General features: G+C 42.2%; 3 protein-coding genes and 1 long non-coding RNA gene across 8 annotated transcripts in view; all 4 read right to left on the bottom strand.

Moving 5' to 3' along the window:
- Positions 1-145, bottom strand: part of mamdc4 (MAM domain containing 4) — a gene marked incomplete at both ends in the record, with an annotated part of 19,394 nt that extends 19,249 nt beyond the window's left edge. The window contains one exon of the mRNA XM_079523921.1: positions 28-145. Coding sequence (XP_079380047.1) covers positions 28-145 — 118 coding nt within the window. The remainder of the gene's footprint in view (positions 1-27) is intronic.
- A 4,990-nt stretch (positions 146-5,135) lies between these two features.
- LOC306939209 (14 kDa phosphohistidine phosphatase-like) lies at positions 5,136-10,545 on the bottom strand. Its single transcript, XM_079523752.1, has 3 exons — positions 10,127-10,545; positions 9,326-9,453; positions 5,136-8,356 (listed from the first exon to the last, which is right to left on the bottom strand). Exons 1-3 carry the CDS (start codon positions 10,290-10,292, stop codon positions 8,264-8,266), a joined length of 387 nt encoding a protein of 128 aa, XP_079379878.1. The 5' UTR covers positions 10,293-10,545; the 3' UTR covers positions 5,136-8,263.
- A 9,238-nt stretch (positions 10,546-19,783) lies between these two features.
- Positions 19,784-25,809, bottom strand: LOC306939953. Its single transcript, XR_013791952.1, has 2 exons — positions 25,565-25,809; positions 19,784-21,007 (listed from the first exon to the last, which is right to left on the bottom strand). It is a non-coding gene; the product is annotated as an uncharacterized lncRNA (long non-coding RNA).
- A 5,679-nt stretch (positions 25,810-31,488) lies between these two features.
- On the bottom strand, positions 31,489-67,630 carry LOC306939596 (glutamate receptor ionotropic, NMDA 1). 5 transcript variants are annotated; one of them, XM_079524210.1, is made up of 21 exons: positions 67,273-67,630; positions 62,915-63,049; positions 61,965-62,141; positions 56,927-56,989; positions 55,997-56,094; positions 54,890-55,011; positions 53,048-53,222; positions 52,488-52,632; positions 52,087-52,173; positions 51,588-51,723; positions 50,315-50,442; positions 48,271-48,435; positions 47,428-47,546; positions 46,809-46,921; positions 46,062-46,210; positions 45,395-45,552; positions 44,706-44,867; positions 44,203-44,312; positions 43,517-43,662; positions 36,599-36,712; positions 31,489-31,794 (listed from the first exon to the last, which is right to left on the bottom strand). In XM_079524210.1, the coding sequence occupies exons 1-21, from the start codon at positions 67,519-67,521 to the stop codon at positions 31,726-31,728; spliced, it is 2,820 nt and encodes a 939-aa protein (XP_079380336.1). In that variant the 5' UTR covers positions 67,522-67,630; the 3' UTR covers positions 31,489-31,725. The 5 variants fall into 5 exon arrangements, with proteins under 5 accessions (XP_079380336.1, XP_079380337.1, XP_079380338.1 ...); XM_079524211.1 differs by having other exon boundaries at positions 31,489-31,791; XM_079524212.1 differs by lacking the exon at positions 56,927-56,989 and adding an exon at positions 37,630-37,656.
- Between the last annotated feature and the right edge of the window lie 4,459 nt (positions 67,631-72,089).

Below are 72,089 nucleotides of genomic sequence, written 5' to 3'. Positions count from 1 at the left end.
TTTATGTATATAGAGTAGCAGGCCTACCTGAATCCCAGAGGAAGTATTTCAGGCGAAGGCGGCACGTTGGTGCAGAGTCCCGCATTTCTGGTGACACCAAGACTGTAGACATCAGAAAATCCGACGTCACCGCATTCACTCCCATATAAAAGCCTGTAAAACGTGTTATTGTACATAGTATAGTTCAGTGGTTCTCACAGTGTGGTCCCTGAGGGGGTTCCAGCTAAATGAGTTAATATAGCATCACAGCAATCACTTTTACCTGTTTAACCCTATTTTATGATTCAGAAGTTGGTCAAAAATCTACATGCTCATAGTGCATGGAACATCATTCCGCAAGTTGTGAACATTTTAACACAAATCTTCATCTACAGTATGGGTATCCCTGGCTGGCACACAATATTTTCAAATGGTGGTCTACGGCCAAATACAATTCATGGACACATTATTGAAAATGAACGCCTAATAATGCTTGGCAGCATGAGGTACTGTACATATGTCAACATATCATTCTACCTACAGTATTGAGCAAAACAGAACTGTAATTCCACTATTCATCTGTAAGACAAAAAAGGGATGTGTATGGGATTAGGATAGGATAATTGGTTAAGGGATTGTGTATTATTATCTATCGTGTAAACAGCACTATACCTGAGCTTGTCCCTGTGGTGAAGTCAGAAGAAGGTCCAATGTTTGCTTGACAGGGAGAGGGGTTTCCTCTGCTATACTTCTGCCATTGATATGTGGGATCCGTAGATGTGTCAGTCCAGCCACAGTCACCGGGGGACTCAAAATCACACATGAAGCCCCTTGATGTATAGCCTGAGGTTTTGGGGTGGAGCCACAACAACAATTAGACATGGTAGAAAATGAAGCACTACTGCTGTTATAGTACTGTAGCTCAGCAGCAATAGGAGCTTGTTTGAAATGGAGGTTTGTCACTCAGGGCCCTTGACACTGCTTAACCCATTCAATCCGGGAAAGCCGTGTCATTTTAGATTTTACAGCTATACAGAATTTAGAACATTGTTGGCTATTCAAAAATAGCAGATAAATGGCCTGGGCCGTGGCTCAGCGGTCCAGGCCCCTAGGCTGGTATGCCAGCTTTACAGTGTGTCATGCGTTCGAGTCCCGATCCTGATGAACCTTGCTGTGTATTCTCCCCCCCCCCCCCCCCCCCCCCATCTACCTACCGTCACCTGTCAAATAAAGGCAAAAAAGCCCCAAAAGAAATAGCACATGACTTGAGATTGTAGATCTGCTATTCCTATGCCTGGACATGACCCTAGTAGTATGTCGCAGGGAATTACCCCCAATTTTAACTTAAATCTTATGGTGTCCCTGGCACATATTGGGGGGGGCGCTAAATACATAATTTTGGGGGTCCTTATTTTAGCACCACTGATATAGCAAGATACGTTCTTCAGAAAACAGGATTTAGAAGACATTCTGTAGAATCGACTTCAGGTGTTAATGGTTTTAATGATTCATGATTTGTGGCTTTTCTCTTTTTTTTCCCTTTCTTACGACAAAGTATGAAGGTGTGTGATCATTTTTACAACATGAATAAAAAATGAGGGGGTAAAAAACACAGCCTATATATTCTTCAGTACCATTAGGCTATGTCTCAATGAAACCTTCATACCGAGCATAGTACTTTCTGGCCTTGAGGTGATCCAAAACATCCCACAACAATTAAGCTTTAAGGGTCTTACCACACTTGTCTTCATCGCTGCAGTCTTCACAGTCGCATATAAAGTCACACTTCCCTTCTGGAGCCTGGCACTCATGTCCTTGTGTCCTGACAACTGTGTATTAAAAGAGTCTCATCATAAAGGTATTTGTAAATTCATTGTTTACTTGGTAGATATCTGGGGTCGCAAATTAGCCTCGGCTATAAACGCCCATAAACAATGCAACGGTTTCATGTTTTTATAACTTGATAGTTTTTTGTATTGTCCCCATCAATAAAAAAATACTCTATGAAACTGTAGTCTGATAAAAGGTGCAAACGTTGGCCCGGGCCGCCGGTGTGGTGGTCCGGGCACCCTAGGCTGCAATGCCGGCCTGACAGCGTGTTGCGGGTTCAAATCCTGATCCCGACGACCTTTGCTGCGTGTCATTCCCATCTCTCTCCCCATTTCCTGTCAGTCTACTGTCCTTTCAAAAAAGGCATACAATCCCCAAAAACATTTAAAAAAAAAGGCAAACGTAAAATCATGCAAATCAACAAAATAGGTCAGGTTTTCTTATGGGTTCTTCATCTTGTTTAATATTACACAAGTTTAAATATTGAAGAAGAATCCACTTTGTATAAGGATTTGTTTTAGGATCAGAAAACACTAATTTGTCGTTAAACCAGCTGACAACGTGTGCGTGCGATAACAGATCTTTGATTCTAAATAGGTTTATTTTATCCAAATATTTTCAATGTATGACATATTTGAAAGCTTACAATTTGCACTTGCATAATCTGTAAAAAGACCTGAAAAATCTACAACCGTACTCTACTTGCATCTATCAGACCATGTCACGCATCTAATTCAAAAATTGCTGCTGTCGGGCAGAAACCAATCAATATTTCAACCAAAATAAAATGTGTTACATTAACACCCTACTCTTTTGCAGAATTTTGCTTAATCTACAAAAGTTGCGAGAATAGCCGATGTGCAACTTCACAACACCTCACAATGCGTCCTGTTTTAAGCTTGTACAGTAAATCTGATATTTTACCTTTGCCTCTAAATATATTACCAATGAACGTAAGGCATCCTTGTGACTAAATAGCTACATTGGGACACGTCATTTTTCTAAGTAACGGTTTTCTACATACAAGGTTTCTGCCCGACAGCAACAATATAATAAAAGTAAAAGATTACAGCTTGATTAAAGTTCCCTTGATGGCTCAAAGAGCCTTCCCTTATCAGAACTCATTACCCTCAATGATTTATGATACAGCTAATGTGAACAGGCTCGAAGTCCAGCTGGCAGGCAATGAGTTTAACACCAGTGAAAAACGTTATTTATCCAACCAGGTCTCTGACTAAGAGTCAAGATCCAAGATTCTGTTCTTTATTGTGACAGCGGCCAGTAATTACAGGATGTCAGAGGACATTAAAAAAAAAGAACAGCTTTGGACGCTGATACCACGCTAGGTCTATTATGGGTCTGACAGGAACTACACATACAAGTAAGAACTTATGACTTAATATGAGCTTACTTCTCTTCCAAGGCAGAGAAAGTGTCTTTACATGATAGCAATTATAGGTCCTATAAGTGATATTTGATCAAATAAGTGATAAATAGCTCTATATTTAGGTAGTAATCACAGCTATAGTGTTACAGGATCCACATCTCTCCAGCTCTTTAGTACTACACATGCAATGCAATTTCAGGTTGGGATACCAGTTTCACCCAATCAGAAGAGAGAACTCATACTCATCAATTGGAAGCGATGACAAATGCTGGAAAACAAGCTGATGAATATTTGTAGGGTTCCCTCTCCTGATTGGATTAAATTTGTACGCCATCTGAAAATGTATTTTCTTTTCATATAAAGAACTGGAGAGGTGAAGACGTCCGTGACTGAACAAACTTCACTTTCCCATACTTTGATAGCATGACAATCATTGAAGACATTTCTGATTAACGTATGGTTCTTAAAACATCTACATGACATTCTAAACACATACTATGTAGATGTGATTGCACACGTGTCAGAGCTGGACACAATGTGAGCTTGTAGATTTAAAAAATGTTAAAAAATATATAGAAATGTTTTGTAGTTAAGCAGTTTAAAGAGCCATCGGCCTGCTTACCCCATTGAAGTGTGAACAACAGGATTAGGGATAGGTTTCTCCAATGCAACTCCATCTCCTTGCTTCTCTTCCCTTGGACCAATGAAGGTCTATACACTACGAGTCACCTCCGCTACTCTGAAGTCTTCCCTGGTTCCCTCTGACCAACTCTCCCTTTCTAGAAGATAACAGCTGGACTTTACATCTACCAGGCATGAATCTGCAACAGCCTTCAGTCATAAAACCATCTCTAGGAACCAAGCCACATATTGTGCAACGCACAGAAAAAGGTGACACGCTGTGCATTTTTGTGACATGTCACCTGCAATCCACTTAGAACAGTGGTTCCCAAAGTGGGGTCCAGGGACCCCCAGGGGTACTTGAGGGAGTTCCAGGGGGTCCCCAGCTAAATGATAGTTAGGAACATTTCACATTTGTACACTAGAAATTCCATTAAATGGGGGTCCGTAGCCTAATGCATGTCAAACTGGGGGTCCTTGAAATTGAACAGGTTGAGAATCACTGCTAGAGCCGTAAAAATCTTCTGTTATGGGGTCCTTGGCATATCTTTTCAAATGGGGGTCCGCAGGCTCATTACTGTCAATTTGGGGGTCCTTGACATGAAAAAGTTTGGGAACCACCGACTTAGAAAATAACTAAGTTCTAGGACAGTGAGTGTGACATCACCAGGGACATTATGTATGCCATAACTGCTGAAAGCATGTGACAACATGCATTTAATCATCATCGCCATTAATAAAATACAATACGTGAATAAGTCAATCTACTGAATTGCACGTGCCTCTATGAACTGTTAGATAAGGACCAACAGGCATACAGGCTTTCACGTAGTAAGTGGCCAAGAAACCGAAGTAACATGAATCTGACATCAAGTTTGGTCTTTGGACAGAGATTCATATGATTTTGCCCATAATGTCTTTTGAGTTTACAGAGTTCATTACCCGACATGGCCTCAACGCTGCGTGCAATAAATAGGGCGTGTCCGACGTTATGAGTGACAGCCTGTCACCACGTGTCAATGTGTGTGTCTGCTTACTCTGCTAATGAGGTTTCAAAAAGGAGATTATAGAAGTAATGGATAGAGTCGACTGAGAAACTATGTAGATCAATTAATATGTTAGCTTGAAAAAAGCAAATTGTATCACTATTTGCTACTTCCGTAACACTGGTGGTGTAGTGTGTTCCTAGTCAAATCCAAGCAAGAGTTCCGCTGTGGTTGTGTGAGAGGATTCAAAGCCAGCAGGTGCACTCGGCTGGGGAGAAGTACAGACACTCACCACTTATCTGTAGCATAGCAGCTGGTTATTTATTGGTGGTTACAATTTGTACATGTTCAGCAATAAATAGGCCATTCAGAAATACAACTGATAGTTTTAGACAATTAGGTCTACAAAATTCAATCCAATTTTATTTATATAGCACATTCCATATGACAATAGATTCAATGTGCTGCCTTCATAATGAAGACTACAGTATATGACTCGACAATGTGTCTCGACGGCCTATCTTTACAGAATTAAAAGTGTCCTTTTTTAACAAACAAAATTTACATTTACTAAGACTGTAGCAGCGCTGAGTGATTAACAATCATTTTCAAGGGCTTTCAGTTTATGAATAATTTACCAGTCGTCAGTGGTAAGAAAGAGATGGGTAAGACCCCATCCTACTATAAATGCACCTTGTCTCTGACTGTACGTGTGTACGTCTGTAATCCACGTAACTCGAGAACCGTTTGCCCCACGACTTCAAATTTGGCACAGGCATTCCACAACACCACACAGTGTGCAGTGCCCGGTGTGGAGTCCATCAGATAGCCGGTTGTCCAGAATCAGCACAAAAGCCTCTGTCCAGGCCCTGGTGTCGACCAAGATGGGTGTGCTTCGGAAGATTCATGCAATGATCTCCAGAACAGAACTTTTACTTCCCCTCTCAGCAGTTGGGAAACTAAACCTTGGAAACTATAAGTCAGTGTTCGGCAGCACGCTTATTTTTTTGAAAGCAGTACGAGTAATGTTAACCAGAACACCTTTGACGTGGACAGTTCATCCAACATCATTAACCAGAGCACTAGCTGTAAAAACACATTTTGATGTCCACCAACCGTGCCCCTCAAAGTGTAATGATGCAGAACATGATGCCAAAATGTCTCTCCTGCGTAACACTTTTGATGCCGAGCCTGGTGTAGCGGCAGTATCTCAAGCTGGGCCTCACAGCAATATGTTTCAAACTAAATCTCTTGCTACTCTCAGTAGTACAATTACTTTGTCTGAAAGCAGCACAAGTGTAAACCTCCAGGAACCGTTTGACGTGGTCAGTCAAACAAGCTCGCTAACCAGATCACTAGCCCTAAAAACGACACATTTGATGTACACCAAACTTGCCCGGGTGGATCTGATGTAGTGGCACTGGCAGCCTTTGATGGCTGCCAGTGTCAGTGCGGCTGTGGCTCAAGAGGTAGAGCAGTTCGTCCAATGATCCCTGGGTCGGCTGTTCGAATCCCGGCTCCTCCTGTCCACATGTCGAAGTGTCCTTGGGCAAGACACTGAACCCTACATTGCCTCCAATGAGTTGGTCGGTGTGAGCTTGCCACCATTGGTGTGTGAATGTGGGAATGAATGAACCATTGCAAAGCGCTTTGAGCACTTGGAAAAGCACTATAAAAATGCAATTAATTATTATTGATGCTGAGCCTGTTGTAGTAATAGTTACTGAATCTGGAAGCAGCGACTGTAGTGATGATGCACACTCAATTTAAGCACACTAATCCAGAAGGATTCTCTGATGGCCTCTCTCAAAGCTTGGTGGTACAAAATAATGGGGCATTAAATTTGAATTAAACTTTAGATTTGATGGAATTCTTGCCTTCAACATCAACGCTCCAACTTCCAACTTCAAGTAAACAAGTTCATCATTAAACAAGAGATGGGAAAATCCTCTGTGGTGCTGAATGAACCAGACACTGTTGGCTCCACTGACAAACATAGTTGGCAAACAATGCGGCGCAGCATCGATTCCTGGACTTCCAAAAAAACCCACTTTGGCCCAAGTAGGAGGAGAGCCCAAGCAGAACTGGAAGCCCCCAGAAGTACTGCTGCTCCCCCCAAGGGGGTGAGTAAAATACTATATACTGTATAGTATACAGTACAAAATTGCCCTTATATATTATGCATGAATGTAACATAATGAAAACGCCTGATCCTCCTTGTATGAAATGGGATTGTTTCGTGTTTGTTTTTCTGCTCAGGCTACAGGAGTCTCCAGGTCTATCATGACACCTAGTATTAAGTAATGATGATCAGCAGCAGTAGTTTGTAAACTATTGTGCTGACCATATCTGTTCAGAAATGCATTTTGGCAAGGAAACTAAATAAAATAATCAAAACCAAATGTCAATTATGTTTCAACTGAAAAACATAAAAAACACCAATCGCTCAGCACTACTACAGATATCACTATTACACATCGCATCCTGGCAAACACTCCTGTTTACTGAAAGACATATTTTTAGTTTGAGATATTGAAAACTGAAACATTGATGGAAACAAACAGAGCAATATGCCAATGTCCGCCATGTTAAAGGAGATTTCCACACTCGTTTTTTACTTAATTCTGTTGATAATGTGTACCGGTATATGAACCACTGTTATGGCAAAATCAAAAGAAAAAATGGATCACGTGGTTGCGGAAGGAATATAACAACACCACTCCATGGACTCCTTTTCCACATCATCTAGACCAGATGTAAACCGCTAAATCGGTATGGAACACTGAGTCAGCATGTATTCATTTTCTCTTTTCGGTGACGAATGGATACGTGTCTACATAAAAGAAAAACGGCTAGTGCGGAACTCTCCTTTAGAGATAAGAGAGGTTATAACTTATGCGATAAATGAGGAAAGGCTTGTCACTTTTTATTTTAGTTTTATCTCATTTCTGTATCATCAACGTAAGACAAAAACAACTAATTAAGCGAATTAGTCTGGTGCTAACCTAGTGACACTGGACATCAATCTCGACTCATGAGGCACAGCTGCAAATGGCTCCTCATTGGGTCCGGTGTCAGTTGTAACATCTGGCCCAGCTTTTGTTGAGGGGCGTTAGCCCCTCCTATGTCCAGCTTTGAGGGTTTGTGTAAACACAAACATTGAATGCCATTGACAATGAATGGCCAGTTTTGAGTGTTTGTCCTAACACTAACATTGAATGCCAGACAATGAATGGCCAGTTTTGAGAGTATGTTTAAACAAAAACATTGCGTAAACACAAACATTGAAGATAAAGGTGAGGACGCAAATTGTGATTGGCCGGAATGAGGTGATGAATGATGATGATGATGATGATGATGATGATGATGATAAGAAATGTTTGGAAAACTATTGGTCAAATGTTAACAGACGTTCAGTCCAGGAGAAAGAATGGTCAATAGAGGGTGGTCTTATTGGAGGTCAGTATCCTTCATTATCCCAGGTCACCTCATATTCTGGATATTGGGCCTTCAGTTTCTCTGTAGACACTTGATGATTCGCTCTTCCAAATCCCTGTAAGGAAAATCATGGTGATTGTAAGCTTGAATGATTCAGAATACAACAAGCTAACCCTAACGTTCCCATTCTGAGCATGTCGTGGTAAGGGATGCTCCGATCAGGTTTTTTGGGACCGATCACGATCACCGATGTTTTTTCTCATGATCGGCCGATACCGATCTTGTGCGTAAAGGGAAATTTTGAATATTTCCAAAATTATTATATGTCAAAACCCACGTAAAAACTGTTCCTGTGTGTGGGGAGGAAGGGGAGAATGTTTAGGCTTGTCACAAAGATGCAAAATGATATTACACTAATATATCTGACTTTTATACCACTAAAGCCCAACACACACCGTCTGTGAAGCGACGCGGCACAGTATTGCCGCGCGTCATAGCAACACCCACAGGACGCGGCGCGCTACCGCGCGGCTGGCCAGCCACGCCCACGGATTCCCGGATGGAGGCCGCGCGGCAACGCCTGGAAAATAGAACGTTTGACGCCGCCGGTGTGGGATAGGTTCATTGAAAATAACGGAGGCGGCTGTTTTGACGCGCGGCATTCACAGACGGTGTGTGTTGGGCTTTAAATGGTATAAAAGATCGGTTTCTCCAGATCACAGATAGAGTAAATTGCCGATCACTGATCGAGTCATTTGGCCGATAACCGATCGGTGGCCGATTGATCAGAGCATCTCTAGTCGTGGTGGTAGGTAAACATTCTCCCAAAATATATGGTTGCGTTGTGATCTTGTAGATCGGCTATTTTCAGTGAAGACATTTGGTGTAGACATTAACACTTAAAGCCTCCATCTATACTGCATTCAGGGCTCCATAATAGATCCACTAGAATTTACCTCTAATAAATACAGCTGTGACATGTTCATTGTGAGCTTGTAGATCAGCTATTTTTGTATTATGTTCACCCAAGAATGGGGACACTGGTGTCCATGTGGTTAGGCAAACAAGCCTGTGTACACCTCACCATGGAGTAGCCGTAGACATGAATCTTCTTTGTCTGCGGCTCATGTCGGATTCTCCCTCCACCCACACACTCACAGTCCAGCAGTCCTCCCTTCTCCAGCTCCGAGGACACCTTCTCATAGATGTCCGCTGAAAGAAAAGTACACACACACACACACACACACACACACAGTGACTTACTACAGTCACATCCTCTGTGTCAATCTAATCCATTAAAGCCAGGAAAAACTTGAAGTGTTTGAATTAAAAAAATATAGATTATACAAATCTTCTAGGGGCATCTAGCACAACACATTTTCAGATGGGGTATGTCCGCGGCCAAACCCACATTATTTCTGGGGGTCCTTATTGGTAGAAGGCATTTTAGAGTCAGCCTCAGGTCTTAATGAGTTATCTCACAGTGTACTAATAAAACAGGGTCCATTTGTTTATCTTTGCATGCACAGTTAAATTAACACTCAGGACTTAATAGTGTACAGCCAATATAGAGTTTATTCAGAGTATGATGACAATGAGCTCCATTTTGACTTTGACACAGTAAATAAACTAATTGTATAGTCTGGTGATGCGACACTTGACTTAACCACTAAACCTTATACATTGACTCAGTACACTACACCTAGAGGTGTAGTAGAGACCAGAGGTCCATAGCCTTACTGCTTCTATGATTCTGATGCAGGGCAGAATCATAGAAGCAGTAAGGCTATGGACCAGAGCTACACTACAGTGACTACACCAAGGCTCTTTGCACCCAGCACACAATAGGAGACCATAATGGTTTATATAATGCATATTTGCTTACCGTGATATTCTGCCAAGGCATATCCTCGTACAATAACTACCTCTGAGTCGTCTCCTTCCTCTTTACTGTGAACATGTATGAGCACATATTTAAAAACACCCGTGGGGTCGATCACCGCTTGCCGAATGTTGGCCATCAATGATGCAGCCTTCGTTTGAGTGCACATTTTAACGAACCGCTTCTTAGATGTCGTGCTTATTATGAATGGTGAAAATGCTACAGGAGTCCGGATCGCTGCTAATTCTACCTCGTGAAATGGTTTGAGACCAGTTGTTGTTGTCGTTGTTGGTGGTGTTGTTGTTGTTGCTACTAATTTGGAGGTTTTAGAGACACCAATCGTGCACACTAGCTAACCCACAGCACAGATATCTATGCAGCACAGCACGCAGCCGACTGTCACATTTGTAGTTGCACACTTCCGTCACACAAAGGATTGTGGTAGTTGAAGTTTTGGCACTGCTCTACTCCTGCATTATTGAGCTTACAGTACAGTGGCCACTAGGTGTCATTAGCCACCCATCTTAAACATGTTTTAAGTTTAAATAAATACCTTATAAGTGACCTGGCCATACGCCCTTTCCTCCTGTCCTGTCAGAAACGCACTATGGCTGCCCCTTGATAGTTAATATCATGGTATGGCCCACTTCCTGTAAAAAATAAATACAAAATAAAAATAAGAAGATTGCCCATTGCAGGATGCAGGGCTGGTGATACAGGTGGGGAAAAGATTAGTCTTTACAGCTTACTATTCAACAGCAAAAAAAATACTATATTTATGACCAGTATTATGTCCACTATCATATTTATATGATTTAGATACCAAAGGGATATTAAAACAAAGTGAGCTTGCATTGTTCTAATACAACATAAAGTAGGCTATTCAAAATAAAAAAGCATGCACACTGATACAATCCATGTGGAGGTTCTTCAATTGCAAATCAAAACCTTTATTTTCATAGGAAAGATCCCCTTATCGGCAGAGTAGTAAAGTGCATTCATTTATCCATTTGTAACTGTGTACAAATATGAAATACATGTAGTTTCGCAAAGCCGAGCCCTCCAATCCTGTTCTACCAGACCAAATGGACTTGTCACCAGGGCTGCCAAGTCTCACGCTTTGAGAGTGAGAGTCACGCAATTTGACCTTTTACCACGCACCACGCCACACCTCTCATTTCTCACGCACGCACAATACGCACGCCGAGGGGGGCATAAAATGTGCCAAAAAAGCCAAGCCGGCTATCATAATAACAATTTTCTCCGCGGCTCCGCCGCGTAATAACGCGCGCCCATGTGTGCGTCCTCACAAACGGCAAAATAGCCGATCTGCAGGAGATCATGCAGCGCTGTTATATGCAGTAGAAGGGTAACCAGGCAGTGGACCACCAAATCGTCAGCAGGGTCCCTGACTGTGACGCATGGAAATGAGCCATGCAGAGTTTAACATCGCATCGAAATATTTTTCATGGAAGACAATATAGCCTCCACAAGTTACAACATTAAGTGAGTAAGTCACAAGTGACTATCTCTCTTCTATACTGGTGTGTGGCGTGACTGGCGTATCTTGCGTGATATGAGGAACGGTGCCAGTAGCCTACGCACATTATAGGGACAAAGTCGTGTGTGTGTGTGTGTGTGTGTGTGTGTGTGTGTGTGTGTGAAGGGGGAGGGGCCGCATCGCAACTTGTCGTTATAGTTCTGTTCAGAGAGGGGGGGGGGGGGAGAGAGAGAGAGAGAGAGAGAGAGACCACAGATGTGTGGGCATGGGGAAATTAAAAATAAGGCATTTTCCCAAATTCCAGTTTTCTGACTTTTTATTTCACAACATATTCCCCAATTTCCACTGAGATTATGGGGTGAATGAATGTGGCCAGACCCATCTTCTCTTTCTGTCATAGTGACATTGTCCTGCATCAGATCATGTCCAAATCAGGTTCTCCAATCTCCAGTAGCCTCTTCAGTTTTTTGAAGATTTTTTGAGTGGTGCAACCACTCCCTTACGGAGCTATGTGTGTGGCTGGCTGGGTCTGAGCACTATGTGTGTGGATTGCTGGCTGGCTGGGTCTGAGCACTATGTGTGTGGCTTGCTGGCTGGCTGGCTGGGTCTGAGCACTATGTGTGTGTGGATTGCTGGCTGGCTGGCTGGGTCTGAGCACTAGTCCATGAGCCAGACCCCCCTAATTTGCGCGTTAATTACGAAATGGGTGGGCAAATTCTTGTTTGAATTTTTGACTAGCTGTACTTGTCTACTTCACATTTTTGTATGATAACAATCGCAGACTAGCAGCTTAGTGGTAGTTATCATGCATTAAGTACATGCACCCCTATATTGCCACATGCAAATTGTGACAACAAATATATGATCAACTTTTGAACCTTACTTTGTGCAGAGACCAATGAAACCACTTTTCTGCATAATTCAAATATGGGGAATTGATTGGAATGGTTATTTTACTTCCACAAAACTTCCATATATGCTTAAATGGGATTTTAATGCAGTATTTTGCACACACATCTAAGAAATTTAAAATAAGGCTTGCAAATATCCCCATTTTGGAAGTGTGTGCTAAGAACCAACATGTTCCTAATGGCTATAGAGAACTGCTCACCATTCTAAGCTTTAATATGAGTGGTAACATGTGTTTGTACGTTTTGTAACTCTAGAGATACAATCAGAAACACTATTATAGTGTGATAACACGAGCCAGGGCCATAGCTATAGAATCAAATCGGTGGGCAAAGCTGGTGTGATTTTTGTGACTTGTTTGTGACTTGTTGTGCATCTCTACTTCACAGTTTGGCATGATAACCATTGCAGACACATAGCTTAGTGGTCGTTATCATGCATTGAATATGTGGCCCCCTATATTACCACACACATTCTTACAAAAATATATGATAAACGTTTGAGCCATTATTGTGTAGAGACCTATAATCACACCTTTCTGCATAATTCAAGTATGGGTAATTGACTGGAATAGTCATTTTACTTATTCAATACTTTCATATATGCTTAAAACTCGACACCAGGCTGGCTGAAGAAGTTCCTCATGCAGAAGACCCCAACACGTTGTAGTGTCTGGCCCTTAGACTTATTGACAGTCATGCCGAAGCAGGGTCTCACTGGAAACTGGTGGGGCAGAGTGAATGGATAGATGATGTTGGTTGGACACAGGGTGATGCGTGGCCGTGGACTGAGAGTGCATCCCGGATTGACACCAACCACAGATCTTGCAGCTTTAGGCGTGCATCTCGTGCTTTGTCTGACTCAGCTCTCTATGCACGTTGTTGTGCGTCACGCATCCGGTTGCAGTATAGGCTCGGGTACCTTTGGGCATATTGGCATGTAAAAAAGGTGATCTGTAACTGCCATCTATTAGCCAATTCATCATTCTGTTGAGCTGGTCAAGTCATGGTGATGTCAGCGGTATCACCTTTTATGCCCATCTTTGTCAGGCATGCCCAAATATGGGGTCTATGCAGATGTCAGAAGTCGGTGGGACGAACCCGTATTTAGGCATGCCCAAATATGGAGTTGCAGAGGCAGAGGCCTTGTGATGTCAGCTGTGGCCCGGGCAGAGGCCTTTTGTGGCGGTTCTGGACAATCATGGGTCCGACCAACTCAACACCGGGCACTGCACTCCCTGTGGGGGTGTAGAACGCGTGTGTCGAATTTGAAGTAGGTGGGGCGAACGGTTTTGGTGTTACATGTATTACAGACGTACAGCTGTACAGACACAGAGACTTTGCATTTATAGTTAGATGATACATTGGCTACTATATGGACATTGAATATTCCCTCATTTAAAACCTTTGATTTTGACATGTTAACAAAATGAAATAAGAATGTTGACTCTGTCAATACAATATTCAATTGACAGTCATGCAAAATCAGGCATATTTTCCTATATAATGCCTAATTTGCATATTTAAATATACAATTTCAGAAAACTTGTAATACAATAAATCATTGTTTTCATGTAATTAATCAACTATAGGCCGTGTTGGGACCCCAGAAAAAGTGCCTAGAAAATGAATTTCGTTCCCGCGTCATGGGCACTACTCATTCAATGCATTTTTTCAAATCAACCTGGGGACCACTATTGTGTTGGGTGGGGATATGGGCTAAGATTAGTGCTTTTGTAACTTAACACTTGCTATGCATCCCATGTGTATACAACATCCCACTGTTTCTCAACCGTTGACTACTACTGGTAAAATGTCCTAATAATAATGACTCAACCAGACAATCCGGTGCACTTCCCCTTTCTTGAGATTCTAACTCCCTTTTTCTGTTGAATTTCTTGAACTCCAACTTGTCAGTAAATGACTACATGGATGGACTCATCATAGGTCACCAGGTCATTCAGTGCACTTCCCCTTTCTTGAGATTCTAACTCCCTTTTTCTGTTGAATTTCTTGAACTCCAACTTGTCAGTAAATGACATGGATGGACTCATCATAGGTCACCAGGTCATTCAGTTCACGGTTTCTCAACTAGTGGAAAGAACATTTAAAAAAATCAACAAATCCTACATTACTAAATGCATGGTCAGGGACCACATGCAATACCTCCACGGACCACCAGTGGTCCACGGACCACCTGTTGAAAACCCATGGTCTACTAGATGGACGTGTGTATGCACGTACAGAGATTTTGTGCATTAATTATTTAATACTCCTATCTGTATCAATATGAATGTGTATATTAGAGTGTTCTAGATAGATGTAATCATACATCAGAGCATTTCAATGTGGCCTACTAGGGAAGTTTCATGGTGATCACTAGTTCTTAAGTTTTTTCATCCTATTCACATGTATATAGGTGAAAATAACAAAATGTGTGATAAATATGAAAAAGCTGCTCCTGTGGAAGTGTTATCATATATTAATTTACTTATATTGACCTTCTAAACAATTTAATATAGGTATGGTTTTGCCCACTCATTTCGTAATGAAAACTTGTCTGGCTGGCTGGCTGGGTCTGAGCACTATGTGTTTGGCTTGCTGGCTGGCTGGCTGGCTGGGTCTGAGCACTATGTGTGTGGCTTGCTGGCTGGCTGGCTGGTTGGGTCTGAGCACTATGTGTGTGGCTTGCTGGCTGGCTGGCTGGCTGGGTCTGAGCACTATGTGTGTGGCTTGCTGGCTGGCTGGCTGGGTCTGAGCACTATGTGTGTGGCTTGCTGGCTGGCTGGCTGGCTGGGTCTGAGCACGAAAACAGCGTGGTGGTTTTTCACCACCTGTGCGCAACCAAACGCAAACACAAACACACATGCACATATTAACTGTATATATGATGATTTCGGGTGTGCCAGTACAGTACAGTACAGTACAGTACAGTACAGTACAGTACAGTACAGTACAGTACAGTACAGTACAGTACAGTACAGTACAGTACAGTACAGTACAGTACAGTAGTGGGTCATTTCTCTACCGTTTCGGACGCGGGGTGGCTCGCAGGAACCGGCCCGGCACCCTGGGCTCTATCCTGTGGGTCTGACCCCCCCCCCCCCCCCCCCCCCCCCCCGGGGACCCCCACACGGAGTTGCACCACTCTAGGGTGGGATGTCTGTATTCCTCTAAAATTGGCCTTTTTTAACATTGATTTAGAGTCTAAATCAATGTTAAAAAAGGCCAAATCGACATTAAAAAAGGCCAATTTTCTTGGCATTTTCTGAAACTTGGCAGCCCTGCTTGTCACACAAGTAAGGTAAGTAAGTGCACAGGGGCTACTTGGTTTCTCGAGGCTCTGTGGTTGCATGAGTATGCTCCCAATTCAAATTACATTCAAAGTAGATGTTCGATGTTCCCAGGTTCAGTTTAACATGAGGGCAACCTTTTCTTTTCCCTTCCCATTGGTTTGGAGAGGAGTCAAAATGATGCCAAGTGTGAGAAGAACATAACAGCCTATTATTAACTAACCTGGTGTCCCTATCTTGGGCCTGTCAGTGTACAGTATGCATTTAATAAAAACAAACAAACAAACAATCTATAAACCCACAACAAGCTTGTGTTTGTGTTTGTGAGCTTGTGGATCAGCTACTGGCACTGTGTCTTATGTTATGACGAAGCAAAAATCAGGCTTAAGTGGTCAACAAGTACTGATGCAGACAAACACACACACGCGCACACACACACACACACACACACACACACACACACACGCACGCACGCACGCACGCACGCACGCACACACGCACAAAGCAGTATGGAGACACATACACACAGTAACTCACTGGAGAAGCTACATGCCCACTGTTGCTCCTAGATAGGCAGTGAGCGCATGTGCATGGCTATGGGGATGCCTTTTAGTGGCTGGTCCAGACATGCTCTCTGGCCTGCCAGTGCCTTCTGGCCTGCATTGCTGGATATCCTTCCACTTGAGTTATCATATGTAAACAACTTGTATTATCTTGTCCTTGATTTTTACTTTCAAGGAATGTTTGTTATTGTAACCCACTTTGGTCATGACTGCAATGATACACATTTGGGATTTAGTGAGGGTCATGGTAATGCCACAGGCCAAGCCACTGAATTATTTTCTTTTCAAAATCTTTTTATTCAGGTTTTTGTAACAGTAGCCCAGGGGCAAGTATTAAACAGACATATAAAATATAAAAATAAAACTCAATCCCCTATCCCACCCTCCCCCCACCCACAATCCCAAGGATAGTCGGGAAAAACAGGAAATAATACAAAAGAAATATATATATCTATATACACAAAAATACATACATACATTACAAAAATAAAAATAAATAAAAATAAAAAGATAATAATAAAAAGCTGATTTTTCATAGCAGAGCAGATTTTGTTTCTGTTGTGGTTTGGCGTTGGCCGAGGCATAGGCACGGCACACTATGCAGTTTGTGTGTTGTGGTAGAATGTCATAAACGGGCCCCAGGTCTTGTAAAACTTTTTCTCAGAGCCGGCAATTGAAAACCTTAACATCTCCAACTCGAGACAGGACATTATATCACAAAGCCACTGACGGAGCACGGGCGGGGCAGCATCCTTCCATTTGAGCAGAATGGCACGCCTAGCGAGCAACAAGGCAAATTCGACCATACTGTACGACCCAAGCCACTGAATTAACCAGTACTTGGTGGTTAATTCATTTTTTACAAATGTTATGATGCCATTGCTGTCATTGGGAATTTCTTTTGACATAGGCTACAAATGGAATCACACTCACAATGTGTTTTCCTCCTGATAGCAACGTTATGTAACTTGTAAGAGCCTAGATGTCTCCACTAGCTGCGACTAGCAGACTGATAGCTATTGTTTTGGTACAGCCTATCTTGTTATGATTCAGCTTGTCCTTGTGTAGCGGTTAGATCTGACTCTGAGGCCTGTGCTCCTTATTAGCAGAACTACCGTACCACCAACCTGAGTGTTATTTTACTTCTCCCCATGATATCATGTACATTAAAGCATAACCATCACCACCTATAGAAAAATATTGTCTCCGACTCCTATTGCCCCATCAATTACTGATTGATCCAGGTTTCCACGGCAGTATGAAACTGGAGCAACCAGAGGAAAACACATGTGTGAACACGCAAACTCCACAATTAAAAAATAATATAAAACATAATCTATGTACTGTAATTTTTCTTGGGGCTGTATGCTGGCAGGCTGACATGACCTCAGATGATCGTTGTCACTGACATACATACCGTGTTATATAGGCCAATGCTATTATTTTTGGCATGCCACTTGTCCCAATATAACCTATATAGTGTATGTGGCCACACAGCAAAATCCTGCACACGGTACACGGTTAAAAATAAATCCTATGAGTACTGTGCATAGGCCTTCTTTAGAATATAATTATGCACAGTTGCGCGCACACACACACACACACACACACACACACACACACACACACACACACACACACACACACACACACACACACACACACACACACACACACTAACTTCATTAAAGTATTAATCTTTGAAATGTGACTGGTTTGATATCTGCATACGTCTGAATAGATTTTTATTTTTTTTACAAACATTTAACATGAAATTTACTGTTGGGGCGTTAATAATGGTCCTCTCATTGTGCTGTCAAACCCAGGCATGCATGAGAGTATGTGATTGTTGCTCTAAGGAAATAGGGAAATACACATAACACGCAAAACACATGTGCTTGCAAGACCACAGATGCTCACGGATACGGATAGACATGCACAGGGACATTTTAAGACCACAGATGCTCACGGATACGGATAGACATGCACAGGGACATAAGACTGCACAGCGAGAGAGCAGAATGATAGAGCAGCAGCTAATGTCCATAAATTAAACATCTCAACAGGATTTATGTTGTTGGTTTTACTTGTTTTGTGCATGGATGGCCTGCAAGGTCCCATAGATAAACCAGTGGCAGCTTAAACAGTAAACACTCACTTATCATGGTTTCTTTCTTGTGACATCTACGAAGTGAATGTTTAGGTTATTGACATGAATGAGACTAAGCCCATTGAAAATGTGAATAAGAACAATTCATGTAAAGACTCTGGCCTGGGCCTTGTAGGCCTCTGCACTAATCCACCTCTGGCTGGAGCAGGAAGAGAGAGAGAGGTAGAACTAGAACATGACTCCAGTGTCTCTTATAAGGCTCTTTTGTGATCCGATCCATGGAGTGATGCTACCGTTTATAGTATGCTACTCTCACACATACACGACAGGAAGCTTGTGTTACTCGATGCTGCATAAAATGCTGACATTCACAGTGTAAAGATATCCAATCTGACTTGCTATGAACTCCAGAGAATTTTATTTTGCTGTCAAGAGGGCAAATAAGAAGCTGTCGGCCACTTGAATGAGTTGAGCAGCTACAGTACGGTATATACTCGCTGGGTTTTCATTACCAAACATCCTGGTTTCACCTACAGGCTGCAACCAGAATGTTTTGCATTTAACTCAGCGCTGGCTACCAGTATAGGTCAGGTCAGGTCAAGCTATCAGTGAAGAAGTGGTCCGCACACAGGCTCTGCTCCAACAGTGTTTATTTGTGTTAAAACACCATTTTAAAATTAGGACACAACGTTTCGGCCGTGAACGGCCTTCACTGTATGTATCTACCTTTGTCCAGCACCAGCCAGGAACTGGATGTGCGCAAGCCACCTGCTTTTTAAACAAGCTATATATTCCCCCCTGTACATCCTATTATCCTATAAATGATATATTAACCCTTGAACACTTAACACGGGTGATTTTCACCCGGACAATTATATTTTTGTAAATGTCATAATGTTGCTGTCTGATGTGGGTGGGTCTTTCAGTACCTTCATGATGCTCAGTGACATAGCAGCTAGGTTTGTTTCCCTGCCCACATCCCTGGTTTTCTTCTACAGATGTTTGGGTGTTTGGGTGAATTTCACCCACGTTTAGTGATAGAGAAAAATCCCATACACCCACAATTAATCTTTTCTCACATGGGTGGACCAAAGGAGAAGTACCCAACTCCATTATTTATTTATTTTTTAGGAAACATTTTAAAATAATACCCACATTTTCACCGATTTTGCCCACCTATGATAGGAAAATTGATGTTTCCACAGATCATTTCTAGGCCTTAACATTTGTATGTTAATAAAATTGGATAGTCATTCTTAAAAACAGACAGTTTTGTTACGCAGTCAATGAAAAAACCATTTATTAAACAAGAATTAAACATTTCATCGCTCAGATGGGGCAGTGTTAAAGTCCCTACCCAGTACCACGGAGGTTGTGGGCTAAAAAATCCACCGTTCCATTATGATGTCATATGTTTAATTGACTGCATTGTAAAACAACCTTTGAGTACAAGTTAAAAATATAATTGTAAACTAAATAGAAATTACAGGGGCCAAGCACAAGCTGCAGTGTGACAGGGACTAAGATAAGCAATAAAAAACAATTGTGATACAAAACATAATACAAAATACTAATAGTAATAATAATTCAGTGGGCAATCATAGGGCAAAACATTAATGTCCTAATGTGGCACCATAAGGCCAACACATTCATGCTGTAGCAGAAACAATACATGAAATATGACTGTAGGCCATCCTACAAAGTTTTGTAATAAACCATAGCGGTACATAAAAAAACGGAAATATATTTAAAAACAATAAAAAATACAACAGGTTTCTTGGCCTGCAATTAATCATTAGAAATGAACAGTTAACAGTTTGCATTAAATCAAACAATTGTATGTCAGTTGTCTGTGAGCCTGTTTTAGTCATATTATCAAAAACGTGCGTGTGTGTGTGTGTGTGTGTGTGTGTGTGTGTTGTGTTACTGCTTGTGGACAAGGCATTTTGTTAAAATGAACGTGTCTGTAGACCCAAAAGCAGGCTCAGATAAAAAACAAATTAAAATGTGACAGCCATCATCCTGATAACATTGGTACCACATTTGAATGTATACCACATGCAATGACAAGTCGACTGACTTCCCGTGCATGTGAAGAAAAAGCATCTTGGATCAACCCAGACCAGGCCTTAACTCAGCTCCCCTCAGTGCCAACCATTGGGCACCCACGGTTCGTCATCGTCTACACAAACATGCCACACCATAATGCAGTTATAGTTCAGTAGAAAAATCAGTGTCATTAAACCCAGGGCTATCCCAGCAAGTGCCACCACAAAGAGGCACTTGCGAGAGTGGCAGAAGACCCCCGTCTGCCAATGAGCTGGATCCTCCACCCTGCCCTCCTCCAGGAGTCTGGGGTCGGGGTGCGGTTTTAGACAGCTTTTAATCCATGAGACAGGGGAGTGGACTGAAAGGGTGCTCTGAGGAGTTTCAGTTCCAATGCATGATCTTGTCTCCTCCATCTTGGCAGGTGGCGCTTATATTCTTCTCTGTGACAGGTCCAAGAGATCTACGAAGAAAAATCCCAATTGTAAATAGAAATCTGACAGCATAATTTGGTATTTCTTAATGCTAATTAATGTTTCATATGCTTTAATTAATTCCCTATACGCCAGACAGAGCTCTGAGGTCTGCTGACATTCTGTTTGTTGCTGGTTGTTCCCAAAAGCAGACAAAAATGCAGGGGTGCTGACCAAGTGGTCCAGGCGCATGCCACATATAGGCTTTGGCCTGACAGCGCTTCGCGTGTTCAAGTCCCATTCATGACGACCTTTGCTGCGTGTCTTTCCCCTTCTTTCCTGTCTATCTTCACTTGATACTATCAATAAAGGCAGAAAAGCCAAATACAAATCTTTAAAAAAAAAGAATGCAGGGGTGCTTCTGCTGCTGCTGCCCCCAGGCTCTGGAACAGACGGCCCCTTCCTATCCACACCGAAGACCCACTTCTTTTCCCTTGCTCATATGTGAGACTGAGAGTACTTATCTATTTATCTGCTGTTTAAAAAGAAAAGGAAAAAAAAAATATATATATATATATATATATATATATCTTGAAAATATATCTTGTAAATAACATGCTTTGGCTTACTGGCAATGTGACTAAGAAATTTGGTGCTGATCAGTCCAGCGATTAGACAAACAAACTGATTAGACAAACCTGATTAGACAAACAATCACTGACACACAGACTGACCCTCTCCTAGAAGGATAGCAGGGGTCATCGTCACATTAACAGATTCTACTGCTGTATAGTGTCCGTGCAAAAAGCAGCACAGGAAAAGCCGATTTTACAGTTGAATGTCAAACCTGCATACCTACAGTACAGATACCAATAGTGAGATGAAACAACCAGAGGTTATTAAGGTGTAATCTAGTAGAAATCAAAAGTTGGTGTATAAACTAAAGATAGAAAACTAACTATGGGATAAACAGTCAGATTTGAGTGAAAAGGAGATTTGAGTGAAAAGTGATTATTCTGGATTGATAAAAATGCACTGAAGGCTGTGATAGGCCTACTGTAAATGATTGACAATTTCACAGGAGAGGTATGCGAGTATGTGATGAAACTGCAAGCTAGGACATGCAAGATAGTAAACCTTGGAGTCGTAGGAATTTTAAATCTTGGAGAGTATAAACACCTTGTGACCAATATTGAACTACACTGATGATGCAGAAATTATGAATGATTCCAGTTCCTGTTAAATCTGTAAATTTAACTCAAGAGTGTGCAAAAGGATCCATTTGGTTCCATTTATACACTATAGAGGTGCATGCATAAAGTTAGTGGCAAATCAAGTGGCAAAGTGAGTTTAACATAGTTTAATGCAATTATATAAGACTTTTCTGTTTGGATGCATGGGCTGTCAAGGCCAGAAAGTAATTTTTTGCCACTCAGTACTGGCGTTCCTGCATAACATTCCCGGGTATGATGAGGATGTCACGCGCATACCCTCTATACCTATGACCTATAATAGTCATAATGCAGAACTGTAGCTACAGGCATACAGTAATGTGTAGAGTGGAACAACTGGTTATTGTGTAAGCCTAAATGAAAATAGTCCTTTGGCTTCATGGGAAACACACCAGTTTATTATTTACTCATTCCGATCATCACTGAATGACAAGAAGATCCCAAAGGACATTCTTGTCATACATTTGAATAGGCAATATGGACAGTAGGTCAGCATGGCTGCCTCTACGGACTAGAAACTAATCTTTCTGCATTAGATAAAGCCACAGATTTATGTTGCTTCCCTACACAAGTCAACACAGCCAAGAGAGATGGCCAGCTATGGAATTTTAATCTGCATCAACTGACTTTAAAAAAGAAAATAGCATATCTTCAAACTCACAGCGCATCGCAGTGCACCTGAGCTACTGTATTCAGCTATTTTTGCATGCCACACAAAATATAATACAGGCCTTAAAGTCATTAAAAAGTCTATTGGCGTTTAGATTTAATACAAATAAAAAACATCAGAAGTTATTCGATTAACCAACATGATCAAGATGACGTCGCTTATTGGTTCAATATCACTGTATATTAGTCATATACTGTAGCACACTGGGTGCTTGAAGGTGCTGTGTGCATAGATCCTACAACAATAGTATTCATAGATCATAGCATAAGTATAAACACTGGACAGTATGTGTGCATTATGTGTATATACATTTATGTGAGTGCAGTTTTAAAATGCTATAAGTGTCATGTGAGCCAGTGTGTAAATATTGAGGTAGGTGTGTGAGGGTGCTACAGTACAGCATGTGCAGTTTTGAAGTTGCTGTACACATCACACATTGTTTTCTGAGCTCTTCTTTTGTCATTGTACAATGTGCAGACTATTACATTTTATTGAGGTATCGTGACTGTTATCTGTTAAGTTTCTGGCAGTATGGGCCGGCAGTACAAGAATAGGAGATTGTATTTTTAAACGTTATTAGTACCGACATGCAGTCTGAGTCACTGTTTGAGAATCAGTGCCACTGTTCTAAGTAAAGGCATCAATTTATTAATACTGACCAGCAGTTAACCTTAACCCAGCCCAGTGTCTCTGTCCATGCCTCTGTGGTGCTGAAATGGTCAAATGATGCCTCCCCCCCTCTCTCAAGACTTTCCATACAGAGAGACTAGTGGGAAAGATTAGATTCATGGCTTTTAAGGAAACGTTCAGGGCTACAGCCTACAGCCACCCCGGTCGGTCCATTCGGTAATCCGCCCCCGATCACGTGCACCACACAGGCAATGATGGAGGAGATTTGCGCTCTGCTGAGCAGCTCTTTCCAAGAGAAGACACTAGAGACCTGGGCGACCACGTAAACTTGTATAGGGTTTAAAATGAGATCAAGCCCCATCTACAAATACTGTCAAATGTCTCATTATGACTGCCATCTATGAGCTGACTGTCCGTTACTACACATACAGTATAATGTTCCGAAAATCAAAGCAGCATGTATGAAGTTATGTTGACATTTAGATGAGTGACCTTAGCCTACTTAAGGATCTGATTACATTTTAGAGTTGCGTTGCACATAACTAGCTGTCATGCAGAGGAGGTCAGGTCAGCTATAGTATACATTTATTTATCTGGAATCTGAGATGGGGGGGGAGAGAGAGAGAGAGAGAGAGAGAGAGAGTGCTCCTGCTGTTTGAGGCGCTCACCACGATGCAGTTCAAGTTATACCATGTCTTGTCAGTTGTCACCTTAAGGAACCAGCTTTTTATGTATAGGCCTATGGCAGCATGTCAGAACTTGTTCTTACCCTTGCCTTAAAGCGTTTTTTCTCTCCCCTCAAAGTGGTAAACAACCCCAAACCATATAGACAGAGGGAGGTAAAAGTTACTTTGAATCAGAATCCAGACGGCTCATAAATCAGATTAAATGATGTTCTCATGTGAAATTCATACCTGCCAACCCTCGTGCATTTGGCAGGAGACTCCTTTTATTTAACCATTTCTCCTGTGCGACTCCTATACGCCAGCCTCCTTTTCTCCTGCTTTTGGGGGATTTCACCCTTTTCGCGTGGTTAACCCAGTCAAAGGTCAAAGGCTTTTTCATGGATCCTATGTTAGTAAAGCCATACAAATATCAAACTCCCCAAATCCATCAGAATACTGGGGGGGGGGGGGGGTCCCGTGTCCGTGGTTTTATCTGACGGTCTGAGGTTAGCAAGTAGGCTATGGATATTCATACTGTACATTGTCTTTGACTGCCATGCACATTTGCTGCATTAAAAAAAATTGTTGAGCAGTCTTATATGGGCGAACTATCTTTAAGGCAGATGCATTATGCAGCCTGCATATGGCTAATGCTGATCTCATCTGACCAGATACTGTATCTCATGCCTTTATGGTAGTTAGCCCATGTGAGACTGCTCAACTGTTCATCATTTTTTAATCGCTTAAACGATTAGGCTACAGATCAATATCGATGATAGATTGATCTCATGTCGTTGGAATGTCTAACAAACAGAACCCCCCCACCCCCCCTTTCCACCCGATGGACTATAGCGAACGCATAGGTTGCATACAGTATATATTAGATTATTAATTATTAGTACTTATAGAACAGATTTTTAATATATTATGCTTTTAAGTAGTTTTTCTTAAAAAGTCGTAACTGTGTATGTGTGTACTGTGATGTCTTGTTGTCTTTTACCACTGCACATAAGAAGTTCTTTGAAGTTGAAGTCACCTGCATGTGCACTTAGTGTGACAGTTGTAATACCCAGAAGACAGCTTTGACGTCCTTAAAAAAACCTTTCAATTATTGCAATTATTTTGAGATGTATCTCTTATCCGTTGTAAGTGAACCATTGTATGTTTGTGTATTGTAGTTGTAGCCTATGTTGTGGTGAATGATGTGTTGTGTTTTGTGCTATTGGGGGATCCATAATAAAGTAAAGTAATACAATTTAAGCTATGTGCGGCTACTTAATGACATTCAAAAAACACCATAATAAATACATAACTGGACATAAACACAACAAGTAGGGAAACATAGGTCTAATGCATGTCAGCATTCAGCATAGACGTAAACATAATCACGTGGGGCTGCATGGGACTTACCTGCACGATATGCTTTTGAGCTGTTGATCTGGTTAACCTTTTCCTCAACTTCAAACAGACCCGCTCGTCATCGGTTTGACTGAAGAACAGTCTTGTTGTATTGGTAATACTAATGGGTAGGTCTATTGGCACTTATAGCAGATCGCTCAAAACAGCAGCAGCAAAACACTAGTTGGCTAGTATGCTACTCATTCATGAGAGAGAGGCAACGAGACAAGCACCAAACTCTCCTCCCTTAAAAGACGTACCTGGCCGAGGCACGGTGCCATTGGTTGGACTGGTAACCAATCATAAATGCGTTCAGCTTGTTGACAAAAATACTTGAACTTGTAACTTCGGTGTAGGAAGCTCAGAAAAGGATACAAAGTGCATGGCTGGGACAGGCTATGCATATTTTATTTACGGTCGCTGTCTAAACATAAATGAAGGCTATAGAGAAGGGAGGACTCAAGACTAGCAGATCATTGAGGTTGGAAAAAAAAGAAGTGAAAAACACACACACACACACACACACACACACACACACACACACACACACACACACACACACACACACACACACACACACACACACACACACACACCTGAAAGGGAATCTTTGAAATGTTTCATAGTTTTAGAAATATAGTGCTTTCAAATTTGAGAAATGTATAATAATAATAATAAATAATAATAATAAAACGTTATTTGTATAGCACCTTTCATGACATGAAATGCAGCTCAAAGTGCTTTACAGAGCAATGGAGAGTCTCCATTGCTCTGTAAAGCAAAAGAAAAGAAAAGCAAGGCATACAAAGCAAGGCATAAACATTAAAAAACAAGAGCAGTAATGCAATACAGTGAGGACATGAATAACAAAATATTAAAAAAACAAATCAATTAAAAGCAAGGGTGTAGAAGTGGGTCTTGAGCTGTGCTTTAAAAATGTCTACAGAGGCTGCCTGTCGAAGGTACAGTGGGAGTTTGTTCCACGCCGTCGGCCCGTAGAAGCAAAAAGCTGCTTCCCCGTATTTTTTAGTTGCCATTTTTTTAGGCAAAGCGAGCAGGCCAGCAGTGGAAGACCTTAGGGGGCGGTTTGGGACATATTTAGGCAGGCAGTCATGTAGGTAGGAAGGTGCGAGACCATTGAGAGCTTTTTAAACAAGTAGAAGAATTTTAAAATCAATCCTAAAAACAACCGGAAGCCAGTGCAATGAAGCCAAAACTGGAGTAATATGTTCTCTCATCTTAGTTCTAGTTAAAACTCTGGCTGCTGCATTTTGGACAAGTTGTAATCTGTCAGTTGTTTTCTTAGGCAGTCCAGAAAAAAAAAGTGCATTGCAGTAATCAAGCCGAGAAAAAACAAAGGTTTAGCGTTTTTGCATCGTCCAATGACAAATAGGCTCTGATTCGTGCAATATTTCTAAGATGAAAAAAGGCAATCTTGGTAACATGATTAATGTGTGAATTAAAATTCAATTCAGAATCAATAATGACCCCCAAGTTCTTTACTGTACTGTTACTTTCTACAGTCAGGTTGCCAAGTCTGCTTATTATTGATTCTTTCTGCTCACTAGAACCGATTATGAGAACTTCTGTCTTATCCTCATTTAGCTTGAGAAAGTTCTCACTCATCCAGCATTTGATGCTAGACAGACAGGTCAACAGCGGGTCTAAAGCACAGGGATCATCTGGAGCTACAGAAAGATATAGTTGGGTATCATCAGCATAGAAATGAAAATTGACTCTGTGATTGGTAATGAGTTCTCCCAATGGCAGTATGTACAGGGAGAATAACAGAGGACCAAGAATCGAGCCCTGTGGAATACCAGAACCGATGTTGTGTTTGTCTGAGTCAAACTCAGCTAGATTGACAAAATAGCTTCTGTTTGATAGGTAGGAGGAAAACCAGGACAGGGCCGTGCCAGACAGGCCTATCCAGTGCTCCAGACGCTGTATTAAAATTGAATGATCAATCGTGTCAAATGCAGCCGTTAGATCTAGAAGTAAAAGAACGGAAACATGTTTCTTGTCAGCAGACACCCTAAGATCATTAATTACTTTTACAAGTGCTGTTTCTGTGCTGTGGCCTTTCCTAAAGCCAGATTGGAATTTGTTATGCACATTATTGTTCTGTAGAAACACATCCAATTGATGAAAGATGCATTTTTCTAAAACCTTGCCCAGAAAGGGCAGATTAGAAATGGGTCGATAGTTACCCAGCACAGAGGGATCAAGATTGTGTTTCTTGAGTAAGGGTCTAACTACAGCCATTTTCAGTGAGTCTGGAAAGACGCCTGATTGTAGAGAGCTGTTTACAATTTTTAGGATATCTCCAATCACACTGTCTAAAACCTCTTTGAGAAAGGTGGTGGGAATTGTATCCAATGAACAGTATAATGGTGCTCAATGGCAGATATCTGGTGAGAGTGGTTCTCAAACATTTTCATGTCCAGGAGCCCCAAATTGTATGGTAGGCTATTTTCCCCGCATGATGACTATTTTCAGATGGGGGCCCCTTCTGAAAATATTTTGTGCCCCATAAGAGGCGGCTGGTCAATGTTTGTCATGTTTTGAAAATAGTAGGTCTACAAGCTCACAATGTGATGCGTTGCAGCACGTTGTGAGCTTGTAAATGTGCTATTTTCGAATGTTAAGTGTTCTTCATTTTGCTGTACGTCACCTTGGTTATTGTGCCGAAAGAATGCTCCTGAGCACACAAGTGGTTGGTATTGGCAATATGTAGGTATTTTATTTACAATCGTATCTAAACAACAACATAAGTCAATGTAAACGGGTGGGACTTTATAGCAGAGAAGGCAAAAAAGGGATCCTCCAATCAGGTTTATTTTGTGTCAGTTTGCGATGATTGTGTACAGTGCAGAAATCATTTAAGCACGAGTAGGTAATTATTGGCAATAACCGATAATGTAACCTACCCTGGCGATTAACCTACATGTTGTGATATCTGTGTGTGTGTGTGTGTGTGTGTGTGTGTGTGTGTGTGTGTGTGTGTGTGTGTGTGTGTGTGTGTGTGTGTGTGTGTGTCTGACATTTCAGTTTGAAAAAACAGCCAGCATGTCAAATGGGGTCAAAATTGATGTCCCCTCATTTTACTGGTCTCATAAGGATAGGGTTATGGTAGGACATAATACATCAATCAATGCTGTATCCCCAAAGGTTTCCAAAACCATCGTGTGTGTGTGTGTGTGTGTGTGTGTGTGTGTGTGTGTTTGCGTGTGTACTGGTATTACTATACTTGTGAGGGCCAGATGTACTCAGAGGTACATCAGAATTTGAGAGCAACGTTTTACTGATCCTCACAGGACAAATGCTTGTTTTGGTTAAAGATTTGGGGGTGTTAGATTTACAATTAGCAAAGATTCAGGATGGGATTACAGTTAGGATGCGGCATCAGCAAAAGGCCATACATTTAAGGGTTAGTGTTGGAGCTATGCCTGATATATACTAAGTAAGTTGCGTGGCGGTGTTGCTCACCAGAAATAGCAGATCTACAAGCTCACAGTGCATCGCGCTGCAACGCGTTGTGAACTTGTAGATCAGCTATTTTTGGCTTTCGGTTTAGTTTCAGAATGATTTTTTTTTAAATCGCCATCCTAAAATGTCCACACACAAATATCGTAATACAAGTGTGTGTGTGTGTGTGTGTGTGTGTGTGTGTGTGTGTGTGTGTGTGTGTGTGTGTGTGTGTGTGTGTGTGTTGTATGTGTGAGACTCACTGGCATAAAACATTCTCTGCTGCAGTCATGAACAAGTGCAATACAATCCCCCCGACCCATATGAAACCATATTCTATTTACATAGCATTCAACATAAGTGCTTCAGACAACTGAGTTACAGTAGTTGTACATAATATGCGATAAGCATCCATAACCAAACAAAAGTATTGAAAATTACACTTAAGCATGCATAGGCCAAAACAAGAACTTGATCAGAAGCAACCTTTCAACTACGACAATTCACATTCAGAAACAATAACTTTGTTTCAATACTTGCAGTGTGTTTGTTTAAGTCTTGTGTTTACTTATAACTTAATTTGGAGATACTGCAATTCAGATAATAAACATAACTCAAATTAAGAACAAAGGCCATGAGTTATTCTCTTACCCATTAAGCCTATCTGGTGCAGAGTAAGTAGACAATGCAACTTATCAATAACCTGTTATGATAGGTAGTGTTTGGGACTGAAAAAGAACGCACACTGGATCAACCTCCAAAGGCGTCATTTTATTCCAGTTACCTCCTAGGTGATGTTTCGAGCCTGGTATCTTTTCCTAAGACGAATGAATATAAGCAAAAACACCTGCAATTGTGCAACACAATGCTCATCGTGAAACCAACAGGAAGAAGTACACACTGCTGTGTGGTAAACAGCACAGATAAGACAGCATTGGGCCTTATCTGTGCGGTTTATCTGTGCAGGTACGGTACATATAGGTGCTGTCTTTGCCTAGTATTCCTTCCTCCGAGGAAAAGCTGGTAACTGATATAAATAACACCCTTGGAGCTTGATCTAATGTGCGAACTCTGTTCATTTTCAGTATTTATGTCTGCCCAGCACCTGGCACTTTACTTTTGATGTGCGGGCTTTATTCACCTTTTTACTGTTTGGGAAACCCCTCAGCATAAAGTGCTGTGCAGTGCCATATACCGGAGAGGATATGATAGTCTTTCAATCAAGCAGAAGTTTCTCACCTCCAGATAATGGGAAACGGCCTGTTTTTGCACCTAACCAAGACGTGTACACAAACTCACAACACCAAGTGGCTGCAAGTTGCGCTAAATTATCAACTCACTTGGATTCCTTCATGCAAAAGATTCCAAATAGCACAGTACATCAGACAGTGTTCTGCACAGGGAGGAGGTTTTACATGAAGGATCAAGTGTCGGTTAGTTGGAAAAACCTGGCCCTTTGATGCACCCTGGTAATACTGGACATGAGAAAGACTGTGGAAGGAGAGAGGGAGAGAGAGGGGGTGTTCCCAAACATACTGTATGGCTTATGACAAGGACACTACCTACTTGTGGTTTTACATAAAGAATACTGCCTTTAAATGGCTGCATATTACTGATGGAAGCCTCATATACAGACCTATTCTTATCTCACACAACGATTGGCATTAGTTGGTTTTTTGGCACATTCCTAGACAATGTGTAAATGTGGATAATTACCATTATGTTGACATAAGTACATTTCAAGTTGATCTAAAGTTAAGCTTGATGGTAATGCACTGGACAGGAAGAACATGCCTCTGGCAGATAATAAATAAACAAAATCTTAAAGGGATTCATTATACTTTCAATACCGGACTGCGTAAATAATATTAGCATTCAAAGTAACTATAATGAATTTCATTTCATCAAAATAATAGATAAAACACACACTTCCATCTGTTGGTAAAACTGGTGTTCTCATTCTTTCAGTAAAACTACCACTAGTAGCGCTTGCCTGATTTGAAATGTTTAAATAAATGAAATAAAAACAGGTGCTTCTTAAAAAATAAATTAGAAAATAATTCGATATATACCTAAGCTTACATATACATGTACTGTATATGCTGTGGTTCAGAAATAACGCAGAATACCATGGTATAGCATATAGTCCCAAAAAGGAAATGATATGTTGAAAACAGCACTACCACCAAAACCAACCAAACTAAACTGTGTTATCTAAAGTAGACTGATCATGTAGATCTAATTAAAACCAGAGTGAGTAAACGTCACAATGCCATGTGTAAGTAAATAACACTAAATTGTAAGTAATAACACTAAATAAGAGCAAAGAAATTATAATAAATAGATTAAATAAGGTTCCCCTAAGAATATACAGGAAAGAATCCGTTGTGTGATTTTTGTGTTCTATGCATGCTCAGGACTATAAGAAACATCTAATGTCAGATTAATTCTGACACTTAAAAGGTGCAAAGGTCAGTGTTCTTTATCCACTTCCTCCAGAAACGTCCTTGAAGCTCTGCCCGCATGGCAGCAAAAAGGCCTCATCAGCAAAGCTTCGGTAACGATGAGCTCCATAGCACAGTACATGACAGTGGAACAGGGAGAAGACTCTCTCTCCTCTCCGTGCCTCTGTCTTCACTTTCTCTCCGTCGACTCTCTCTCTCCTCTCTCTCCTCTGGGAGCAAATCTCCTCTTATCGCTCCCTCTCACACCACTGTGCTGACAGACGGGTCGGACAAGTTGAGTTGGCCCGTGATGTCAGTGGGTGGATACTGCTGCAGAGAGAGAGAGAGAGAGGGGAGGAAGGGGGAGAAACAAAATGCTGTGTCATTTTCTGACAAATAACACCACAAACGACATACGGTGACAATTAGTTTATTTTATTTTATTTTCCTTTTTCAATTAGCAATTGTAAGAATTTGTTTTTATTCAAAATAAAATTAAAATAAAATGGCAGAATGCCTGTGCTTCATTTCTGTGGAAATCTTTGAAGCAGACAGGTTCTTTAACCCTCCTCAGGCAGACTAGGCCTACTGTAAAGTGAATCCGATTAAAATATAAAAGATTGGATCTGATTTTAGTGAAGCAACGCAGCTCTGCCTGAGGTTGGTTAGCTTGTTTCTAAAGTAGAGTAGATGTAAGATCCTGTGCGTCTGGAACAGTGGCATTTAGTCATGTGCTGTGGAAGTTGACTCTTTTTTTCATCTTCACCCTTCAACCCGGTGATCTCATTAATTAACATACCTTCAACCAGAGGAGGCGTAACTAATTAGTGAAATCACCAGCTGTACTCCTGGGTAGGAGTGAAAACCGACTTGGACTCAGACCCAGAACCCCCTTGGCACAAAATTGAATGCCACTGACTTACAGATCACTGATCACAGCACATTTAAACCAGGCCACAGGCCGCATTTAAAACCTCATAAAACGACTGGGCAATCACTTCCAGCCATGGCTAGAAGGCAGCTCATTTTTTAACTGAACTCATTTGTGTTTATGCAGAATTGTAGTTACTGATGGGGTTGAAGTTGAATGATGACTGAGGTTCACACTGTGGACTGGTTCAAAGTGCTGTACGTGTGCTTGGACAGGGGCGTCATTTTGGATCTCAGGAGATGGCAATTGCCACCCCCTGACGTTTGCATTTGACCTTAAATTCTGTTATTTTACGCACATCTTCTGCTATTTTGTAAACAGGGCTTTAAGTGGTCACTTTGTTTGCTACAGCCGTTTATATTTCTAAAATGACGCCTCTGTGCTTTGGACTCTTACACCCAGTCCCTAAATCACTATGCTTCTCTCCTTAAAGCAGAGTGCATGATATACACATCCACTGTGTGATATAGTGCTGAGTGAAGCCTGATGTACACTTTATTCACTGAAAACAACCGGCGGTTGAACACCGGTTATTTTTAGTGAGCGATACTGTCGTGTGACGAAGTATACATTAGGCTTAAGGGAGAAAGAAGGAGAAAAACAATCCCAGTTCCACGTTGCTATGGCAACTGTGATTTTGCTTTTGTGTAAGCCAAACATCTTTTGACTATGTAGTCTGCCTTGGGTGTGATAGCAGAAAGCAGCCATATTTTGTACAATGCTGAGGTTTCCCCATACTGTGGTCATTCACGCAAAGAATAACTCACTCCTTAACCATTGTAAATATGACCGTGTGAACAGATCTTGCAATGTTTTGTTGTGTTAATTTTCTTCAGATTTTTTTATCACATCTTCAACAGAACAGCGTTGTTGTGTTGAATCGTACTCTGTATAATGTTCGTAAAACATCGGAAAGATTTCCAACATGTCAGTCGTAATCCAACTTACTCCACCTGGATTAGGACTCTCGGTGACATGTTGGAAAATGTAAGTCACACAGCAGTTTTTAAGAAAGGGATTTGATATTACCATTAAACATGTTCGAGGTGCCACAATGGACGTGAACGTTATAATTACTGTACAGTGTTATAGGGGAATGCAATGTAAACAACCAGAACAGTGTTGATCACTGTTTTGGTTGTATCACTTCACTGATATCCGTTTAGTTTTCCTCAATGATTCAAATAAGCAAGATCTACAGTGGCAGAAAGACTTTAAGTGCCTCTCATTCGAAGCTGATGCAGCCATTGCATTCAAGCATATGAGATTCATAAGCTGCTGTGATGCAACTAACATGCTCACTGACGGGGCAACATCCAAATAATACCCGTAATCGATATTCATTCATTGTAATGCTTTTTTTTTTAAATAGTTTTTCCTATAATAAACAGAGCAGATGCTCCTTATTCTCTGGACCCAGGAGTTGCATCATCGTATGGCTTAGTAGAGCCCCTATTCGGGTGTCCTCATATGTTGTACCTTGAGGGCCTGCTGTGAGTGAGGCCACTAACAGCGGAGCCCTACTGGGGGTCCGGTGGACCAGCGAAAGAGAGACACTTCTCTATCAACACCACAGTTAAGAGGTTACATCTTACTTAACCACTTAAACCCTATACGGTTGGCCGGAGGCCCACAGGGCTCTCTGCTAGGGTCTTTTCTGTTATTGTGGGGAAAGCTTTGGCTGAAAATAGCCGATCGACAAGCTCAGATAGAGCTCGAGTTTTCCCCACAATACTGGGGTTTAAGTGGTTAATCACTATAACAGTTGTCGGAAATGCTACACAGTACAAATCCAAAGAGTGCTAATTTAACTCTTGAGTGTACAAATGCAACCATTCGGTTAGATCTGTACACTATTGGGTGTTACAAATGCAACCATTCGGTTAGATCTGTACACTATTGGGTGTTACAAATGCAACCATTCGGTTAGATCTGTACACTATTGGGTGTTACAAATGCATAAACATATACATGTAATTACTGTGTAATTACGGCGTAATTACTGTGTAGTTACATGGCATCTACAGTAGGGCCACAAACGTTTCTAGTTGTACCGCGGCTAGGTCTAATGTACGTATCTATGAACAGTTACAATAATTGACATGCTTTTAGAGGGAGAGAGGAGCAGTGTGGGCATGTGGGTGAGGGACACTGACACTCCATTGATATCCATTAATATAAAAGAATAACACTTATATAAAATCAAAAATAATGGTCAAAGACTGAGGATGGTAAATTGATTCCATTAGAGCATCTTTTTTTGGTTACACTAAATCCTAAATTGCTGGTCGTTGTTTTTTTTGTGTGTGTATTCTATTTTAGCCATTTTGTTTTACAGAAGGCCATAAGACTAAAACTTCCACAACACAATCCAGAACCTCATATGGACAAAGTCATAACGGTGATCCCAAATCTTCTTGGCTTCAACATCGACCCATTCTAATGATTCTCCTCCAGGGGAGAGCAAAGAGGATGATTTAGTTCAATGTACAAAAAAATAAAAATAAATTAAATAACATCCATATAAAAGACAAGTTAACACAAGAGAAAGAAAGAGAGGGGGAAAAAACATATTAAAAAAGGGAACATGTCCAAATATGTACCTAAAAAAAAGAAAAGAATAACATAGAACATATACCATTTATCAATGTCTATTCCAGCTCCAGAGATTGTACTGTAGCTATTGGTGTGAATCTGACCATGCTCAATATGACCATGGTCAGATTTGGTCACCAGCCAGCTACGTCTGGCTGAGCAGCTGGGGCACAAACAATTGCGGGTCACTAGTTTGTCAAAATGCTCCATCCGTGTGGAAAACAACAGCCGGCAACAGCAATGAGTGCATGAGCCTTTTCTACTGGACTGTGAAAGAATGAGAACTAGTCACACTATTACTGTGCTGTAGCCTGTAGCAAACAGATTATGGAGACACATCCGAGGTCAAATAGATTAAAATTACACAGTAAAAATCCTGTGTCAACAACACAGTAAGAGTTTGAGGCTTCAAAGTTGTTAAGAGACCAAAACGAAGACAAAAAAAAGAACAAACAAGAAGACAAAGCACACACATACACACACAAACAAAACAAACAACTAATGATTATTCAAATTGTCTTCACAACCTTAGAACAGACCCTTAAAGAGGCATGCACAGTTGGACAAGAACAAAGACATTGGAAAATAAATACATTTGTAGTAGACAAACAAAACATGGTGAAAGCAAAAGTAAACCTATAATCGAGGTCCATGAGCACAATCCTGAAATAGACATGTTGGTAAAACACAGTCATATTAGTTTGTTATCGAAAGGACGAGACTACCGTCGGCAACACGTCTGGAAATGACAAAAACACTGGCGCATGCTTTCCAATGAACCAAAAGCGAACCAACAAGAAGAACCAAACAACACAAGAGGAAGTGCAATAAGAAAAGATGGATGTAAAATATCGAGCAATCAAAATGACAGGACACAAACACACAAATATACACAAACGCACACACATACGCCTGTGTGTGTGTGTACAGACACATATACGCATGTGTGTGTGTGTGTGTGTGTGTATGTGTGTGTGTACAGACAGTCAGACACACATACGCATGTGTGTGTAGAAACACGCACGCACATAGATATCACATCTAAGAGACACAACCGCCAAGAACATACACGTTCAAACCAGGCGCAGGGAATAACAGCAGCCCAACATAAGCACCACTGGCAGACTGCTTACGTTACGGTGTGGCCCCCCTCCTCTGACACCATGCATGCCCCCTAAAAAAGTCCATTCAACCCCAAAAAGCTGGCCCTGCTCTGCCCACAGCCTGCAATGGCTCATATTTATAGGTCTAAGTGTGAGTTATAATAAAATCAAGAGTCCAGCTTCTGGCCTGGTCTGCACTCCTGCACTGAAGTCCCCTGGCCTGTAGAGGGCACTGGCCTACAGATGCTGACTGGGATGGCTGATCGATGGGTTGAACTGACAGACATGTGGGCCGAGGCTGTGGAATGGGGTGGAGCGGAGTCATGGTTGGAGTCTCTCTCTCGCAAATCGCAGATGGGGATGTGTATGTAGGCAAGAGAGGACAGAGGTTCGAAGAAGAGTAAGGAGAGAGAAAAGTGAACAAAGAGAGACAGAGGGAAGGAAGAAGTATAGAGAGGAGGGGGAAGAGTAAATTAGGGAAGATGTCGCTTCTTCGTCTTCTTACCGTGCAGTCTTTGGAGGACCTACGTCTCTTGATGTTGGAGGCCAGGTTGGTACTGATGGACCTAAAAGAGGCTTTCTTTTTGGGGTCGGGTTCTGCTCTACCACTTTTTCTATCCTAAAATGAATATATGTAGAAACATTATTCGTGGTCCTGGGCTGGGGTGACAACCTTGATTTCCATTCTCTCTCTTCCCCACTATGATAACCACCACCACCTCCACCTCCTGTACCACCACCCGCCAACCCAATGACTTTGAGGGAGGTTTCCATTAGAATGACTACATCTTTTTTGTTTTTTTGGACGTGTAAGAAGTTCAAATGGGGATAAAGGAATGCGATAAAGCCTGCTAGTTGTGATAGTGGCTAAGGTAGTTGGGTCATGAAGGTTCCTTTTAGGCAAGTCAGTTATCTGCACTTTTGTGCAATAATAAGTTTTCTATCACACCAGGACTGTACAAGATGGAGATCCCCCTAGTAATGCATTGGCACATCCAAACACCCCCAGACCTCTATAGAAATGCATTGGAATGGTTGGAGTGATGACCAGTAAAGGATGTCAGTGGGTGATACCTGCACTACACTGATTTAACCATCCACAATATCCTACTTGACACACTCACTCCCGCCTGCACACACTGCACGCATACAACTGCATCCCCTTATCCCAGCACACAACAGCTCTCACAGGAGGAAGAAAAAGCATCAACAGAAACAGTCAATATGCCAAAAAACGAAGACATTACAAAAGTCAAATTTGCTAGACTCTACTTCTGTGTATACGGTTCCAACTTCCAAGTCAACCCTTGTCAAAAGCTATGGGGGGAAATATTGCATATTCCTGTCAAAAACATAATAAAATATTGATTTGTCTTCAAGGTTACCCGTATCCTTACATGCTGAAAATGTAAATGAATGCCCTCCCACCCTCATACCATCAGAGTGCCCCACATAGCTACTCTCAGTTCTGTATCTACAGCACAGCACAATAACTGGGTGTTTGTTTGCAAAAAGCTCATATTAAGGTATTCTTACATCCTGAGTCTCTAGAGAGGAAGAGGGCTGCATAGAGGGGAGAAAAGAAAAATAATGAAATAAATATCCATCCACTTGCTGTTAGATCGTTATACTTTAAAAAGATCCTTAAGCGAAAGTCAACTAAGAAAAGTGTGAATATAAAAACTAGCAAAGCAAACACCACATCCAAAGCCAGGCAGTTATGAAAAGAAGGTAGAGAGGCTTCCAAGAGGCAACTATGAAAATACAGATCAAGGTGGTAACATAAAAACAAGTCATTAATTAAAGCCATTGAAATTCATTATACCCGATATTATGGTATAATGGAAATTCACTCCACACTCTGGGGAATGAAATGGAGTGTGGAAAAATGATACAAAAGCTTTGTGAAGCCATAAGAGCTGCACTAAAGCTGCCTTTAACAAGAGATAGAGGGGGACGATGGTATAAGATTGCTGTGCAGGTTCACCGTGTTAAAGTGAGGATATCTGTAAAGATGGTGCTTCTAAAAGCTGCTATTTCTAAAAGATGTCAGACAGCATTGTGTGCTATGGATGTCGAGTGAGATGCAACTGGGAGATCAGTGTCGGGATGACATTTGAGAAGAGGGAGGCAGGGGCAGTGTGGTGTGAATTTCAACATGCCAAAGGGGTACAGTGTATGGGAGATTAATAAGGAGAGCGACCTCTGATAACAGAATATGCAACACAAAACAAATAGCATGACAAATCAATCCAGGCCAGCACTGGGCCCACACAGTGCATCCTTTGCATCAGGTCACATGACTTAGTTTCGTCCGACCACTTTAACCACTTAAAACCTATACTTGGTTGAGTGGAGTCCCTCAGGACTCTGTACTAGTGACTTTTCCATTTCCGCTCTATATTACATAAGAATACAGATGCTGGGGGTTTAAGTGGTTAACCCTGGCGTCCCAATTTTGGGCATATAGGCTAAGTATAGGCTCTACATGTACACACTCTAGAGCTACAAGCTAGGATCTACAAGATAACAACACATGATGCATTGTGAGCTTGTAGATTTTCCTAAACATTCAGGAAATATTTGTGGTTAAGTGGTGTTCCATCCATGACCATGCTAATCACACAAGTTCTCTCAGCCTCTTGATGGCTCGGCATCAGGAGGTGAGGGGCTGGCGTGGAGGATAGATGAGGGCTGACAGAGGAGTAATGGTCATTGGGTAACTTATTACTCCTTTTTTAGAACTGCTTGAATGAATTCATCCATAAATAAATGAAAATGGGTTTTTCCTGTTGGTAAGATGACATCTCATAAGTTAGTAAAAAACCATCCATCATACTGTATTCAGTCAGAATTTTGTTCAATGTTTGAAGTCAGGAAAAGAAAAAAATCAATGCCCGCATGTGATTGACATTGGTGTTCCCTTTCTTTTTTGGCTTGTCTGTCCAAGAGCCCCCCAAAAGTGTGCAGTCCCGGCCATGCAAGGCATGCTAGACCACCAGATGAAGAGTGGTGTGTGTGTGTGTGTGTGTGTGTGTGTGTGTGTGTGTGTGTGTGTGTGTGTGTGTGTGTGTGTGTGTGTGTGTGTGTGTGTGTGTGTGTGTGTGTGTGTGTGTGTGTGTGAGACACGCAACAGTATACAGCAGTAGCTCGACTCCCATTGGAAACAGACGTGAGCCGCCGTTGGAATGCATCACCGTTATACACCGCCATCGTCATCACTCAATAGATTTGGCTCTCTGCCTCTCATGTTGCTTTAAATACGTTCATATTCAGACAGTGCACTTCTGAATAAAGCCGGCATAGCTGCTCTGTGATGTAGTGGGGGAGGAAATAAGTCTGTGAATATTTACAATACAACTAAGCCAGTATGTAAAGGCTTGTTAGATTAGAACCTCATAACAAGAGGTTTTTTTTCTTCTTCTTTGGGGATAGCCAATCATTTACTTGAAAAATGGATCCTATATGTCTATCCCCCAAGCTTTAGGATATAGGGTTGACTCACCAAACGAACAGGAATACAACTCTGGATTAATGTTCGGCTCGGTGCATTCACCCACGCACAAATTATTTTCAACTTGAGTAGGCGAATACTGGGCCAGCACATTACTTACTAAACAATAGGAATCTGGGCATCTGGTGGCGTACAGGTAAACCACTCGCTCACCACCACCGAGGCCCAGGAATCTGGCAGGGGACTGTATTCTCTCTGCGCTAGACTCGTAAAGTTGGTTAGTCTGGGTGGCTGTTCAGCAGAAAGGGGATCTGGGTGAGAAAGCATGAACATCTGCACTGAAGAAACTTCTCACTATCAGGTGAAAAGAAGTGTGACCGGAGGTCGCAGTTAACCATGAAAACTTGCGTTTTTGACACCTAACCCAAAATCCCTGTCACTCTGTCACATATCACCTAACTCAAATCCAGTCACTCACCCCAGGCAAGCCCCCAGGTCATCGTGACATCACGTGACATCAGCCCCCTGGTCACCCCAGGCAAGCCCTCAGGTGCCCAGGTCATCGTGACATCACGTGACATCAGCCCCCATATATGGTGCCCAGGTCACTGTGATTTATTGGTCAAAGTTCATCCAATGGCAAAGCAACCGCACTCGCCCAGCAGTCTGACGCCACCCAGGCGGATGCGTGCACACACCGATCTGCCCCAGCAGTACGACCTCCACACTCTCACGGAGGAGACTGTCGACGAGCGGCGCAGTCGTCTGGCCAGAACTAGAGTTCAAACTAGAGTTCTCAACAGGCCCTCAGGTGTCTTACTGGTAGGAAGAGATTGGTATAGTGACAGTACACAACACATGCTGTGTACTGTGTATTTAAAGCTGTATTTAAAGCTTCTAAAGGTTCATTAGGTCAATTATTTCAGAGAAACAAAACCGGGTTCATCCTCCACTACATCACCACATCGTTGTATTGGAAAGAGCATCTTAAGCATGCCAGCCATGGTTTTAACCCTACATCTTTGAAGAGCATTGTGGAAGCCAGAGATGAGGCGAATAGCAAACAATGATCTTCCTCAAGTAAGACTTTAAGGACATCAAAAGCAGCTAGAGCCAATAGCACAGAGACAGTTACCCCATGAGGGGACTTTGGTTATTCAGAAGTGCACGTACTCTGGAGTTACTATGCTGAGAGGTATATAGGTGCAAAATACAGCATTCAGTAGTAATTTGCATAATACCCAACAGTTTAAACACATATTGTACATATGCATACAGTATACATACATACATACATACATACATACATACATACATACATACATACATACATACATACATACATACATACATACATACATACATACATACATACATACATACATAGCCTACATACAGTACATACAAAAACACGTAAAGCAGTCAAATCGATACCAACAACTAAACACAGGTGTGGAGTATCTACTCTACTAAGGAAGGAGGAGGACACATACACTTGTTATCCTATTCAACACAATGCAGGAACTGTAATCTAAATAACGTTGTTAATTAATTTGGTACGCTGCCTGCAGGCTCCTGCAGACCGTTGGCACGAGAGCCCATTGCAGCGGTCATACTGAGTGAAGGGAACATTGTTGCTCTCTGTCCTGTCGCTCCAGGGCCTGGCCTGTGAGAGCCCCTGTGCAGAGATGCATGTCCGTGACCGTGAGCCATATTGGTGCCTGCCGCCGGATTTATCCTTTGTCCTATATATGACAGCGCAGTGCACTGAAAATAGCCAACGTAGCCTATACCATGTACTCGCAACTTGTAGATTGGCTCTGGCTTTACTACTAGTATAATTTGAGCATGAAAAGGCGACATTACCATGGCTGACATCAGTGACATGGATCTGGGAGAACGTCTGCAAATTACACGCATAGTTTTGAGTGTCCCCTCTCCTTTCTCAGTGAGCCCTCCCTCTACTGCATGCATTTGCCTGCCGTATATGCCTATAGACAATGTACATTCATATGAGGGCACACACAACACTTACATAATAGTAGTAAGGTCAATGGCAGACAGTTTCAGAAGGACATTGATTTGTTGACAGGCACCCGAGACTGTGGTCTTATACTGTACCTTTCTCTGGCCCTGCTGTCGCCGCTATTCAACAACAGGGCCAGAACCAGTGACCCTTTTGTCAAGGCTCTCTCAAAGAGCCAGCATGTGACAGACAGGCCACCAAGACCACATCACAGACTCACAGTGTCTACGAGTGGGACCCCTGCGCCCCACACGCCACCGCACCCACGCTGAAGGTAGGGTGAAACAAGGAAGCCTTGTGGGAGTCGTGGAGGGGTGCTACATTGCTCCACAGATGCAGTGGAAGTGATTATTCACAGTGTCCATTTTGCTCTTACAGCATGTCATACTCGGGGGGGTGAGACCCCCCTCCTCCCCCAAGCATTACATAAAAGCAAAACGGACACCTTGTGAATGTGGTCAACAGACCCTGTGCATAACTGTAGTTCCCTTTTCCAGAAGGGGGCATTAAACATTTCCTGTCAGTTTCCAATGGCCCTAATTTGATTGTCTCAGCAGCAGAACACCTTCATAAAATTGTAAATGTAAATACATGCTTAAACATGTAGCTAGGTGTAATGTTAGAGTCCACAGAAGTGAACCTTTCAAGCCTGTTTTCTCAACTCGCTGTTTTCTGCAAGACATTACTCTATAAGCCATATCTCCAAAACTGGTGGGTCAAACTGAACAACCAATATGTCAATTTGAAGCTATGGAAAAAAAAAAAACGAAAATTAAAAAAGTTCAATGACTTAGCCTCGGTCAGAAACGGTTCTAAACCTACAGTATGCGAGCTATGAGCTCTAATGAGCCATGAAACTGACTGTTTATGCCACATTCTTTATAAGGGTACTGCGTTTAGCCACAGAGCCAGTTGACGGCGAGGGCAAATCATGTTCTTCAGCGAATGGACTCAGGACATCATGACTCAGCTGTTGCAGCTTGAATTGCTATCTGCTTGAGCGGACATTGAGCTGCACAAACAACAAAGCCCCCTGGGCATGCGAGTTGTCTTTGATCCTGCTCTATGTTAAGCGTCTGCCACATGGACACCACACAGACAGGTTATGAGCAAAAACTTGAATAATAATGCACCAATGCTGTGTTCTGCTGTACAGCGATGCATGTGTCATCCCTGACAGGGCATTGATTTTTAGTCGCTATGCTCTTTGATGTGTTAGTTCACAGCTGCTGTTAGTATGGCCGCCCGGAGTCAAGTAAGTCAATAGAGATATGACACTTTCAAAGTGCATTGAAAATGAAAACGTCATTGCTGTATCACATTTACAGCCGTGCGTTAGGCCATGCCTCTTGGCCTCGTCATATGACCTTTATGAAACATTGTAAGCGCCAGTGCAGCAGCATAGAACTACCAGTTCATGCCATGGATGGAGAATGTACAATTATCATTGTTATTATTATAGTTTTTTTTAAGGAATTCCAGATATCCTTATATAAGGGCCACTAAGCTAATTATCTAATTAGTACTCTAATCAGTACGCTTAAATGAAAGGTGACTTGGGGTGAAGATGACTCTACTAATTTGTTACATACTAACGACGGAGTCCCAGTCACTGCTTGACTTCCAGAGGCATCCTTAGTGTCCTGCAGGTACACACAAGAGACACGGGCATGGTTGGCCCCGGGGGGCACTTTACCAGGACCTGTACCGCGGCCGCTGGCCAAGCACTTCAGCGAAGGCACCAGACGTCACCGTCACCGTTTCTCATAGCTCTGATGGACTAACCAGCATTTCAAACTGCAAATAAAGAAATCTCTCTCTATATAATAAAGGCAACAGAGGGGTCAAAGATGGAACTCTTCCACCAAAAGATGAAGGGGGGGGGGCCTACCCAGCTGTCCCCCCTCCACCCTGAGTGTGACAGCGGAGGAGATCATCCATACCTGCAGGTTTTTCCTCCAAACGTTGACGGCCGCAAAGGCCAGCTGCATCTGCTTCCTGCGGGCGTCTTTATGGCGCTTGTAAGCGATCTCAATAAAGATGAGGAAGATTCCTGCTGCAATGCCTCCGGCCACCAGCATGAAGACACCTGTCGGGGGGACGAGAGGGCCGCACGCACACACGCGCGCACACACGCGCACACACACAAACGGCAGAACAGTAGAAGATGAGGCACTGGTCTGTAACTCTTTTGCTCCTACTGAACAAGACCACATGGTTTTGCAGGTCATGGTCAGCAGTCACCCCCCGAGAGAGAAAAACAAAACAAACTGCTTCCACCTCGACTGCGTGGCTGCAAACCGCACAATGTGAGAATTAATGGTAGACAACCCCCCTCAAAAAATATTTTTTTTTTTACTCTGTCCCAAAAATTTAGGAGACACTGTGGAGGCACTGGGGGGACAGTGGGGACACTGTGGGTCCATTGGGGAGGACCCCCAGTGCTCGAAGCCACTGCTTCGTCGGCCTGTAGGAAGAACCAGGCCTGCGTAAGAGCACATGTCCACAGCGAAACACCAAAAACATTTAATTTGAAAGGTATTGGACAAAAAAGGGCCACAGTACCTTACCACTGCAGTTTTTGTCCAATCACTTTTAAAACGGTTTCTTTAGACCAGAGGGACCATACCTGCCATATTCTCAAAGGTCAGTGTGGCTGGGGCATTGCTCCTTGAGTCACACTCCTGGTATCTCACCCAGGTTTTATCTAGGTCTTCCATGAAGCCGTTCTCATGAGAACTGTAGGTGGGGGGGGGGGGGTGGGGGTGTGGGGTCATGGGAGCGGTAGTGGGGAGAAAGGTCACAAAGTTAAAACACGACCCCCCCCTCCCTCGAGCCGCCGACTCCCAGACTGCGACTCAAGACGAGAACACACACACGGACAGCGGGACAGGTATGTTTGACAGACACTAAGACAGAGAGACAGACGAAGACGTGACCTCAGAAGCGACAAAAGACAAAACGGACAGATAGACAAAGGGTGGGATAGGGGAGACACAAAGAGAGAAGATGCTAACAAAAGGCGATGTTTTAGGTGGCTGCAAAAGAAGAAGAAAATTATAAAAAAGAAAAAAGAAGAAAAAAATGAAACAAGATGTCATACGAGTAAATGCTGCTTCGGCTGGGACAGACCTGAGAATGGCCAGGGACACATTCTGTTTCCAGGGGCTGTCCTTGCGCATGCCTATGCCAAAGCCCGATCGGAAAAACAGCTCTCCCGTGGTCACCAGGTCGCACTTCTGCGAGGCTTCAAACTCCAGCACCGCAGAGTCCCAGATGAAAGCATGCAGCTTGCTGTGGGGCAGGGGAAGGGAGGGGGAGCGGGAAGGGGAAGGGGCGTGGGCAGGGGGTGGGTGGGGGTGGAGTAGGGGTTACGGTGTAACAGTACAATGATTTACATACACATACCAACCAACAACCCTCCCCCCATTCTCGCACACAGAAGAGTGTGTGTCAGTCAGCGTTTTACCGGGCCAACGTTTACATGAAATCCAATGCCGGACGGATGAGAGCGTGTCCCCCATTGGATTCCCCCCATCTCAAAGATGCTCGACTGGGTACAACCTGAAAAGGTGGTGTTCCTTAACTTAACTTCACACTGGGCTCCAGGCCCAGTGTGAGCCACGTCCAGGCCTCGATTGGGGGGCGATGGGCCCGGACCAGAGAGGACGCCGCGGTAAGTCCCGCCGGTGCCCTCGCCTGATCCAACGGTCCATGATCCCGCGGGTTGGCCTGGACTGGCCCTTTGCTACATGCCCGCTCTGACAGGCTGAGCCTGTGGGCCGACCAGTGATGGTCGGCCCAACCTGGCCGAGACTCACTTGTCACGCACGGCTTGGATAGCTTCGGCGGCACTCTCATAGTTGTGCTTCTCCATGTGACGGTACATGGTGCTAAGCTCCACCTGCCGCCGGAAGTAGATGTCCACGGAGCTCTGCTTCACCGTGGCGTAGATGAACTTGTCTGATGGATTCCTGAGCTGTGCATGGCAATACGAGAAGAAGGCATTATTTTAGGCACATACATCATGCTACCTAATTTTACCTAAGAACCTTTTAGAACGACTTAAGTGCAGCGAAACAACAACAGGACCGATTGGTCAGGAATGCATACATGCTAAGGTTGTCACGATTATTTTATTCGATGATCAAATAATTGCGATTAACGATTTAATTGTGTTTTTGAATAAAAATTACATTTCTGTTTGACTTTTAGGCTTCGTACACTAAAGTTGCACAGGAAAGATATGACAAATAACTTACATTAACTTTATGCTTTATAGTTGAAAAAAAAGAAAAGAAAAAATGTATAGTTGAAATGGCCGATCTACTATTTCCACTATTTTCTTTGAAATTTGGAAAATATATGAACATATTTCAGATGGTGATGATTGCCGATTATGATGATGAAATAATTGCTATTATCTAAAACAATTGCGATTAGGCGATTATGTAATAATTGTGACAGCCCTATATGCTGCATACATACTCTCGGGTCATTGATGCCGGTAATGCGCTCCTCAGGCCGGTCCAACACCAGGAAGGCTGCCAGGTTGGCAGTATATGATGCCACGATGATCATGGCAAAACCAGCCCACACCATGCCTAAGATTCTCGCTGAGAAGCTGCGCGGTGCACCTATGTTGGACAGGTGCAAACAACACATTGCATTTCATTCATTAACCACGAGTATGTATCTAACTTACTTACTTCAACTTCACATTGATTTTACTGTGTTCTTTCTGCAGGCCGCGTAACAACGAGAAATATGACTGTGGTGTAGCTGCAAAGCAATTAGCAAATGACTGCATCACTGGCGAAATGTGAGCAGATCTTGGCATGCTTTGTCATTGAGTTAAACCAGTGGTCTCCAACCTTTTCCGGATCAGGGCCCACTTGACAATCTCAAAAGTCTTCGTCCACTTTAACATCAGGTCAAAATGGTCAAATGGAGCGTGTGCATTTTCAGAGCATGTCTATTTTAATGATCAATCAATCGATTGTGTTCTGGATTGGATCAGTGAAACTAACACAATGAAAACACATTCTGAACAGTTTTCAAGAAAAAATACCACGGCCTTTTCTTTTTACATTACTTTTAAAAAAAAAACATTAATATGATATTATCATTCAAATCATAGTGTCTTATAGTGGGCCCCGGCTAACAGGTTGGAAATCGCTGGTTTAAGGACATCGCATAACACAACAGTATACGTCTTTTAATTCCAGTTTTCACCTTCTCCTATTCCAGAGTTCAACAACACTCCCCAGGAGAACCACATAGCGGACGATAAGGTGAGGGCGTCTTCTTCCTCTTCTTCACTGTTTACTTTAAACCTTCCAAACGGGCTAGAGGAGGGGAGGTTGCAGGAGACAACAGGTGAGAATTCATTTTTCGGAAGAACAGGGGAGGAGAACACCCTTACTTATAGAGTACAGGGAAGGGAAAGGGAGGTGGAAGGGGATCTACATGAGCGAAGCAAAAAGCGAGAGGATATTCGACCCCAAAGGGGAAGAGAAGAGAGACAGAGAGACGTTTGCCGCAGACGGACAGAGCAGTGAGATGGATTGGAGGCGATCTTCACCTCTACCCTCCCCTGTGCACCACTGAGATGAAGATCTGCAGCCGTCAGGAGGAGTGTAGATTGGCGCGTGCACGCCCGCACACACACACGCACGCACGCACGCACGCACGCACGCACGCACGCACGCACGCACACGCACACACACACACACACACACACACACACACACACACACACACACACACACACACACACACACACACACACACACACACACACACACACACACACACACACACACACACACAGAGAGAGAGGTTCCTCTTGTACCTGAACCGGTCTAGTAGGTAAAGCATCACCGCCACCACATGCACCGATAGACCCACCAACAGCCACAGAGTGCTTTGGAACGGCTGCATGAACGAGTCCAGTGTACTGCGAGGGATTTCCTGGAAACACACACCACACATGGTCATTAAACACACACCACACATGGTCATTCACAGAAACACACACCACACATGGTCATTAAACACACACCACACATGGTCATTCACAGAAACACACACCACACATGGTCATTCACAGAAACACACACCACACATGGTCATTCACAGAAACACACACCACACATGGTCATTCACAGAAACACACACCACACATGGTCATTCACGGATCTTCTCCTGTCTTCTCCTGATCACCTTGAGCCTTAATGACTAATTTAGGGCAGTGGTTCTCAAACTGTTTTTATTTTATTTCAAGCATTACCCCAGGGACCCCAATACTGACAGTGTACAAATGGATCCAAATGTACCTGTAAGGGTCCATTTGGTTCCTAACTATCGATTATTACAAGGGAATCCTTGAGGGGGTCCCAGCAGGGCTACTTTGAGAACCACTGATTTAGGTTACGGTCACACATGCACAACCGAAGGAGAGTGGCCAACACATGCCAAGTCGTCAAAAGAGGTAAGGTTCGAACTCCAAGCAACGGCACGTGGTGCGGCAATGCTTAGTGGCCAAAAGTTCCACCCCCTTTGCTCGCATAGAATGGAAGTAAAAAAGGACTGTTTCAGTTCCGTGCATGTGTGCTACGTTTGATGCCACCGCCGTGCACCGAAAATAACCTATAGGCCTACAAGCTTGTAGACCTGTGTGAAAAAGCTCACATACCTTTTTAACGAGGATGGTGAGGCCTTGGTACTTGAACGGCTTGGAGAATTCAATGTACTGGGCTCGTTCATTGTTTATAGTCAGCGGGGCAACAATCATGTCGGCCAGACCCCCCAGGAGCTCTCCCATCATCCCATTCCACTCTTTCTTGTTGCTGTTGTTTACCTGCAGTCACAGGAGTGATGGGTTAGTGTTAGAAAGACACATTATTGCTTTGTTTCTTGTCCATCTCTGCCAATCAATATTGCCAAGCAGTACATATAACACGGTTAAAACCTCACCTTGAACTAACATAAATGTTCGATGGGATGTCCATTGACGAACATTTTTGTCTTGAGCAAAGAATGTATAGTAGGTCTATGTAATGTGTTAATAAGGGATTAATGTACACTATGATGCATTATTTCATAAGTGAAGACTTAACCACTTAAACCCTATCATTTTGTTTACAGAGTTTGTTTTTGGGACCCTCAGGGTTCTATACTTGGTCGGTCCAAGTTCCTCCCTTTTTTCCCTTTTCCATCTCTTCACCAAAAATACCGGTATACGCCGATAAGCCAATAAGTTCATAACGTGTCGCGGAGTGTTGTTAGCTTCTACAGCGGCAATGTTTGCCAAATGAGTGTTTGCTGAATGTTCACCTTTATTATGACATGCCCAGAATAGGGACGCTAGGGTTCAAGTGGTTAAACTTTGCAAGCAAATGAATCCCTAAATAGACTGAATGGTCTTCTCTGGCCCAGAGCTGGTAAATGGGTCCATTCAGTCAATGTTGTTCAGCTCATCCATGTCATGTCCTTGTCCACATCAGTTTTAACATTTTGTCCAGATTGTAGCTCCAGAGTGGAAACAATGCAATACAACGCGACAGTGAGGTTGCCCTTGAGCGCCTGACTGACTGACTGACTGTGAGTCAGCCTATCCCCACTTCTTTGTTCGGTTGTTCCTAGCCTCGGAAACCCAGACGTTTTTTATTTCAATGTTGTTCCTGACCTTATCCATTAGTGGGGCATTTCAAAAACTGACACCAGAACAGCGTCTATGGCCAACTTCACACTTCTGCGTCAGGTGTTGCCAGAGGGGAGGAGACTTTGGCCCCCACAGATCTTTGTTCTATGACTCCGCATTGGGTTCAGCTTTGGAGGTTAGTGAAGTTAGTGAACAATAAAGCATTCTGTGAGAGTTGTTAACAATGATGATTCATAACAAACTAGAATGGTGTGCTCAGTGGAACATATCTCTGCCAGGCCGGGTGGAACTCCATATCTGGGCATGTCTATGATGATGACAGTCACAATGGCGTTATCTGTAGTTGGGAAATGTTTCAGCCTGATCCGAATGCCATTGACTTCCATCCATTATACATTTTAAGTTAAATATATATTTTTTTGAATTAATAGGTATCCTTCTTCCGTGACATTCTTAAATGGCAGGGTGCGCAAGATATTTGGCACTGATCGGTCTAGTGCAGCGGTTCTCAACCAGTGGTCTGGGGACCACCAGTGGTCCTTGAAGGCGGTACCCAGCTAAATGGAAGAGTCGGTAACGAAAATACCAAATGGACCCTTATAGATCTTTTACTCTTGAGAGGGTAAAATGAAAGCAAATAACCAAAAGTACATTATTGTTAAGCATCTGCATTACTCAATTAACAAGAAGTCTACACAATTAGAGAATGTAGAAGAATTGATATTCTGATTGTTTGCCTTTCATTGTGGACAAAATATTCTAAGGTTTGGGTCTGAGTGGCTAAATCTCATCAAACGGTTCAAATACAGAATAAATAATAGGCCTTGATATGAAAAGGCTTGAAAAACACTGTTGTAGTGGTTTACGAGATGGCAGACAAACCAACAAACACAGAGTTGAAAACGTAATCTTCCCCCTTCGGCCTGGTGGAGATACTTCATCATTCAAGTGAGGCATATACATACTATATAGATTCATGACCGTGAAATATACTTAAACATCTTGCATTTCATGCACGTTAATTAATGCATAAATAATAAGACCAAAGGATCCGTTCCTCGGATGTTAAACTGACCCGCTCTTGTGTTCCAAATTTCCCATCGGCCACCAGATGCACTTCATAGGTAAAGTTCATGGTCATGGCCAGCTTTATCAGAAGATCAACACAGAATCCGTAACAACACTGAGGTACAATTGGGCGTCCTGTAAACACAACCAGCAGAAGCTGCAAGTTAGAATCGCTCTGGAGGAAAATACATGACATTAATCTTGGAAGAAAAACAAAATAATCATTACACAGCCAAGCAGCAGCACACACACATACATAAAGCTAAATGTATGTCACACACAGACACGGCAGACTCACAATCAGTGGTGGAAAGTCACATTTGGAAAGTACATTTACTATTTTACTTTGAGTGTTTACATTTTTTGGATACTTTATACCACTACATCTCAAGAGGCAAATATTATACTTTTTACTCCACTACAATTATTTGATAGCTTTAGTTACTAGCTAGCAGATTTAGATGGTACAAAACATACATTAATCACCCAGCTATGTTATACTCAACTGTATGTTGGCTTTTCAAAGATATCCCATCTACAAGCTTACACAACGCATTGCGACACTTTGAGTGAGCTTGTAGATTAAGTATATTTTTAAACGTTTACTTCCTTTACTTTGATACTGTCAGTATATTTTGATACTTTAGTACTCTCAATAAAACTTAGAATACACGACTTTTACTTATAACAGTATTACAGTGCTTCTTCCACCACTGCTCACAACAAATGAACGGCGTTTGCTAAAAAAGCACTGCCTGCAAATACAGAAGCTGACGGACGGTAAAGCCATTCCCCACACATCCTGTACTCCAGTGGTTCCTTAAGTGGGGTCCGGGGACCCCCAGGGGTCCTTGAGGGAGTTCCAGGGGGTCCCCAGCTAAACGATATAGTTTGGAACCAAATGGACCCTTATGGGTCTGTAACTCTGAGAGTGTACAAATAGATTTAGCTAGGAACTCCCTCAATGACCCCACTTTGGGAACCACTGATCTAAAAGCTCACAAATGCATCGCGGCTGAGAGAATGCCGTGAGCTTGCAGAGACGGACTATTTCTGGCGAGCAACACCGGCACACAACCAAGTATACATTAGACTTCTTCACACCCAAACACTCCACGACATGAGAGGCGATCACACATACAGTATGGCGCACACACACACACAACTATATGCATACATATATAGATACCTACAGTATATATATGTATGCATCACCTGGAGATGGTTTGGTGGTTGCAGTAAAAAACACAGTGATGCTATAAACGTCCCTGATGGGTTACCTGGGATGGTCTCATTGGGGCCAGTGCAGATAACCTTTTTAATTAAGACCCCGTTTAATGTCATTTCCTCCTTACAGGTCCCATCCAGTTGCGTGGGTTTCACATACACAAATGGCTCCTGGTGTATGGTCACTATCTACAACAGATGGGAGAGAAAGAGATAGAGATATTTTCACCCGGACAGAAAGGCTGGAATGGGCAACCACCAGGGCGATATAGTACACGTAGACGTGCACAAACACATGTACACACAGATAGAATTTCAATAAAATTAAAATAAAGGACACAGAAAATAGTCCTGCAGGAACATGACACACCTGAAAGATGTCCTCGTCCTCGTCTATAACATGTTATTTGATCGCTGCAGGTCCATAAGTGTGTTTGTATGTACTGTATGTGTGTGTGTGTGTGTGTGTGTGTGTGTGTGTGTGTGTGTGTGTGTGTGTGTGTGTGTGTGTGTGTGTGTGTGTGTGTGTGTGTGTGACACACACATATATACCTTTAGTCGAGTGGACATTTGGAAGCCCCGCGGTTTCTCCGTCTCTCCTCCAGGCCAGATGATCTTCCTCTGATTGTTCATCACCACCTACATGGAGGCAACACGCACTTTAGCAAAAACACCAGAACCAATAATGTGAGGTTGATGAGGCTCCAACACCCGGGGAGTCTACTCTAAACACGGATGAGTCAGCTGGTTTATATAACTGTAGCTGAGCCTTTCTATTCTTTTGATTACCAAGCATTTTGCGACATCCTGCTTAGGGTGCTTTGGTCTTTAGCTTGTTGTTGTTTCGTCATTCCTTAAAATAACTGCCCTTGTATATCTTTCTGTAACCATTCTCTTAATGTCATATTGTATGATATATTTCCAGCCTACATCATATTGGACTTTGAGCTGACCTGTGTTCCATTGTAAATGCCAACTTGAATGAGTCGACTCTTCTGGTAGTTGAGAATACTGTAGTGAGCAAACTTCCTGTCTCCATCATCATTGAACTCCACACGCCCCGTAAGGCCTTCGGGATACTTGGATGACATCAGTACCCTTTGATTGATTGATTAATTGAATAGTTTATTAGACAGAAATGTAAAAGCAGCAAAAGAGTACAGTCAAACACTTAGTCCAAAAGGGATAGCACAAAAGAAAATCCCTTGCGGTTTGTTTCCATTTAGGCTCTATGCAATCAAATCATAGACAGCCCTGTTGGAGGTGCATACATGGATGCACACTATACAAAATATAGTAGGGGGGTGTATACAGCGAAGATTCCTATGTGCAATCCAAATGTGAGAGAGATACAGAGAAGAGAAGAGAAGAGAAGAGAAGAGAAGAGAAGAGAAGAGAAGAGAAGAGAAGAGAAGAGAAGAGAAGAGAAGAGAAGAGAAGAGAAGAGAAGAGAAGAGAAGAAGAGAAGAGAAGAGAAGAGAAGAGAAGAGCATGCCCATCCTACAGTACCTACCTTTTAAAGAGAGGCCCTGTCTTCCAGATGTTGGTGTTTCCAACACAACCTCTGGGGGGCTCTGTGATGTTCTCCTTCTCAAAGAGTTCCTGGATGGACTGTGCCACTACAGCCACTGCATCATTGATGTGGGCTGACTCGTTCTTCCCGTTGATGAGCTGGAGGCCAATGAGACCTGAGACCAGGCCACAACAACAAGCGACAAAGAGACAATCACTGACCTGGCTTCATAAAACAGTGTTTCAGGATCCTTTTGCAATGCTCAACATAGAAAGAAAGCTTATAAGGGCTCTAGTCTGGACATCCTGAGTAAAGGTCACACATTGGCTGAGGATTCATGTTCCATCTGTTCTATGTTCACTTTCATGTTGAAGTTAATCTTATGCATCAACGTATTTTGCAACTGTCATTCATATCTCATGTCCAAGTGAGTTCAAGGTGTAGCCTACATCTTGGGGAATATTTTACCTGTGAATTGCTCTTTGTTTTGAAAATACAACTAAGTATATCCAGTATTTTACATACAAAGAGGTTCACAAACAGTTCCCAATAAGTGGTGCTTTCATATCTTAGATATATTTATTAAGAATTAGGTGGCGCATTAAAAAGAAGAAGGGGAAAAAAAGTGGATATCCAATTGTAGAATGAAACTAATTTCTTGTCAGTGGCACCATTTGCCTGATGTTGCCATTCGTGACCTTTACCCAGTGTTAGAGTCCCTTGAAGTTGGATTTATCATTCAGTTCAAACGCACTCAGGGACCAGGTTGTGAAGTCAGTACAAGCAACACACTATTTGTGGGATCAAACATTCACACCATCAGACCTATACAATAAATGGTACCGAAAAAGGTATGTATACCAGAAATGGGACAAGAAACGGTATACCAGGCATTATGGTACTACAAATGGTGTACTCTACTGTACCACAGATGGCATACACCCCAAATGGTATACCAGAAATGGTACTTTTGCATACCAGAAATAATAATTGAACCAGAAATTGTTCTATACATGGTATACCAGAAATGGTACTAGAAATAGTATACCAGAAATAGAAACGGTACCATACATTTGGCTATTCCAGAGTTGGTAGCAAATGGCAACAGACATTGTACTAGAAATAGTGTACCAGAAAGACAAACCACATCAACAATCCAACTTCAGCTAAGTTTTCTGATTGCAACTGGTCCAACAGTCTTGCAGACTCCCAGAAGAAGACACAGAGTTGGGATTGTGGAGAGACAGAGACATGGGTGCAGACAGACAAAGAGACAAAACATTGTCTGCAGGGTGTTGTTTGTGCTTGAGTGGGTAGACGTTCGACATTCGTGACCAAAAAGTGAGATTATCAACGGCATTAAGTGAGTCTTAATTGTGCAGAATCTGGCAACAAAGAAAAAGGACTGTAGTTCCTTACCATTCTATCTCAGTTACACTTCAGTGTGGGGGTTTGCAAAACTCCCTTCATACATTTATGAGAACCAAGCTATTAATATGGCAGAATAGCACAATATATTTATCTTCGGATTTAAACATTACTGTGTGCATTTACACGTCTGTAGGTTTTTTTTATGTAGAAAAACTGGTAATTTGAGGATACAGGGATACACATTTTAACTGAGAACTAAGTGAAAACCACATGAGTCATTTAAACCTTTAAACATTGAATGCTTAAACATTTAAATGCTTAACATACAGCAAGCAACTTTACACATATAATCACACAATATGCATCTTTCATATTGACACTTCTCCCATGTGCATTGGGAGGACTGCTCACACCTGTCTTGTTTTCCCACGCACGGCTCCATAATGGATAAACTTCACTGTGTATACGTACCGTCTGGCGCCTCGCTCAGGGCTTTACCGGACATCTCGCGCTCGCCCACCAGCCAGACGTAGCCTGACCCTGTCATGTTGAGGAAGCGGGCAGCCTTGTACACTGCGGCAGCGTCCTCCTCACTGCAATTTGTCATATTGATTGAAAGGTTATCATGAGATGTGGCAAAGCATGCCAGTTCAGATTACGGGCATAAAGAGGAAACACTGTCACTGGGGTAGATTTAGGGTGGTTGACCAACATACAAATGTATTTTTTTGATTAAATAAAGAAGAAGAAGAATCCATTCGTCAGCTGTCCCAAAACATTCTAGTCATTTCTAGTGCTCCAGTTCCAAAATGCTACCAGACAAAAACATAACTCAACAGACATCATCTCTAAATATACAGTAGCTGCTGTAAAGTAAAGCATCTGGCCTGTAAAAATTATAATTTTATCAACCAAGAGTTTAAGTTGCCCATTATCTTTATCAGACTCCAATTCATCATCTTCATCATCATAAAAAACATAATTTAAACTCGGAAGTACAAGGGGGCAAGCCCTCATTTACAATGTAGCCAAGATTACATTACAACAAAACATACTCTACTACTAGAGTACTATAGTCTCCAGAATATTCAATTATTTTATTATTATTATTTTTTTAATAATAATACAAATCAATTACAATCAATCAATCATTTAATCTTGGCACGTACAGTTGGAGGCCATCGATATTGTCCTTTTCTTTTTGCTGAGGTTTGCGTGATCTGCGCAAAAGGACAGTTAACCCATTTTGGGCGGGAACCCCTTTTGGTGTTTTAAACATTGTTATAATTTAGCTATTGAAAAATAGCAGATCTACAAGCTCATAGCGCGCCACCGAGTGGCGCGCTACGAGCTTGTAGGTCTGCTATTTTTGAAAAATCGTGAAAATATTTATTTCAGAAAACTGGAGGATTTAGAAGGATTTTTTAAAATTTTGAGGTCAGGCCTAAATGGGTCAAATGATAAGGGACAATATCGGTGGCACCCAACTGTATAAAGACTTTTTTTCTTTTCTTCAAATGGTCAATATATCATAGTGGAACATGCAGTATCTCTTTGATAATGAGAGATTGGTATCACCTGGCGGAGAGTATGATGACGCGGGCCTCCAGCTCTTTAGCCTCCAGCAACAGGGCAGTTAAGTTTGTCTCCTGGCTGAACTGGAGGACTTTCTCTGCCTGCGATCAGGGCACAAGAAAGGTCAAGCGAGCTATACTTACCCCCCACAAACAAACATCATGCTCCCTCTTTACCTGTTTTGCTCGGGCGGGCGTGGTTGTGATTTCGTTCGGAATGGGAGAGAGGGGGGGAAAAAAAAGGAAAGCGATCCAGGCTCGGGCTAGAACTAAAAAAATTAAAAAATGAAAAAAAGCTTGGAGAGGGGGGGAAAAAACTTTTTGCATTTTTCACATGCAAACTGAGAGGTTTATCAAGGCTCCAAAGAAGGACGTGCATGTTAGGTAGAAGGAAGAAGAAGGTCAATGCAACCATAAGGAGAGTGAGGGGGGTCTTCCCCCCCCCCCCAACAAAAAAGTAATTGTTGAAAACTAGGGAGGTTTCTACAGAACAGGAGGAAGGAGCATTTGGGAAGCGGCTGAGTATAGTGTCCCATTACCAGATCTCCACAAAGGAATGGACTTGCAATTTCTTTTGTGTAAATATGTGTATGTGTGTTCAGAGTACATGCATTCCTTTATATTGAAGGAGAAAAATGAAAAATGATAAAAGCGGTGCGCGGTTTATTGGTGTGTTCTTTCTTTTTTTTCTTTTCTTTTCTTTTCTTTTTTTTTTTTCTTTTTTTTTTTTTTTACCGAAAATTATCATAACAAAAAACATTCTTCATTGAAATCATAGGGAGATGTCTTAAAGTAAAAAAATAAAGAAAACACGTGCTACCGGGAGAGGGGGGGTGTCATTTCTGGGTTGGGCTGGTGAACTGCTCGGGCTGGTTTCTAGTTGCTACGTTTTGAAAAAATTGGTGGGCGGCGTGCATTGACCATGCAAATATACCTTAGGTCCTCGCTTGTTGTCATAGGACAGTTGATCCATATTTTCATAGTTCCTTTTTTTATTCTGATGAGTAATGTGCACAGAGAAAATATGCAGACACAGAAAAATATTATAAACAGTTGAAAATGGAGGGCAGTAAAGCATTCCAACAAATCTCCACTTTTCTGCTTCAAACTGGGATCTTTAACATGGGACTGGCAAAGAACACCAAAGACGACCATTATTTACTGTATGTGTACCGTTTAACCACGTGGACTATTGCGTCCCTATACGTTCTATGTCTTAATGAGCGAACATTCGCCGAAAATAGCAGATCTACAAGCCTGTGAGCTTGTAGATTTTTGGCAAAGACATTTGGTGTAAAAGAAGAAATGTGCCAAGATAGACCCCTGTCAATTAAGTATTTATAAATGTTTTAATCCAACCAGCAATTGGCATTAGGTCTCAGTTCTCCCTCATGGCTCCCAAGCTGTGTAATGACCTCTCCCTTGCAATCAGGACTGCAGGCTCACTCCCCACTTTCCACCGCATTCTGAAAACATTACTATTCAGACTATGCAGTGACTTTGTTTTGTGCACACTTAACAACACGCTATCACATTGCAATTCAGTAAATTACAAATTATGCAGGAGGTATGGCAAATCCACTACACAGGAATGGAAAGCCATCGAGAGGGTCATGAGAATGGCAGAAAAGATTATTGGGGCGGCAGTGGCTCAGGGGTAGAGTTGAACAGCTGGATGGGAACCGTGAGGTTATCAGTTCGATCCCGGGCTAACCCAGAGTTAGTGCTCCTTGAGCAAGACGCTGAACCCCTAATTGCTCCCGATGTGCAGGTTGGTGCCTTGCATGGTTTCCCAATCTATGTGAAGCACCTTGGATAAAGGCGCTATATAAAATGCACCATTTACACTGCCTGGCACTGCAGCATTTAAACCAGGACAAGCAGCCTCAAGAACAGTCTCTACCCATCAGCAGCGTTCCTACTCAACTGATAATTGTGCACTAGAAACCCAGCTGCATAGCACACACACTCTCTCACTGTGCTGACTGGTGACTTCATCATTTACCACCAGTATACTTTATCATTACATTGTGCTATTATTATTACTGTCCTGTACTACCTGCCCTAATATTCTAACATTTACTTAGTCACTTAACCTTTAGCTTACGTACATATTCTACTTCATTGATATACTGTGGGGGTGAATGGAGAATAAGCATTCCTCCATTCTACTTGTTACACATGGCAACAAAGAATCTTGAATTTCTTGAAGAAAATACTGCAATATTACACAGTGACAGCACTAATTCTCTGTAATTGCTTGTCAGTTGACATCTCGGCCAAACACTCAAACTGGCCCTGAGGCATTAGCACTATTTTGATTTCCAGTCACATCCTGTAAGGGAGACTCTTGTCTGAGACACGAAGCCATTTTGCAGTGAAACGCAGAGCATCTTTCCACTTCACAGTCACACAGCCTCTTCACTTCACAGCTCACACCTCACTGCAAAATTCTGAGTGTTAATATAGCACTCATGAGAGTGCAAAGATCGACCTGTTTTACACTCTCACTCACTTTAAACTGACACTCAGGACTTTGAAGGAAACTCTGGGTCTCTTAAGATTCCCTTCGTGGAGTCAACACTGTATCCACATTAGTTAATTTATGCTGACTGACAAGAAAATCCATAAGAAATCTCATTCACAACTTGTTTTTATATGCTCCACTGAAAGGATTAGCAACCCACCATGCCCATATTTAATCTGATGCTGCTGTAGTTTTTGCCACATCATTCTGCACAAATAAAATGCCAACTTTGATCTATGATTATTATGAGGTCAGTGGGCAATGTTAGAGCAAACTGACAATTGATCCTGCTCAATTAAGCAAGACTTAGGTACACCTCTACGTTATGTGTGACACATTCTGCTCAAAGAGGGAAAATGCAGCAAAATATCATGCGTGGTAGATCTTTGAATCCCAAACATTATTTAAAAAAAAAAAAAGATACTACAAGAAACCTTTCTGGATCATTGTTACGATATTATATTAATCAGTCCAACTCGATTAAAGCTCCATTGTGTGATACTCTGCCTCACCAATAAACAAGGAGAATTACAATAACAACCCTAGTTGCCCATCAAAAAACAAACACCCAACAGACTACGGCAGTGAAAGCAGGACATACATGTACGTATATTACAGTCAGACTGTTTACATTTTCCTATCACGTCAAGACATAGGTAGTTTAAACCATGATACGTGTGTAGGCGTAGTTGACTGCATTCCCAAGGGCTCTACACTATGGCCCACTCTCACACTGAATATATTTGCCAAAAATAGCCGATCTACATTGTGAGCTCCATCCATTTCAGTGAATGTTCCCCCCAGAATAGGGATGCTAGGTTTCAACTGGTTAAATGTATCTGGGACTGGCATTATTACCATTCAGCCAGCATTCTCCTAAAAGTAATCTTATCTGGCAGAGGAAAATCTGCAGTATGGAGAACTGAGAAGCATTATGGGCATGGCAGTAGCATTATGTCTCTGGATGAATAATGCTTTGACTATCAACAGCACAATGCAGCTTTAACCACTTAAACTTAATGAATAATGCTTTGACTATCAACAGCACAATGCAGCTTTAACCACTTAAACCCTCTGATCCTAGTAGAACTGACCTGAGTTACAACTGTACTTCAACCGCTTTTTTCCATCTACACCAAATCTCTTCGCCTAAAATAGCATTTTTGATGAATATGTTCCCTGAGAATATGGATGCTGGGGTTCAAGTGGTTAAACATAAATGCAATATTAAATTCCAGCAGCACTGCGGTTAACCTGGCTTTGTCCTTTTCCCAAAGGAGTTCTTCGGAATGCTCTATTTTTGCAGCTTCAGTCATGCATGAATATTGCATGTTGTGTCGCTCATGTTTGCAGTCTGACAAAATCCACTGTGCACAGACTCTCTTTGCTGGCTGATAAAGACTGTGTGACTTGTAATTGGTCTCGCTGATGACTAGACCTGAAGCTGACCTGAAGGCTTTATGCAATGGAAAATAACAAGCTGCAAAAAAAAGTAGCTTGGTTTATTTTTGTCAACGCAAGCGAGACTGTATCGCGACAAAAAGCGGCAATCATCCAGTCTAATTCTCCAAATCCTCAGCCCTTTTAAATCCTCAATTTACCATGAATTGCATTTTAAGCATGTATCTATTGATTCTATTATCCAGAGCCACATACAACGAAAGAGCAAGTACTGTACAGGTTAAGTACAGTGCTCAAAAACAGCTTGACATGACTTTCATTGAGACATCGTTGTGGGAATTGGACTTCACCCTTCTACCATTAAGAGTGCGAAACAACTCCATTAGAGCACTGAGGTACCTCACAATAGGGAGCACTGGGGTACCCGTGTGGCTAGTCTAGTCTGAAATACCACAACTAGAAATACTACTGTATAGTCCTGAATTCAACATTTTACTACTCTTTTTTTGTATGTGTCAAATGTTTTCAAAAATGGCAGATGTATTGTGAACTTGTAGATTGGCTGTCAAAAAGTGGAGTACGAAGGACTATAGGCAGGCTATATTTGCAAAATTGTACTTCAGTACAGTACTTGCTGTAATTAGTTACTTTCCAACACTCGGGACATCACAGAACACAATGTTTATTCTGTATTCTGTTGTCATCCAGTTTACGCAAACACAAAAGCACATTTCTTTTATCTAGGTCATAAATAAACTACTAAGTCGTCTGAGCAGAACTGATAACATTAGACTGGAACGGACGGACTGTCTTTTGTCTGATAAGGACATGCATTCCTACACAGTATGTTTGAATGTTATACCTCCTTAAAAAGCCATCGGTAATCACCTTTAACACAATATTCATTATCATCAGCTCTTGAAAACAGCATTGGATTCCATTGTCACCGCCTGCTGTGGATGACTATGGGCATATGTCGTAGTCAATTTTTCATCAGGTTCCAATTTAATTACATCTCCAAATTGGGACTCATTTCACTCTGTCACACAATTACAGCACCAAGGCCCAGAGGGGCTCTCCCATGGAGGAGACAAAGAAGAAGAAAAACCAGATTCATATCCAGACGCACACACTTAATTGGATGTCATTTTTGTTTAGTTAGTTACATAGTTTGTTTGTTTGTGTTTTAGTTTTTCTTCCCTCTCTTTTCCAAATGGAACCACAGCATCACAATCTAGTCTATTTTGGACTCAAGGTGGATCAGCACCTTTCACTGACCCACTTAAGCCTGACTTAGGTCTATACTTAGTTGCACTCCGGTGTCGCTTGCCGAAAATAGCCAATCTACCTTGTGCATCGAAGTATAAATCAAGCCTTAGAAAGCTCTGAGCTCTACTTAAAATGTCAGTGTCTTTGGCAAGTCCTTTAAAGGCAAAATAACCATCCCCGTTTCTAAACAGCCAAACCTACAGCTGTAACAGCGTACCAAAACAAAGCAAAGCACTATGACTCTGCATTTCATAACAAAGCCAGAGACCCTTCATATATTATGCCTCTGGGAAATTAAAAGAACGCCTGTGCAACCCTGATGATGCCCCTGAATACTGAATACATCTTAGTGCACAACAGTCTTTGATGGTTTGCAGAGCCCCATGTTAAAGTCCACTATTTGGCTCCCATTGTGGAATAGACACAGGATAATTTGGACTATGGCAAAAAGCAACGTGAAAGATGAGTAAATAAACATACACACTTTTGTCAGATTAGACCACATTAAACGCTGTTGATGTCTCTAGGAAATGTTAGCCATATGTTTACACAATGGTGCGAAAGAGATGTGGCCACACAAACATAAAGGAAAACAGTTACATACAGTACATACATACATACATACATACATACATAAATACATAAATACATACATACTGTACATAGATCGACCTTTGAGGTTAAGAAACAGAGGCTTACACAACAGGCGTACACACAACACACACACACACACACTCGCTCTGTGGTGGGACACGGTTCCCTGGGAGCGTCTCACCTTTGTCTCTCTCTCCTCCAGGAGAGTCTCCAGTCTCTTTTGCGCTGCCCGCCCCTCGTGGTCGTCGCTCACGATCAGGATGATGTGGTTCCAGCGGAACTCGCGCATCATGTCGAACCACACGTGAGCCTGATGGGAGTAGGGCGGCACGGTCCTCAGAAAGGACAGATGGATACTCTGAGGAGGAGGAAACGTGAAAGCGAGAGAAATTAGTTAGATATTACTTGCGTATACGCTGTTAACCGCTAAACCCATTTAGAATTCTGCTAACAATCCTTTTTTTTAATCGTTTTAAAAACCGAACGTGCGCACAGCAAGCCGTTGTGCGCTTGTAGATCTGCTGTTTTCACTACATTTGTGCGTCAATCTTGTATGATGAAGAAAACATGCACATTTTAAACTCTGAGATACAAGGTTTCTCCCCCGACAGCAACAATATCTAAAATGACACAGACGGATAGAAAGGTATAACAACGTACAGGCTTCCCAGGTCTAAATAGGTTAAGCCGTATTATAGTTTGTCATGGGCCAAATATTGAAAATAGGCAATCTAAAAGCTCACAACACTACACATACATTTTTTATTTTTTTGCGGGTTCATGTGGTTAATGGTTTCATGCTTGATGTAAAGGTTAATTCAAGATGCCTCATGATGCAGCCACACACACACACACACACACACACACACACACACACACAGCGAGCACACACAGCGCGCGCACACGCACACACGCGCGCGCAAACGGCTCTCAGGATGAAGACATTACTCAGGTCACAGTCATTATTAATGGCATCCTCTCAGATTGCAGTGGGAAGGCCATTTAATCACAGCTCACATCTTAATGTACGGAGAGAGGATGTTTAATCTTAGAAGCCTTTCAAATCCCCCCCTGGGAACTCTTTCTCCCTCATTCTCTCACTCTCTCTCTGTCTATTTCTCTCTCACTCACCTTATCTGAGTAGATGGACATACGAGTGGTGAGACCCACGACAGGGATGCGGTAGAAGCCTGCCGTGTAGGACACAGGCGTTGGGGTGAGGTGATCGTTGGACTGGGGAGGGTGACTCACCAGGATAGCGTAGACCTGCAAACAAATGCAAATGAAAATGGAAATCAAAGAAAGTCAATTAAATATACAGGGTGGTTAGAATAGCCACACACTGTATGTATAGCCTAGATGCAAAGATGAAGGCTTCTGCCAGAGTTGGGACTTCATGCATGGTTTCATTCGTTTTGCCCAGATGAAGACATATGTCATAAGTGTAAACATTGGCAGCAGCCTTAATAAATAGTTTTGCTCCAAGGCTGGAGTGAGTCCTTGAACTGCAGCAACTTTAACACATGGCTGTCTGTGTGGTCTGTCAAGAAAACATTGAATATGAGATATGAGAGAGAGAATATGAGAGGGGCATGAAATATTTCTAAGAGGCGTGAAAAGCAATTTCGATCATCTTAATCAATACACTTAGTTGACCGATGTGTGCCCCAGGGCTCTTGGTCTACTCCTTTTCTCCTCTCTATACTAAATCTCTTTGCCACAAATAGCCGATCTACAAGCTCACAAGTGAGGGTTCATGTGGTTAAAGGAGGAGGATAGATTATTTTAACATCTTGTGTGTACAAATGTGCAAGATGTACGTAGAATGTACATCTTAGCTGTGGCCCACAATAACCTACATAGCCTGTACATATTTGTATTAACTTTTCCTTTAAAACCTGAACATTTAGCTGACATTAAAGGAGAATTCCATACTATTAAAGGCTTTCTTACCTTTCTTTGTAGTTGTTACGTCCCCACCAAAGAGGTCCAGGTGTTATTTTGTGCAAAAGCTCCTTATTGGCTATTTCCTCTACCATAAGCCCTCAATGAATTGCATTGAATGGAATGGGAATTGAATGGGGATATGGGGTGTTGTGCTAATTCGCTTATTTCCATTGCTCAAAATTATAATTTTTTTGTATATATCCTCTCTTCATAATGTAAATAATATCCCAAGTGGCACACTTTACTACTTATTTAGACGGAAATAAGCGAATTAGCACAACACCCCATAGCCCCATTCAATTCCCATTCAATTCAATGCAATTCATTGAGGGCTTATGGTAGGGGAAATAGCCAATAAGGAGTTTTTGCACAAAAAAACACCTGAACCTCTTTGGTGGGGACGTAACAACTACAAAGAAAGGTAAGAAAGGTAAGAAAGCCTTCTAGCATGGAATTCTCCTTTAACTGTACTGCAGCAGTGTCTTACAGCAAGTGTGACATTAGAGCCATGCAACCAATAGCACATTCCACTCCATCCCTAGCATATACGTCAATAAAATATTGTATTCTGTAACAAGAGATTTAACGAGGATTTATACTTTTGGAAAATATCCTACTATTACCGGTTCTCCATTACTACTACCATCACTATGAAAACTATACACTGTAACAGCAGACAGTGTTCTACAGCGAAAAGCCAAAAGTAGTTTCCTGGGTAAAATGGTGGCACATGCTCTCCTTTCTTAAAGCTCTGCCTTCGGAAATGCCCTTGAGAACTGAACGAGGAGGAGGAAGAAAGCTGGCAAGGCTGCACAGATATGGATGGTTCTGCATGAGCAGCCCGTATGGCTGTGTGAAGGTTTTTCATCCAAGCACAGCTCCCAGGCATCTACTGTCCCATCTGCCATGGCGCTTCCATCTCAGTGACTATCATCATCATCACCCAAAAAACAGCCTTATCTCATTAAACCTCTCATGATTAGATAGACGGACAACGAGTTAATTAGTTGGTGTGATTTCTTATACACACAGACGTTTGTGTGTGTGTGTGTGTGTGTGTGTGTGTGTGTGTGTGTGTGTGTGTGTGTGTGTGTGTGTGTGTGTGTGTGTGTGTGGGGGGGGGGGGGTTCACAATATAACACATGAAACATTGCACATGTACTCTCTAGAGCCCGGTGGTCGAATAAGGATTGCGCACTAATGTAGTGGGCGAGCAAGTGACAAGACACTGCATTACCACAGGAGCCTCTATCAATTATGTTCATTAGACTAAGCGTTAAGCAAAGGGCCCGGGACATAACAAAGTGCACTATAGCCGTCAAGCCGTGAGAGTGCTGTGCTGTTTTGTGCAGAGAGTGGTAGCGGCAAAGAGAGTAAAAAAAGACAGAGAGAGACTCAGTCAGAGAGAGAGAGAGAGAGAGAGAGAGAGAGAGAGAGAGAGAGAGAGAGAGAGAGAGTTCACGCTTCAACACTCCGTGCAACATAATGTCAGGACTTTTCAAAAGCTACATAGAGCATTATCTGAGACGAGGGCCTGCGCTTTACAAAGTGTTGTTGCGATGGTTTAACAACTCTCAAAGGGCATATACGCTTATGCGAATGCATAAAATATGGAATTTGAGTTGTTTGTTTGACATTCACACCACATAATGACATGTTTCTTTATGCCTTTTAGATTGCGGAAAGCAAGTTAACATAGATACATACATACAGTACATACACATACGTGTGTCACACCATAGTCAGTGGTACTTTGTGTGAGTGATTCACTAAGACTTGGGACTTCATTGTGTAGCCTATACTCTACACAGAAGCCGGCTACACAAGCAGCCTCACTTTGGCTAAATCTGTGGCGCGCACACATGCAGTGCAACTATAGAACTACAGCCAAATCGCTAATTGTGAATGATGCATCACTCATTTCATTGCTCATTGGCTCTCTCTGAGCTCGGTCAGTGCACATATAGTAAAATACTCCGTGTTCATTTAACCACATGAACCCTATAGCGTCGTTATTCGGGAGTGAACAAGATATTTATAGGGCACTATTTTCGTCAGTGCTAAACGCCTTATCCCTAAACTTCTTTGCCTTTTTTATTTTAAAAAACATATTAAAATTGTTCAACTAGCCGATCTACATCAACACGTTGTGATCTTGTAGATTGGATATTTGAACTATTAAAAAAATGCCTTTCAAAATAGTAAAAAAAGGCAAAGAAGTTTAGGGATAAGGGGTTTAGCACTGACAAAAATAGGACCCTTAGTATAGGAGAAAGGGTAGGGGGTCTAGTATTATATATATACCCCTGGGGAACTGTGAGAGTGTATGAAATATGAATGTACATTTGCACACTCACAGTTGCAAGTGGATACATTAACACAGTGGATTTTACAGTGTAGGCTCTGCATGTATCTTATCCAAAACATGAGCCAAATGCCTCTTTGAACTTTGCTACACAAAAAATCTGAGTGTCTATATTACTTTGACAGGGTAAAACAAGGTCTATACTCTATATGAATCTTTGTGCATTTTGTATTGCAGAAACCAAGTTTCCATAATACGTATACTGCAGAAATCTGCATATAATGCACAAGGCTACATAAACATCATCAACCATTGATATATAGGCTACTTTACTTTAATGAAAATGAATTGCTATTCATTTTTAAACTCGGATTTTGCTGCGTAGAAACAAAGAGGTTTGTCACATTCAGCATTCAATGGTGAATGTGAAAGGACAGCGATCTGTAATGAAGTCGTTAGAATGATGTATGACACAATCCTAACAGCCAGATGAGGATAAACAGGCAATTTCCTTCCCTCATAAAGTTGTTTGATAATTAGGTCTAGACCTACTTGAGTTATAAAAACCATCAAATCCTCCGTGTGTCCATTAAAAAACTGACCCAGATGGACTAAGGGGACATTTGGGTCTATTTTACGTCTCTCAGGGATAAAGTATAACTGAGTATTTTTTACTGCCTCCTGTGGTCCAAGGCTGGACAGTTCTAGATCAGATGACATGGCAAATGACCTGCACACAATTAATCACACAATCACAGTACTTATTTGAACTGATATCGACCCAAAAAAACACCACAGTACAATCCTTAAGTGTTCATTTACTTATCCATTGGTAATTGTAACTGAGTGAGCCTAAGGATGTGGTTCTCAAAGTGAAGTCCGGGGCCTGCCGGGGGTCCTCGAAGGGGTTCCAGAGGGTCCCCAGCAAAACTGGTAGCCTACTATTATATACTTTGGCTAAATATAGCACTAAGATAATGCAATTTGAACACTGCTTGTGCTCGGATTGTAAATCTTTTCAGATGGGGGTCCATGCACGGCCAAATAATGATATCAATTACTGTATGTGGGGGTCCTTAATGAAAATGTTTGAGAACCACTATAACCTATACGGGTAATTTTGTTTAGCCTATAGCTACACTGAGTTATGTGGGTTTACAGTGTATATGGACTATGGACACTATAGTGACCAGTGAAAAGTGTGTCAGTTCATTTGCATCCCTGCAGAGAGACCTACCTGACTGGAGATCAGGTCTTCGCACACCGAGAGGGCCATCTGTATCGCGTTGGGCTTATGCGTTACGGAGATGGCGGTCAGCTTGAACTTGTCCCGGCCGTAGATCTGGTTCGCCTGGGTCACCGCATCCTTAAACACCTGCTCGTACCTCTTCTGGCTCAGGACGGCGCCGATGTTGACGATCTTGGGCTCGCAGCCGGCCCGCGCGCAGGAGCACGAGAACAGCAGCGCCAGCAGATACAGACGCATCGTGGTGGTGGTAGTGGTGGAGGTGTTGGTGGAGACAACCAGGCAGCGATCAGCAGCGGCGCGGTCTGTGCTGCTGCTTCCCCGCGTCGGCCGGTCGGCTCGACCAGCCTCCGGAGCCCGCTATAACTGCTGCACCACCACCGGAACCACAGTCCAAATGGAACGTTTATGTAGGGGAAAAGAAAAAAAGGGGAAAAAAAGAAAGCAAAAGGAAACCCCACAGCCGGTAGATTTACATGCACTGCGGAGGAATGCGAGCGACCAGGAGAAGCCCCTCCACTGCAGCATTCATATGGATAACCTATATATAAACTCCCTTTCTTCTACCGGAGCGAACATAATCGGTCTCGTTTGCGGATAGCCTATACCTGCAACAAAGCCCTACTTAGTAAAAAAAAAAAAGAGAAGAACAATCTTCTCAGTCAGCATCTAAACCATATTCCTATCTTCAAAAACCGCAGCTCACTGTGTGATGTGATGCTGTGTATCATCTTTGTGTTCCGTGGAGTGTGTGTGTGTGTGAGAGGCTCCGCTGTGAAGTGATTCCACTGATGATGCGACGCTTCAGGCGACCCTATGCGCTGTCCTTGGTGCTGACAGCTGTGTGTTTGTGTGTGTGGCGCAGCCTATCTATGTAGGCTATGTATGTGCATGCGCGCGCGTGCGCATGCACACGCCCCCACCTTATAGCCGAGCTCCTATACCTCCACTGTTTTTTCGCGTTGGCAATACAACTGGAAGAAACGAAGTTTATCATTAAAAATGTAAATGCACTTTGCGCAACAACAAAAAACTTCAGTAATAAAGGACATAGGACACGTAAGATCATGGTCCAGATTGAGAACAATATGCTCTATATAGACAAAAGACAGACACATTAGGATCATAACATATACAAATATGCTCGTCTTAACAGGCTATAGCCTATATAGCTATCGGCATTATAGGCAACAAAACCTGTGCCAATTATCACATTGATGCCATTTTTGTAGCCATTATGTGCATAGCTATGCGCCTTATGTCTTGTTATACACACAGCAAAATCTGTTAATTTATGAGTGCACACATTGATAGATGAACACCGAGGAGTTTGCTGCGCAGACGCCTTTATGTGTGACTCCTGATTTATTTATTTGTCCTCAAATGGACACAAACAGCAGATGGAGAGAGAGAGAGAGAGGGGTGTTCATTCCGGGTCACAAAGTTGAGTCGGAAATGCATTGATGTAAAAAAAAAAAATGAAAAATGAAAAAAAAAAAAAAAATCCACCATTCATATACTGGACGGAATTAAAGGAAAGTGTGACATGCACAACACATAGCCTATAATGAAAACAGGCAAACAGCTAATTGCTCATGCATCCATGCTGTTCATAATTTCAGCTTCTTAACATGCGCACACACACACACACACACACACACTAACCCTGGTGCTAACAAGGTGCAACTTCCCATTGACAGCCCATTCATCCAAACAGAAAAGTCCTATCTGATTGTATTACACAACGTCAAACTCACCAACATTGCAACTGTACGAAAAGCTTGAATTATCCTCTTTCTATCCTGTGTTTGTGTTTGTTTCATAAACATCCACTGCAGACATGTTATGAGCTACTTTCTGTCCTTGCAGGTGATTATTTTTCTAAGTGTTGCAGTTCAAGGTTCAAGGTTTCTTTATTTTGTCTCCCAAGGGAGAAATTTGTCTTGGACCCCAATTAGGACCCGCCCTGCAGCATACAGATACAATACAATACAGTACAATACAAAACAATACACAATACAAGACAACAAAGGCACACAGTGACCCGTTTGGAAGTGCTATCACTCAACTGCGTCCTGCATGCGTACCACCTGTTTTGAATTAGCACATAATGCAGGAGGCATCAGGACTGAAAATGAGTGCTTCCAAACTCTGATGGCAAGATGGCAGCGTCTGCAAATGATCAATAGTGGTTCAAAGACATTTCCATGTCATGGACCCCATCTGAAAATATTTTGTGGCAGTAAAAAATGTTTCAAACATATTCCAAATGTTTGACATTTCTTCAAGATTGTTTTTTTATTATTAAATTCATGATTTCAAATGTAGTCCTATACAATACACCTGCCACGTTGGAGACCAACACAGGTGTTTGAATTTGTCTGATTGGCGTAGACTATAGAGAACATTAGTTCTATGCCAATCAGACAAATTGAAACACCCTGTGTTGGTCCCCAAGTTGTATAGGACTACATCATAAACCATACAAGCTCACAATGCATCTGAGCTTGCGTTATTTTCAAATAGTAGGGCTAGCTACTATATAGGTAAAAGTAGTTAAACCAAACTAACTGATGTTGATGCTATTAACACATTTAGCTGGGGAGCAGTGGGGCCCCCCTGGAATGTTTGAGTTGATGCATGTGCGCATTAGTCCTGCACATTCTAAGACATTGACCTTATAGGCTCAGTGGTGTGTAAACTGTAAAGTAACTATAGTACATTATACTATACATGTACTCAAGTACTGTACTTAAGAGGTATTTTTACTTTACTGGAGTATTTTAAAATGTCAGTACTTTTACTCCAATTATTTGAAGACTTTAGTTACTTTTGATTATTATTACAAAGGTTACAATAGGCTACAGTAACCTATATATTTCGGCGATCTACAAGCTCACAAGCACGTAGATGCAACGCATTGTGTACTTGTAGATCGGCTATTTTCAAAAGATTTTGTATACAATTTTAAATTGTGAAATGGGACATTCTGCACAACGTCGTTGTGCAGTAGTATATTTCAATGCAAATACTTTTGTACTTTCACTCAAGTACATTTTTAATACCGGACTTTACTCTACTGTACATTGCAGTATTGATACTTTTACTTAAGTAAAAGATGTGAATTGCTTTTTCCACACTGGCTATACTACTACCACTAAGTCCTTCATTTCATTTATTCATGTAACAGGCAGTGCATGGAGTGAGGTCATTTCATTAAAGGACAACCATCCCGCATAGAAGAGATGGAGCCCAGCATTTAAGTAACCGCGAGGGCATCCCCAATAGTGAGGGGAGAAAGAATCAACCTCTTGGTTACCTAGGAAACTAGCTCCCTCTTACGAGAGGCTGCGCGAGAGCGCAGGCAGGGAGGCGCGCGCGTGCACACACACACACACACACACACACACACACACACACACACACACACACACACACACACACACACACACACACACACACACACACACACACACGCGATTATTAACATGCACACAGTATGGCAAACCTTTTCCACCACGGAGGCAAATGTCGATATCACTCTGATAGTATCCACTAAAATAGAACCCATAAGTGAGGTAAACACAGACACAAAACATGCCCTATAGGGATTATCAAGTAGATGGATACTGGTTTATTCTGTGATATATTAATCAATTTTAAAATGTCCCTCTCGAGGGGAATCATTCCATGGCGTGCTGGGTTTCTATCACAAACACACTTGGCCTTGATTGAAAATGAAATTGGAAAAAGGTGGTTTTAGGCCAGTAAAGCCGTTGGTTGAACAGTCTTCTGAATAATAAATCAAACGACACAGTCATGTCTCAGTGTGTTCCTGTGAGCTGATAAATTAATAACAAGGCTGAAGTTATCGACATGGCCTAGCTGTGCTGCTGAGATGGCAGCAAACGTTGCTGCTGTGCTGATATTATTGCAGTATGACTCCAGCATGCTGCTGCATCATTTAAAAACAAAATCACTTAAGTGTACAGTATGTATAGGCTACTGTATATGGATATTAAATAGGTATATGACAGGGTTCTTCCCATATTACGTAAACATTTTCTATCTCGTCAATTCGTATGCCATGTGATAATACATGGATGCGTTGCTGATGCAGCATGGCACAAATGCACATTGGGCTACTCTGCAGTACAATCCTCCAGCAACGCATGCACACTTTACTGTGTTGGAGTGTGATATCGTGCAGTTAAAGGTGTTTATGAATAATACTGAAATAGTATCGTCTTTTCTGTTGCCATGAAATTCAGCATTTTAATGATGCGTTCCTACCATCCGTGTGATAGTGAGTGATGTGTTGCTCAAGTAGCCACTAGAGGGGCATTGCTTTGGCCTAACCTCCAACCCGCCCCCTCTTCAAACATCAATAAAGCTGGACGAATGTGCAAAGCAATCATTATAACAGTCCTTTGCCAGAGAAACCTGCTACTGTGCTGCACTCACACATTCGAAACACGTGTTTTGTCTGTGTTCTGGGGGCAGAGGGGAAGAACAGCTCCAATTCATTTTCAATGGAAGTGCATGGTTTGACGAGACAGCCTTGTTTGATGGCTGTGTTCTGCCCCCCCTCCCCCCATCAAACAAGGCTGTCTCGTCAAACCATGTGCGACTTCCATTGAAAATGAATTGGAGCTGTTCTCCCACCAGAACACAGACAAAACACGTGTTTTGAATGAGTGGGTGCAGCCTCATGGCCTGTGTGGACAAACCGTTGACAGTGAAAAGTGTATCATGCAAAAGCAAATGTGCACGCGCACATACACACACACACGCACACACACACACAC

This window comes from Electrona antarctica (assembly GCF_951216825.1).
Source record: "Electrona antarctica genome assembly, chromosome: 16".
NCBI lineage: Eukaryota > Metazoa > Chordata > Actinopteri > Myctophiformes > Myctophidae > Electrona > Electrona antarctica.
This window is presented reverse-complemented; position numbering and strand designations above follow the sequence as displayed.

Excerpts from the sequence above, each read along its gene's own strand:
- LOC306939209 (XM_079523752.1), bottom strand. The coding sequence starts at position 10,292 with ATGTGCACTCAAACGAAGGCTGCATCATTGATGGCCAACATTCGGCAA. Across the intron at positions 9,454-10,126 it reads TGCCTTGGCAGAATATCACG|CGGACATCTATGAGAAGGTG; the intron begins GTAAGCAAATAT and ends CTTTTCTTTCAG. Across the intron at positions 8,357-9,325 it reads ATGTCTACGGCTACTCCATG|GGATTTGGAAGAGCGAATCA; the intron begins GTGAGGTGTACA and ends TTTTCCTTACAG.
- LOC306939596 (XM_079524210.1), bottom strand. The coding sequence starts at position 67,521 with ATGCGTCTGTATCTGCTGGCGCTGCTGTTCTCGTGCTCCTGCGCGCGG. Across the intron at positions 56,095-56,926 it reads ACAACAAGCGAGGACCTAAG|GCAGAGAAAGTCCTCCAGTT; the intron begins GTATATTTGCAT and ends CCCTGATCGCAG. Across the intron at positions 44,313-44,705 it reads GTGTCCCTGGCCATTCTCAG|TTCTCATGAGAACGGCTTCA; the intron begins GTCTGTCCCAGC and ends CCCCACCTACAG.